Source organism: Barbus barbus (genome assembly GCF_936440315.1).
Source record: "Barbus barbus genome assembly, chromosome: 17".
NCBI lineage: Eukaryota > Metazoa > Chordata > Actinopteri > Cypriniformes > Cyprinidae > Barbus > Barbus barbus.
The window spans coordinates 28,572,611-28,644,699 of record NC_136745.1 but is presented as its reverse complement, the minus strand read 5'-3'; the positions used below and the strand labels follow the sequence as shown (position 1 = coordinate 28,644,699).

The 72,089-nt window shown below is 36.6% G+C and overlaps 4 protein-coding genes across 9 annotated transcripts; 1 reads left to right on the top strand and 3 right to left on the bottom strand.

Moving 5' to 3' along the window:
* Nucleotides 1-13,304: 13,304 nt before the first annotated feature.
* Nucleotides 13,305-16,306, top strand: drd1a (dopamine receptor D1a). Its single transcript, XM_079438359.1, has 2 exons — nucleotides 13,305-13,629; nucleotides 13,720-16,306. Exon 2 carries the CDS (start codon nucleotides 14,067-14,069, stop codon nucleotides 15,144-15,146), a length of 1,080 nt encoding a protein of 359 aa, XP_079294485.1. The 5' UTR covers nucleotides 13,305-13,629; nucleotides 13,720-14,066; the 3' UTR covers nucleotides 15,147-16,306.
* Nucleotides 16,307-32,506: 16,200 nt separating this feature from the next.
* Nucleotides 32,507-35,073, bottom strand: LOC306883232 (homeobox protein MSH-A-like). Its single transcript, XM_079438355.1, has 2 exons — nucleotides 34,698-35,073; nucleotides 32,507-33,916 (listed from the first exon to the last, which is right to left on the bottom strand). The coding sequence occupies exons 1-2, from the start codon at nucleotides 34,978-34,980 to the stop codon at nucleotides 33,462-33,464; spliced, it is 738 nt and encodes a 245-aa protein (XP_079294481.1). The 5' UTR covers nucleotides 34,981-35,073; the 3' UTR covers nucleotides 32,507-33,461.
* A 4,749-nt stretch (nucleotides 35,074-39,822) lies between these two features.
* LOC306883393 (uncharacterized protein) lies at nucleotides 39,823-47,528 on the bottom strand. The gene is made up of 4 exons (XM_079438605.1): nucleotides 47,057-47,528; nucleotides 44,965-45,020; nucleotides 44,769-44,883; nucleotides 39,823-41,993 (listed from the first exon to the last, which is right to left on the bottom strand). The coding sequence occupies exons 1-3, from the start codon at nucleotides 47,373-47,375 to the stop codon at nucleotides 44,773-44,775; spliced, it is 486 nt and encodes a 161-aa protein (XP_079294731.1). The 5' UTR covers nucleotides 47,376-47,528; the 3' UTR covers nucleotides 39,823-41,993; nucleotides 44,769-44,772.
* Nucleotides 47,529-48,492: 964 nt separating this feature from the next.
* On the bottom strand, nucleotides 48,493-59,924 carry LOC306883553 (cytoplasmic polyadenylation element-binding protein 4-like). 6 transcript variants are annotated; one of them, XM_079438887.1, is made up of 11 exons: nucleotides 59,852-59,920; nucleotides 57,832-59,012; nucleotides 56,500-56,590; nucleotides 54,367-54,390; nucleotides 53,943-54,119; nucleotides 53,753-53,842; nucleotides 53,396-53,514; nucleotides 53,095-53,209; nucleotides 52,658-52,839; nucleotides 51,121-51,355; nucleotides 48,493-50,997 (listed from the first exon to the last, which is right to left on the bottom strand). In XM_079438887.1, exons 2-10 carry the CDS (start codon nucleotides 58,948-58,950, stop codon nucleotides 51,128-51,130), a joined length of 2,145 nt encoding a protein of 714 aa, XP_079295013.1. In that variant the 5' UTR covers nucleotides 58,951-59,012; nucleotides 59,852-59,920; the 3' UTR covers nucleotides 48,493-50,997; nucleotides 51,121-51,127. The 6 variants fall into 6 exon arrangements, with proteins under 6 accessions (XP_079295013.1, XP_079295011.1, XP_079295012.1 ...); XM_079438885.1 differs by having other exon boundaries at nucleotides 48,493-51,355; XM_079438886.1 differs by lacking the exon at nucleotides 59,852-59,920 and adding an exon at nucleotides 59,429-59,821 and having other exon boundaries at nucleotides 48,493-51,355.
* Between the last annotated feature and the right edge of the window lie 12,165 nt (nucleotides 59,925-72,089).

Below are 72,089 nucleotides of genomic sequence, written 5' to 3'. Positions count from 1 at the left end.
ATATATATATATATACACATACATACATACAGTGGGTAAAATAAGTATTGACCACGTCACCATTGTTCCTAGTAAATATTAGTCTCAGCCCACAGATCGTTGGCTAAACGTCTGATGCATATGCCACACAAAAGTGGAAACACTTCAGGAGTTTCAAAGTCGTCCTCTGATTTGTTGAATTATATAGGATTTCCGGGAGACATCTGGAAACAAAGATGCTGTGACGCCAAACCCCCTCATGAAAGAAGAAAGCCGTTGTGTTTACAACGGTGACAAGGAGCGCTTATCAGGATCAACTAAACGCTGGATTTTCAAAAGTATGTGAAATATTCAAAGTTGACAGCATAGAATCTTTAAAATACGTCCGAGAGTTTGAGTCTGTTATTGTGGTGGCATTTCCACACCCCAAAACATGACAGTGAACGAAACTGTGATTGGTTGTTTGACATTTCGGTCCATAGACTGTAAAAAAAGATGGATGAAGTTTTTGTTTACATAATATATGTGTGTACACTTTATTTAATTATTATTAATTTTAGTTTCTTATTAGCATGCATATTACTAGAATATTAGCCATTTATTAGTAGTAATTAAGCACATGTTAATGCCTTATATGACCTTATTCTACATCTCTAATCCTACCCAATACCTACACTTAACAACTACCTTACTAACTATTAATAAGCAGCAAATTAGGAGTTTATTGAGGGAAAAGTCTTAGTTAATAGTGAGTAAGTGTTCCCTGTTCTAAAGTGTTACCATATATGTGTGTATATTTATTATGTATATATAAATACAAACACATGCATGTAGATATTTAAGAAAAAAAAGATTTTTATATATTAAATATTTATATATATATATATATATATATATATATATATAATATAAAATATAAGGATATAAATGTATACGTGTATATACATGTAAATAGTTTCAAAATATGTACTGTATGTGTGTGTATTTATATATACATCAATATACACAGTACACATACATATATTATATAAACAAAACTTTTATTTTGGATGCGATTAATCGTTTGACAGCACTGAAATATATTTCTGAAGGTGCTGTCGACATGAAATTTTCACCAGATATCGGTAACAACCCAAGTAATCCATACATACAAATAAAACAAAACAAAACAAATAAGTTCAGAAATTAAGTTATGTGTAAACAAATGGAATGACATGGGGAAAAAAGTATTGAACTACTGAAGTATTTAATACTTTGTACAAAAGCTTTTGTTGGTAATGACAGCTTCAAGACGCCTCCTGTAGGAGAAACTAGTGACATGCATTGCTCAAGTGTGATTTTGGCCCATTTTTCCACACAGTCTTCAAATCTTGAAGGCTCTGTGGGCCTCTTCTATGAACTCTGATCTTTAGTTCTTATTTTTAGGGATGCACGATATTGCCGAACTGATATCGGAATCGGCCGATAATGGCTTTAAATGTAAATATCGGCATCGGGCCAATATTATTATGGTCATAATCAGATTACAGTTGCTTTTTATGGATTACTTGATTAGCTGCATATTATTCACACAATGACAATAAATCATTCATAATTTATTGATTCTCCATAAATCATCTTTTTCTTTTTTAATTGTTTCTTTTTTTAAATCCTATTGTGTGCCATGCCATTTAGCTTTGACTATATTCATAATATATAAGGTCATGTAAATACATTTCCAAACCATGCTTCTGAATTTGAGTGAAAAAGCACCTCTTTTTCAATTATTAGACAATGTATGTATGAAACAAATTATTTATTTACTTTCAGTAACTGTTGATTCTAGAAGTTAGGACAAATATATTTGAAATCTGAAAGACTTTGGGTGTGTGGCTGTTTTCATGTTTATTCTTGTTTGTTCATGAAATGTAGAGATTCCCAAACGTTTTTGTCAGCCAGACCCCTTTGAGATAAAATATTTACTTAATTAAATATTTTAGAGGAAATTAATATTTCAATAATTTAACAGCATATTTCTGTTCTAATGGTTTAAGCATTTAATTACTTTTTACATTTAAATTATGATTTATTTAATTATTGTGTGTGTGTGTGTGTGTGTGTGTGTGTGTATATGTATATATATATGTATATATATATATATATATATATATATATATATATAGTTCAAATAAAAAAAATCCTTTTTAAAATGGAATAAGTCGTTTTATGGAATAAAATTACGTTGGAATGTCCACGATGTCCATGAACTTGAAATGTGAGTCATATTTTATCATTCGTGTTAAGGGTTTATTCTCTGGTAAGCTTTTTTTCTCCCTTGCGGAGAAGAAGTGCAATGGTACAACCTGGGGTTGAAATTAACACGCTTCTCGTATCACTCACCATCTCTCTTATACATGCAGAAATGCATGTCCTTCCTCAAAATTCACAAACACGGTGTCAACCGCTGCCTCAGTGACACTCACGCTTATGCTGTCATGGCCCGCAAAGTCTCCTGGGACTGGAGAAAATAAAGCTGGGGAAGTTCAGCTGGTACGGATTAGTCTTATTCTTCCTTTTTTAATTGAATGATCTATGGGCTTCATAGATCATACTCGCAGTGATCACAACTCATGAGTCATGAAGTCCACTGACTTGGCATAAAGTCTTTAATGAAAAATGATGAAATGGTGGTGACAAATCACAAGACGATTATGCTGAACAATGCAACTCTGAGAAAAGTCTATATAAAAATCTATATAAAGATATTTATATAAAATATCAATTTGTTAGTAACCATAAACAGTTATAAGTCACGTTACTAGGGCAGAACCACACAAGGTGAAATCCACAAAATACAGACTGTCATTTTAAAGGTTTTTTTTTTTGTTTGTTTAAAGCAGCTGATGGTGTTAAGAGACAAGAGAAGTAGTGAAATGTAGACTCATCATGCTGATTATCTGAAATGAGTCACTCTTTTTTTCTCAGATTCATGTGAAGCCCATGAACATGCAACTTTGCAAAATAACAAATGTGCTGACACTTTGCTATTTTTTATTTAAAATAATTAATGTACTATATTTTAGTTTAATGTTTATATATATATATATATATATATATATATATATATATATATATATATATATATATATATATATTGTATTTTTGGGGAGATTTTGGTACTAAATTACATTTATGAAATAGTTATGACCTATTTATTACCTGTTAACCACTTTTTGAGCGTAGACCTGAAAATGTAATTTTCAACTTAAACTTTTGTAAATCTTGAATGCTTTGGAGGACAGACTTTGTTTTGTTTGGTCTATTTTTTAAGAAGACACTGGCAGATTATTGCAAAAGTGAAAAAAAGTAATAGAAGTTTAAGTTTATTATCATGAAAAATGAATAAAAATATAAACCCGATTCCAAAAAAGTTGGGACACTGTGAATAAAAACAGAATGCAATGATGTGGAAGTTTCAAATTTCAATATTTTATTCAGACTACAACATAGATGACATATCAAATGTTTAAACTGAGAAAATTTATCATTTTAAGGGAAAAATAAGTTTATTTTAAATTTCATGGCATCAACACATCTCAAAAAAGTTGGGACAAGGCCATGTTTACCCCTGTGTGGCATCCCCTCTTCTTTTTATAACAGTCTGCAAACGTCTGGGGACTGAGGAAACCAGTTCCTCAAGTTTAGGAATAGGAATGTTGTCCCATTCTTGTCTAATACAGGCTTCTAGTTGCTCAACTGTCTTAGGTCTTCTTTGTCGCATCTTCCTCTTTATGATGCGCCAAATGTTTTCTATGGGTGAAAGATCTGGACTGCAGGCTGGCCATTTCAGTACCCGGATACTCCTCCTACGCAGCCATGATGTTGTAATTGATGCAGTATGTGGTCTGGCATTGTCATGTTGGAAAATGCAAGGTCTTCCCTGAAAGAGACAACGTCTGGATGGGAGCATATGTTGTTCTAGAACTTGGATATACATTTCAGCATTGATGGTGCCTTTCCAGATGTGTAAGCTGCCCATGCCACACGCACTCATGCAACCCCATACCATCAGAGATGCAGGCTTCTGTACTGAGCGCTGATAACAACTTGGGTTGTCCTTGTCCTCTTTAGTCCGGATGACATGGCGTCCCAGTTTTCCAAAAAGAACTTCAAATTTTGATTCGTCTGACCACAGAACAGTTTTCCACTTTGCCACAGTCCATTTTAAATAAGCCTTGGCCTAGAGAAAACGCCTGCGCTTCTGGATCATGTTTAGATATGGCTTCTTTTTTGACCTATAGAGTTTTAGCCGGCAACGGCGAATGGCACGGTGGATTGTGTTCACCGACAATGTTTTCTGGAAGTATTCCTGAGCCCATGTTGTGATTTCCATTACAGTAGCATTCCTGTATGTGATGCAGTGCCGTCTAAGGGCCTGAACATCACGAGCATCCAGTATGGTTTTCCGGCCTTGACCCTTACGCACAGAGATTGTTCCAGATTCTCTGAATCTTTGGATGATATTATGCACTGTAGATGATGATAACTTCAAACTCTTTGCAATTTTTCTCTGAGAAACTCCTTTCTGATATTGCTCCACTATTTTTCGCCGCAGCATTGGGGGAATTGGTGATCCTCTTGCCATCTTGACTTCTGAGAGACACTGCCATTCTGAGAGGCTCTTTTTATACCCAATCATGTTGCCAATTGACCTAATAAGTTGCAAATTGGTCCTCCAGCTGTTCCTTATATGTACATTTAACTTTTCCGGCCTCTTATTGCTACCTGTCCCAACTTTTTTGGAATGTGTAGCTCTCATGAAATCCAAAATGAGCCAATATTTGGCATGACATTTCAAAATGTCTCACTTTCAACATTTGGTATGTTATCTATATTCTATTGTGAATAAAATATAAGTTTATGAGATTTGTAAATTATTGCATTCCTTTTTTATTCGTAATTTGTACAGTGTCAGGAAAACAGTTGACTGGAAAATAGATCAGTTATACAGTTTAGTGCTCATTACTAATAAATATTTGTCTGCACAAGTGTGTTTAATTAGGTTTTCCAGACAGTGTGTAAAAATGATATATAGTAATATCAACAAATGGGAATATCGGTATGAATAATCTGATTGATTACCATATCATTACCATATGATTACCATTTTTCATCTCTTGTTCCAGTTTCTGAAAACAAACCAAAAGTGTTGAGAGTTATGCACAGCAATCTTATGGTATACTTACATGGCAATGATGTGCTAATAATGGGAACAATTTTCCTTTGCGTTTTTCATGTACAGATGTCAATGTTGTCAAAATGATCCCCATCCAAACAGATCTGAAAAAAAATATTAAAATGCTCTATCAAAATGCGTTTTGAAACTTGCATGCATAATACAGCTTTTTAAGTCATTTTCGTGGATCTGTGTGAACTGTGATTGTTTTGATAATATTGTTGTCTGTGCACTGAAAAGCTCTTTATAATTTATTTCCTTTTTATGTAGCAACAGAGTTTTGGTGCTTTGAATGACGTGCACATAAATGTAAGTAAACTCAGGTTAATTTTGGGATGACAAAGTCTCAGCTTTCAAATTTTGTAATTTTTAAGAAATTCAATCACTAAATACCATTTTGCGGTTCGTTAATGTGTCGTGACAGATCACTGTAGTGCTTTAGTCCAAGCAGCGTGTGAACCGATATTTTTTTCGTCTTTTCTAGTTATAGCATGAAATAAACATGAATGAACATCAGAAGGTATCACACATAATTTTTCAAGTTTAAGTCCACTGATGTTAATCTACTCTCCTGTCTGGTTTGTTTGTCGGACAAAAATGGCAGATTCAGCATTATGATTGGTCAGATCGCCTGCCAATCAAACTCCCTACGAAGAGTCAATTACGTTGATCTTTTAATAAAATGCAATCAAAATCTGTCCTGAATATTGAAGAAACCCTAAACACAATGAAATTTTGTATTTAAATTATTATTTCTATTTATTAATTGACTGTTGAATGTTTTGTACATGAGAGTTCAATAAGAGTGTTAAGAGTTCAGATATCATTGATGACACTGTGATGAGTCATTAACTTGCACTTCAGTGTACAGCTTGTGAAGGCGGGGCCTATATTAATTATTATATCATCATCAATGGATTTCCCTCAGCGCAGCTACTGAAACTCACAGGCCCACCTCTTCCTGATTAGCTTTGAAATGAAGTGTGAAAGCACCCAGCTGAGCTAGTTCCTCATATGAGACGATGAAGAAAGTGAAAGTGACATACGGCCAAGTATGGTGACCCATACTCAGAATTCGTGGTCTGCATTTAACCCATCCAAAGTGCACACACACACACCGTGAACACACACACACACACACGGAGCAGTGGGCAGCCATTTATGCAGCAGCACTCGGGGAGCAGTTGGGGGTTCGGTGCCTTGCTCAAGCGCACCTCAGTCATGGTATTGAGGGTGGAGAGAGCGCTGTACATTCACTCCCCCCACCTACAATCCCTGCCAGCCCGAGACTCGAACCCGCAACCTTTGGATTACGAGTATGGCTCTCTAACCATTAGGCCACGACTTCCCACTTCCCAGATATGTATAAATATCGCTAATATGACCTTTTAGATACTAATGTAAACTGTGTCTACCACAAAAATGTCTACAGAAACCTCTGACACCCACATGAACTGATAAAATTCCACAATCAAGAGATATTGTACATACCCAAGGACTAGTTCACACACAAGAACTGTCATACTCACACTCATTTTGTTCCAAACACTTTTTTCTGTCAAATACAAAATGTGAAAGTCTTGGCCCCTTTTTATGTTAATCTGGATCCTCTGCAGTGAATGGGTGCCGTCAGAATGAGAGTCCAAACAGCTGATAAAAGCATCACAATAATCCACACCACTCCAGTCCATCAGTTAATGTCTCGTGAAGCCAAAAGCTGCATGTTTGTAAGAAACAAATCCATCAAGATGGTCCACAATACTGATTTCTCCAGTGGAAGAAGTCATCTGGTCTGAATCAGAAGAGAAATCTGCACAGATCAAGCACTGTTTACAAGTGAAAACAGTCCAAAACGGCTCTAAACAAATATGTCAGTGGATTTTGATGTGGGAGGACAACAGGAGATGGACTTTTTCACTGGAGGAAGTGTTATTATAGATTATGGACTTATTATTTGGCCAACAGTGACGGTTTAAAGTTAAAAATGTCTTAATGATGGATTTGTTTCTTACAAACATGCAGCTTTTGTCTTCACAAGACATTAACTGATGGACTGGAGTGGTGTGGATTATTGTGATGTTTTTATCAGCTGTTTGGACTCTCATTCTGACGGCACCCATTCACTGCAGAGGATCCACTGCTGAGCAAATCTGATGAAGAAACAAACTCATCTGCATCTTGGATGGCCTGAGGGTGAGCACATTTTCAGGTGAACTATTTCTTTCTAAGAGACTCTTGCATGTGACAGCTTCATATTTAAACAACTTTACGTTCCTTGTATCCCTATCAGGACTGTTCCTTTGCTTTCAAGACCATGCTGTATGCATTATATAAATTAAGAATTATTTAAACAAAAAATCCCAATTGAATTTCATCTTTATGTGCACAGTATTGTTATATAACGAGAAAAATTTACTTTTACTTTAATAAAATTAACCTTTTCATAGTTCATATACATTCCCATCCAGTTTCCTCTGTGGGCAGTAACATGCAACCCCAGTATTTCCCCCTTTAACCAACTTAGAAACTTGATTTACATCATGGCTATATTTTAGGTGTAAGCGTATGTGGTATTAGTTTCCTGCTTTATGGCGTATATAAGGGTTAGAGTGCAGAATGAGATCATTATCTCTAGAAAGCATCCCTGCGAACAAGAACATGAAACTGCTATGTCTTCTCGTCACACTGCTAGCTCTTAGCTATGCAAACTCAGATATGACTGTTAAAACCTTCTCTGAACTTCTGAACAGGCTTAAAATGATTGAGAACCATCAGTTCAATGTAAGTGAATTATCTTTGCATTAAGGTACGAGAGATAAAGATTTGTGTTTTGGCAGGTGATTTGGTAGCTGCTTGCCATACTGATCGTGCTTGATTTAGTTTTACTCCATGTCTAAAGGGAGACATATTTGACGTTGGCTACTAATATGGACTAATAAGGGTTAATATGTGGCACACATTCTCTGATATCAACTGGTTTCAATTTCTAGGCACTCAGTAAATCAGTAGATGTCCAAACACCTCGGGATATAAAGAATGCAGTGAGTATTTTATGTCATTTTCTCTGTATTACAGAACATTGAAACAATTGCTTTAAATATAATAATAAATTGCATGAATGTATTCTTACGGGGATTGTTTTTTTTTACCACAGTGTGAGTGCAAGGACTTATTTGCAAAACACCTGAGAGACTTTCTAATTTCATTTATAAAACAAGAAAAACCCAAAAAACCATTGCCAGCATTTATCAACGTTTTAGACATCCTGAAGTATTTCAATCTTAGAATCAAGGTAAGACGTTTGTTTTGAATTATTTGCACTGTCCACTGGTCTGTTTAACCCCTGACCTCACCATGAATTCTTGTTAAACATTTTAACATCTGTTCAATTATAGAAAGAATCCTGTGTCTTAAAGACAATGCATTTGTGCAGCATAGAATAATGCAATGCTTATGTTTTGTCTTTTGATTTTTCCAGCCGAATGACAACTGTAACTTCACAACACGTAACCTGGCAAGACTGACATCAGACGATTTTAAGATGGTCATTCAGGATAACATCGAATTCATCCAAAACTGGAATTCACACTGCAAACCAAATGATGCACGTCACAAAAGTAACTAAACGGTCGCCCTGCTATGGAGACATGAACTATATATTTATTCAGAATGTCTCTTCTTGTACTCAATATGCATTTATTTATTTATTTTATTTATGTATTTATTTTGACCAGTCTGTGTTGGTTGTTCTCTATCCTCAAACTTGTTTGTAAAGTAAATTAATGTTATTGTCTTCATCACAGGAAAAAAAAGGATCACCACTAGGCTATACTTTATTTTTTGAAGTCTTGACTTGTATTGTAACAATACGAACATCATGTTACATTATGATACACAGATTTTATATTGAATTGAATTCTAAATAAAGGGAATATTTTCACAACTTTTTCTGTTGCCTCATTCATGTTTGGTCTTGATTTCATGCCGACTGTCAGAGAAAAAATCCATAGAAAACGGAAAAGGTAATTTACAGGTAATTTTTTTACTTTCCATTACGTTTACGGACATTTCCTTTAAACCTACAGCACAATGCAACACGATGCATAAGTCAAAAATATAGGGAAAACCTTTTTCAACCACCTGTGACAAATCAATATGGAAAATTCCTTCACATAAAAAGTACATTTGACCTTATTTTTACAGACTTGTTTTTTAGCTGCTAAAAACATTTTAGTCTCTTCGGTGCATGACAATTATATATGCTAGACATAGACATAAAACTTCATAAAGACATAAAACTTCACATTAAGTTGCAGATTTAGCATGCACACTCAAGTCTGTATTGTTGCGGTAGTGATGTAGTCAGTTAAACTGACACAGGTGTGTATTGTTTATCTTCTCTTGGCTGTACTGATGGGATGTGGTGCATCTTGAAGAAGGCCGTGTATACAATATTAAGCCTGATGGATAGAAACAGACAGTCCCGCAGCTGCTGGCAGCGTCCTGACGAGATGGAGCATCCCTAACAACACAGGAGTGGAATATTCAGGAGACCAATGACGAAGAACATCCAGCTTCCAGAGCGCGTTGCAAGACCGTTATGCCAGAAATTGGACTATCTGTATATGAAGACTTCAAGATCAATCAATTCATGGGTCTTCCCGTGAATAACTGCACTTTTGTGTCCTATTGGTTGTCTTTATTAAAAATTAGAGGCACAAAGCCTTTCTTGAGACGAGAACTATCAGATATGTTAAACTCATATCAAAACATAAAATTAATGTAGCATTAAAAATTTGCTCGTTTTAAACATCAAATGCCTGAATCCCCCTTAAATAATGATTTTGTCCCATTTTGTACCCTGACCCTCATATTGACCTTCCTGACTGTCCAACATAAAAAAGAAAAAAATCACAATGGATGTTCACATTGTGACAAGAATAGACATAATTTGTACCATTTCTGAAGGCAAAAAAATTAATAACATATTAACAAAATAAATAAATGTGTATGAAAGTATTACTATAATTGGCATAATTTGTACCCTTTCTGAAGTAAAAAAAAAAAAATATTTTTTTTCGCAAATTAAATAAATAAATACAAATGAATAACTTTGTAGTTTCCGTAAATATTTTGTCCTTCTGAGACTGATGATTAATATTTTCTGCAAGCTATGGACCTCCTTACACTGACCGTCTTCACATTTGCTAAAAAATAAACAAAATGAGTTTCGGACCATATTTTGTACCCTATCTGTGGAAAGCGCCTTCACAGCTTTATCTGAACTCTAATATTATGCATACAGGCACCTTATCTGGACTCTGTCCACTACCACAAAGGGAGCCATCAGCTGTACTGCAATTACTTTATTTATAAACCCCATCTGGTTAGAACTGAACTAGTCAGAGACACGGACAAGACACATTGAAGTCACACAATTCACTACATACTCTCGTGTTGCAACACTGAGACACATTCTACAAAATCCATGCATTTCACAATTTAGCTGGTCACTTCCCTGTACAGTTTTTTGTGTCATCCAGACTTTGTAAGTCACAGTTGTGCTTTTAGGTCATCATCTCAGAAAAGGCATTTCTGAGACATCTTGACAGTCATGTCAGTTTTTTAAGGAGGAGTGTCGGGAAGAGATGGGTTTTGCTGGTTTCCTGCCCCCAAAAAACATGTTCTCTACTAATACTTTCAGATTTGTTGCTTGAGATAAACTAAGTTAGACAGCGGCAGACAGTGATGACTGAAAGAATGTCAGACGCTGATTTTGAAACTGCAGGAGCAAAAGCAGCTGGAGCTTGTGTAAAAGCTCTCAAGACTCCAGACAGATCGTTGGCTTTGAAGATTTATGGGCTGCTGGTGGCCAAATCTAAACAGATCACCATGTCTTTTGTGATTTTTCAAGTGCACCTTCATCAATCCAACCTAAGAAACCAGTAGCATTGATCTGGATCTGATCTTGACACAGACTGACCTTAATCAGGTCAGTCTGCCTTACATGGTCAGCTTCTACACTGAGGCTTCACCAATCACATCAGTTAACAATTTAAATATCAGTACTTCTATTAAGAAACCTATTTTTCTCTAAAACATATTTTTTTAAACAAGTCTAATAATTAGCATTCACTCTATGCAGAAAGTAGCAGAAACTCTACAACCAAGTACATTTGGTTCTTAGGAAACGGATCCTTTCTAGGTTTCAGTGGCTGATGTGATTATAGTAATAGTCAATTTAAGCATTCAGTGATGGTGCACATCATGAGACTACCAATGAATTTGATATGCACAAGGATCAATATTTAAATTGTGCATGTATGCTTTTAAAACTGTAAAATCTTTTCAAATTTATTGTAGAACGTGGCATCAAAAATGCATTGTCAGAATAAAAGGAAAAAATATATTTATTGGTAAAGACAATGTGTGTTTTTTTCTGGCAACCAAGTTCGTTTTGAGTCTTTCAAAGCACTGCAAGTTGAACCAAGTTGTTGCATAAAAAAAAAACAGAAAAAAGACAATTTTATAGCCCATTAAAGATCTAATGCATGTCTTCTCTTTTAAAAGAAACCTGTTCTTAGGTTGAATAAACCAGTTAAACAGCATTCATCTTGCTTTGAGGTCAGTTTAATATCTACTCATGATCTAGCTTTGTTGCATCAAACCCACCAAAAGGAGTCTTCGTCATCACAAAGGTTTCTCTCTCACAGTTGCACTAAATTGCAGGTTTGATCAAATTTCAAGAGCAGACCCTCTTTCAGTGAAAATAAAGATAAAACACTTTACATAGGACTTTTTATACTACTTTCCATACCCTCCTCATGCCCGTTTATACGCAACTTTTTGAAAATATAGATTTTTTTTTCAGAAGATGTACTGTACATTTATAATTACATAAAGAGTGCATCCTGCTATTTATTTTTTTCCAACAATTTTGTGTGGAAATCTGATGACCGGCATACAGGACATTTGAATAGCCTTTCACACTACTTGCCTCCAAACTGCATTACATATTTAAACAATAATAATAATACAAAACAATCATACATACATTAAAGTGACGTGACCCATACTTGGTAATTTGTGGTCTGCATTTAACCCATCCAAAGTGTGCACGCGCGCACGCACGCGCACACACACACACACACACACACACACACACACGGCACCCGGGGAGCAGTTGGGGGTTCGGTGCCTTGCTCTAGGGTCTCACCTCAGTATTGAGGGTGGAGAGAGCGCTGGACATTCACTCCCCCCACCTACAATCCCTGCCGGCCCGAGACTCGAACCCACAACCTTTGGATTACGAGTCCGACTCTCTAACCATTAGGCCACAACTTCCCCCATTAGGAACAATAACAGTGCAAACTGCTCTAGGAAATAATCCACACTAAATAGGCTACATTCAGGTCTTCGGTATGACTCACTACTTAATCATACAAAGGCACTTCACTGTAACAAATGACTAATTAGGAGATTAAGCCGGACTACTATCAGTATTTTATCAGATAAGATCATTAGTTGAATATTTTGCATGCATCAGAAGCTTGGAAATATGCTGTGCTGGCTTTAAATCTTGCTAAAATAATTTAGCAAACATTTAGTAACCTAATATGCAGAAAATAGCATTTTAATAACGAGTCTTTGAGGAGGACCCCTAACTAGTGACACTGGATATTAAAAATAAGAGCGTAATGTAAAAGCATGAAGAAACGCATTTGGTTAGTATGGGACTCCCCATTAGGTGGCCTCGTTGACTTGATTTAGCCTGTAACACCTGACAATCCAAATATGAGAGTTTTAACCTTATTTCAGGTTAACATCAACAGTAAATCTGCAGCACTCGAGTGAGTGAATTAATGAATGCATGAATTATCAATTAATTCATGCAGTAGTCTACTGAAGAAAAAAAGTACAACAATGATAATCAAACGCAGTTATGCAATTCATAGCCTGAGCATAAAATAAAGATTTAATTAATATCATGGATCATGAATCGTTCAAGTTCAATCGTAACATGAGAGCGCATCGCGCACGTGCGCTGAGCTCCACTTCTCTCTCTGTTTTTTTTTTTTTTTTTTTCAGCACAGACTCTAAAACCGGACCTACTGTTAGAGTAATTTCTCAAGCCCCTTGGGCTGTGGCACGACGCATCTCGGTGTGAAGTGTGTTTGTCATGTCACTCGGCGTCGGGTCTCACCGATCTAGACGCGCATTCGTCGCGTTGAACGCATCCCGAAGGAATAACACCTTCATTTCGACAGAATAAAGGTGCGCGAGAGTCATTCACAGAGGACGCTCACGAAACAACTTTTCCTTCCTGTTTATTCAAACGAATCGCTTTTTGTTTATGGAGAAGACAGGTCAAATAACAAACAGTGCAACATTATTCGGATAAATGCAGAAATAAACGCTTCAGTATCATATAACAGGTGAGTTTAAATTTATGTGCTCGTTATTATAAATGATATATTATGCATTTATTCTCTTAATATTAGTTTGGTCTTTTTGTTGACACACAGAAATGCAAGAACAGGTTATTCCTCTTTGCAATCTGAAACGTGCCTCTTATGGCACAAGGACTCCTACATGATCTCTACTAGATATATAAGGGAACTCTGGATGGGTGAGTAAAAACTGTGCAGACTTTGTTTCGATGGATGCAGGATGCTACAACGATATTGTTATGTTTCTCTGAATGGCATGCCAGTATAACTGAGCCGAACCTGAAGGACTTTATTGGCACCGGAATGCAGGACAGTGTTTTGTGCAATGGAAATATGAACTTTGGTGTGACACGTCTGACGGACGTGCTCAAACACTTCATGTCTAGTACTCATGATGCAGTGAGAGATATTAGCTGGCAGTGATGGATTTGAACTTGACGGTCATTGACAGCGGCTTCGTGGAAAGCGACCGCTCCACGCGGGTTCTGACCGGTTGCTTTCTGTCCGTTCTAATCCTCTCCACTTTGCTCGGGAACACACTGGTTTGTGCAGCTGTCACAAAGTTTCGCCACCTGCGCTCTAAAGTCACCAACTTTTTTGTCATCTCGCTGGCCGTGTCAGATCTGCTGGTGGCCATTCTGGTCATGCCCTGGAAGGCTGTGACAGAGGTCACAGGCTTCTGGCCCTTCGGTGCGTTTTGTGACATTTGGGTGGCTTTCGATATCATGTGCTCCACGGCGTCTATCCTGAACCTGTGCGTTATTAGTGTGGACCGATACTGGGCCATTTCCAGCCCGTTTCGCTACGAGAGGAAGATGACTCCCAGAGTGGCCTTTGTGATGATCAGCGTGGCTTGGACCCTGTCCGTTCTCATCTCCTTCATCCCGGTGCAGCTCAAATGGCACAAGGCTCAGCCGATAAGCTTTCCAGAGGTCAATGCGTCTCGCAGGGCTCTGCTTACGGACAACTGCGACTCCAGCCTCAACCGAACGTACGCCATTTCATCCTCGCTCATCAGCTTCTACATTCCCGTCGCCATCATGATTGTAACATACACTCAGATTTACCGGATCGCCCAGAAGCAAATCCGACGGATCTCGGCTCTGGAAAGGGCCGCGGAAAGCGCTAAGATCCGCCATGACAGCATGGGCGGCAGCTCCTACGTGGATTCGGAGAGCTCCTTCAAACTGTCCTTCAAAAGAGAGACGAAAGTCTTAAAAACGCTGTCGGTTATAATGGGGGTTTTCGTGTGCTGCTGGTTGCCCTTTTTCATCTTGAACTGCATGGTGCCATTTTGTAAGCAAACATCGGCCGGTCTCCCCTGCATTAGTCCAACAACATTTGATGTTTTTGTCTGGTTCGGATGGGCCAATTCGTCTCTCAACCCCATCATATACGCCTTCAACGCAGACTTTCGCCGAGCCTTTGCCATCCTTTTGGGATGCCAGAGACTCTGTCCGGGAAGTAATAGCATGGAGACACCTAGCCTGAATAAGAACTGAAAAGCAATGTCACGCCAATCCTTTGCCAAGGAAGGCAAAAAAAGTATTGGCGATTAAGACTTTGGGAAGAGAGCCGGGAGAGCAGGGTAAGCGGCTGCAACGTCCCTTAATGCGAGGGTAATCTCTATAAAAAGCTATACTTCCCCAAAGAATGACACAAGGGTGGTCCCAGTGTCTTTTTGAATCCACAAGTGATTTGCAATGTGTGATCAGAGGAAATGTAGATGTTTCTTTGAATGTTTTTTTTTTTTTTTTTGGGGAGGTCAGAAGCTGTACAGTAATAATGTTAAAGTGCTGGGCAAAACTGCAATACAGTGGAACAAACGTTGTGTATTTACTGCAAATGAGTGGAGAATATGTTCATTATTCCATAGGAAATATCACTGAATAAATGACCATCTCAGTCATTTCCAATAAAATTCAGTGTAATCTGAATCTAATACATCGCTGCTTGATAAATATCTATCTCATCCTCTCCACTCTCATTACATTTCCTTTACGTCTTGCCTTATTCATGAGACTTAACATTTTTTTTCCAAAACAAGAGGGCAGATGGTCAATCATGAGATTGCCGTCCCATTATTGCCATAATGAACATGTATATTGTTCTGTGGTACTTGTTCTCTTCAAAGCCTCTGATTCATTATTAAACTGTGAAAGCTAAACACCACGGCTAGCAGAACAGATGGCTGTAAAATAAAAATGCAGATGTGGCAGAGCGCTCATTTACGGTCATCAAGTAATAGATACGTTATTGTTGAGATTGTAAATATGTTCTGAAAGCGTATGGGATCCTCGGTCCCGGTACAAAATAACACTAGATGTGATGCAATGTGTCACGTGATAACGTGGAAAATGAAACGTGGAGAACCTCAGAACATCTGCGGCGAACTGAATGTAATTAATTGTGATGAGTCTAATTATGTGGTCGGTTGTATGGTATTTTTGTGCAAAACACGTCATTTGGTGCTGTTACTTGTATTTCAAAGTACTGCATTTATTGTGGTGTTTAGAGAGAGACACTGATTCAGTGATGTAGCATTACAATGTTGAAGTAGAATTAAGTGATGTTTAACTTATTTGGCAACTGATGAGAAAGTACATATGTAAAGCAAACATCATGGTGTTAAAGTTCTTAAATTAAAATGTGTTTGTTTGTGAGCATTGTGTTTGTTGAGCTATGCAAAACCTGCTCTAGAAAAGACATCTCTGGATTAATAATTCCTCAGCACCTCAGCTCTTATTCTTCACTTGATGAAACTTGAATAGGAAACAATAACAGACGGCAAGAACCGTGGCTCTCAACCTCTGAAACTTTCATTTGTTACCGTCAAGCTGTCTTGACACTGTGCAAAGCTGGCATAAATAGAGATAATAAGCTCAGGCTCGGCTCAGAGGAACTGGGGAGTCAACTTGTTTTTGTTTGCCAGCCTCCGTGAATGTGTAAGAGTCAAGCTCTCACAGCAGGGCCCTCAAAACTGACATTCCCACTCTGCCTCAAATACAGCACTCTCATATCAGACACAATAGGAAGCATATTGGATGAGTTATTTAACAGTAGACGCTGTGCTTAAGATCCAGAAACAGCAGTACATGAGTCATCACTGTCATTTGTTGCTGTACGCTACGTTGTGTTTGGTCTATGTCAGCCGACAGGAATCAGTGGGGCCACTGTGTAATTAGTGTAATGAGGAGCATTAGTATTGTATAGTGTATGCATACTTCATGGACGGAGACCGTAGGTGTGTACATATATTCAATTTACCAGCCTCAGAAATAAAACCACACACTGGTGTGAAATTATTAACTTTTTTCTCTCTTATACAACTATTAAAAGTGGTGACCGGAACCCTCAAGGAACTGTTCTTTAATCTAACCCTTAAATTAAGGTGTAACGTATTGATTATGGAATTTTAATATCAATGAATTTATTAATAATAATTGTGACTTGAATAAACTCAGTTTAGATGCTACCACATGAAGCACATAATAATATTTTTGACTTCAAATCAGTTCATTGAGATGTTACCACATGAATCATTTTTACACAGGAAAAAAAATACTGCAGGTGGTCACATCTAATTATTTGATTTAAATCAAAATATAATAAACAAGTCTAATTCATTACTCAACATGCATCATTTCAAAGCAGCTTTACAGAAAATAGTTTTAGAATGTAGGTTTTAAGAGTTTAGTAGGCGAGAATGTAGTTGTTTAGACTTCAAATATGCAGATTATTAATAAAAATAGCACTTTGTTTTTTTTAAATGCTTCAAAGCTTTAGTATTTGTGAGCTCCAGGACGTCAGCAGCTGTTCAGTGCTCATGAACCCGCCGAGAGCACCTCACCTCTAGTTCTGAAATTTGCCGCTGTCTCTGATGTGTGGTTAAACATGAGATATAACTAATTTTGGGTAAATCTATCGGGCAGTGTTTGGTCTCATGAATCTATTATTTGTTCCAGAGCAAATCTTTTTAGTAATATTGAAAAACGGAGTGTGTGTTAGTCACGGTGATTTTAGTTACATTGTTTCGCCATTAGATGGCGACAACAGACTGTTTTTATGAGTGAGTCAGACTTTTATATTGAAAGAGTCTGAAACAAGGTTGTAAACTAGGAAGTTATTTTACTTACAACAACACCTTGTAAAATGCATTGAGCGGCGCTGTCATCGGAAACTGGGAAGGATAGTGCGACAAAGATATCGCTTTCCTCAACAGACAATCAAACTAATGTTTTATTGTGAATATGAGACTGAGCTGAAGAATGAATGCTGTATCAGATGCAGGTAATCGCACTCACTCACTCCATCTCTCTCTCATAATACTCTGCACTACATAATAAAGTGATCTTTCAATGAAGTAACTGAGTGTTCGCAATATTTTCAAATTAGTAACGGAGATTTGTACTCATCTGTTAACTTGAGATTTGAATCCGTGGCGGAAGGAAGTATTTCCACATACAAAAGGGTTTTTAAGACACTCTGTGGTTGTTTCTTGTTTATTTAAATACTTGTGCCATCGATCTGTTGTATAAATGTGATATTGCTCCTATATATATAGTATTTCTATGTTGTATTTTTGTTTTCTAGTTCAAAGAAATTAAGAGAAATATCGATCAGTTTTGTTAAAAGCAAGAGTAAAATTCTTTATAATTTAAAAAAAAAAAATATTTATAAAAATTAGATAGGATTTCGCCTCTCTAAAAAGTCTAATGCTCAGGCACTCATTACATTAATATTACTGAAGCAACCTGAATATATTAGATTGCACCGGACCAAACTAAATGTATCGGTTAGCTTAACATTGTTTGTAATGTTAAGAAGTGCTGCCATCTGGACACTTAGGCCACATTGAAAAATGTATGAATGTCACTGAAAGATAAGGTGTCTGGAAATAATGCAAGAATGTCTTTTCTCAGACTGACTCATTTTGACTGAAATCAACAGGCGTCAAGGTTGTTTTTTGAAGACGTGTGAAGTCATTTCTCCTCAAGTTCACACAGGTGTCCTAGCAGAGGTGTAGAGAATCATGTTAACTATAAACGCTTCACAGCCAAGAAGTGTCAGAATATGTTACTGAATTGATTTTGAACAGTACATCCATTGTTTCAAATGTAACTATTTGTATTTAAACTGTGCTTGTGCTTTATTTCTTTCTTTAAGAAGAATTCCACTTGCTTTTGTCATCTAATGCCACGACATTCATACATTTTTAAGTGTAACCCAAGTGTCCAAATACTTCTGTGGTCACTGTAGTAGCCTTCAGAATAATTGGTTACCGATGACCTCAGAGAGAGAGAGACAGAGAAACAGGAAGAGGCCCCTTAGAGAGAGACTTGCATAAGCAGTCTATTACCACAACTTTCCAACAATGTCAGTTTTGGGTGAAAAAAAGGGGAGAATCTTAACTGTGTTTCTCCATGTCATTGAGGAATGTCCCTTAACGGACATGTAAAGACAGGTGGATGAAATTGGAGAAATTTGCCACACGCTCCACATTCTCATCTGAATGATGGAAGTGCAATCAGTCCTTTAGATTAATTCTATCCCCTCTCATTTAAAATGTATAGGCTGAATCACAACTGCTACTGTATGTATTACCAGGACTAATGCATTCCTAATAGCTCGCATACAATTGCTGGGACAGATTAATAAGTAAAGGGTCGCAAGCGTGCATCATCAGATCCTCACACCCAATGACAGATCTGCACGTTTAATGTCAGAGCTACAGTGACTGCTGTACATGCTGATGTCTTAATGCTATAGCACACACGGGTGAGTGATGTTTTTGTTTTCGCACAGCCGTTTAACCTGTCACTCAACCTCCACCTTGTTAAATGAGGAGCGTTGGATACGTTAGTTGGAAGCAGCGGCCAGCATTATCCAAACTTATTACAAAATAAAGATGGGTGTGTGCGGCCTGTTGGGAGCAATAACACATTGTACCGCTAAGATAAATCTCAGCAGCCATCAGGCAAACTCTGCATTAATCCACCCTAATCCTTGCAGTCCATTCACATGTCAGGCCCAAATGGTGCACCCACTTTGCCAAAGAAGCCCCTGGCTGGGATTTAAGAGTGAGTGAGTAAATTCCTCTCCAAAAATGAAAACATGCTCAAGTTGTGTTAGAGAGATTATGCAAAATCAATTGACAGAAGACAAGAGCTGTATAAACTGTTGAAACAATGGTTGAAAATTGAAAAAGTGCCAGTGAGTACAGATGAAACTTCACTATTACAGTGCTTGGTAGTAGCACTTTATTTCTTTTTCGTAAAGTAAATGATGGTTTTGTTGACAATATATAGTGTTCAACAAGGCTAAAGTAACACCTTAGGAAAATTTAGCTACAGTAGTAACAATAAATGTGATATTTTACATTACATGATTAATACGTACCATATGTTTCATTATATACATGGGGATTATCTCTTAAAGTGAAGACCTTAAGAAACGGCTAAAGACGGATCTCCTTCGTTTACTTTCTATTCTATATCTACTTGTTTTCTTTTTATTTATTATAAAAAAATAATAACTTGACCATCTAACACTCTCTTGTTTGAAAATATATATTTTTTAATCTTTGCATAAATCTATAATATTTTTAAAAACATTAAAAATCAACCTAAATTGTTTAAAAGGATTTGCTTTAAGGTTTTTTGCTTCATTTTTTTTTTACCTGAATAGTAAAAATCCAATGTTTAGAAAAGTGCTGCAGTGAGTTTTTGTGCCATCTTGTGGTTTAGAAAAAAACAAAACAATAAATAAATAAATGCATCTTTTACCATGCTTTTCCTTTAAAGCAATAGTTCACTCAAAAAATAGAAGAAAATTGCTGAAAATATCCTTAACCTCAGGCCATCCAAGATTCTTCATTGCAATATTATGAACAGAGATCCTCATATTTTAACCGTAACCAGCGGTTTAAGTTAAAACCATACTGACGAATTTGTTACAAACACAGTTTTTAACTTCACATGATGTTAACTGATGGACTGGAGTGGTGTGGATTATTGTGATGTTTATATCAGCTGTTTGGACTCTCATTCTGACGGCTCCCATTCACTGCAGAGCATCCATTGATGAGCAAGTGATGGAATTTCTCCAAATCTGATGAAGAAACAAACTCATCTTGGATGGCCTGGGGGTGAGTGCATTTTCAGCGAATTTCATTTTTAGGTGAACTTTTGCTTTAACCTTGTTGTCTGCTGTGATTTTGAGAGTTAAACCAAAAAGCTTAAGTTGTATTTTTATTATCCCTTGTTGAACTGTGACCTACTTGATACGGTTTGTGCCCAGCAACATGTTAAGTGTGAGAAATGCAGAATGAAGCCAGGCATAATGAACGTAATTTGGATTAGAGGTTGATGGTGTGGCCTTTCCAAAATAGGATTGCCTATTGAAGGACGGAGTCGGGGGAAGCTGTGTCATGTTTGAATGGATGCAATGCTTATGCACTGCCCTTTAGGCCTGTTTTTGAAGTGTGGCCTGTCCAATCTGACTAATCTCATCACATCACTGACATTCGCGGACAGATGCCCTCTATCAACAAAACAAGACTCCCGCCTCGCGCTGAGCGGATGAGAGACTTAGAGATGAAGGACTTAGGTAGATAAAAGTGAGCGAGAAAATTAGCTTTCTTTGTATTCCCCTCAGAAAAACACAAACTGGCAACATACAGGCGGAACTGAAGTGCAGCACCTCAGCGGTGAACGGTGCTAATTCCCAGATCGTGAAAGACGACGTTTCCTCTGGAGCGGTTTGGATGTCGTTCAAAAGCGCAGGGCACAATTAAGCATGACTGAAATTTCCACTCGCTGCCAACAATTAGACCTCCAACAAGGGCATCCAGCTCTCAAATGATGCTGCGGCGCGTCCGACTCACCTTAGGGAGCACCTGAAATCCACAGCTGCATGAGTCAGGCACAACAAAACGCTGATGCAAGTAACAAAGCGACACAACAGAGCTGAAAAATATGCAAGTTCAAGAAAGATATCACATGCTTACAGAGTTAAACAATCCCCCCTGCTTATGGCATTCTAAGTGCATTGAGCCGTTCCTCTTCCATCCATAAGAATAAAGCTAAGATTTGAGTCTGGCCTCGCCGAAGAAGCACTAAACAGCTTTAAATAATATCGCACTGGTGCCCACGTTGAAGTAGAAACTCTAGATTCACAAAGGAAATAACAAATAGCAGGCTAAATATGGCCCTGTTGGAAAAATGCTCGTGTCAAACGGGTTCCTGGGAGCCGAACGACCCCCTCTGAAAAGGAAGAGTCAAATAAATTCAGCCGCAGCTGTGTAGGGTTTTACATCCTAAATATTTCATATACAGTGTAATCCAGAAAATGACTCCATGAACAACAAGGGCTTTTAGTCTTCCTCAGTTTTCCCCGTTTAGATACACAAGTCTAAAAATGTGAAGGTTGCACTTTATTTTAGGGTGTCCTTGATACAGTGTAATTATACAGTTAATTACTGAGTAATATTAATTAACAGCATGTACTTACTTTAGCGTTAGGACTAGGGTTTGGTTTCATGTTATTTACTTAATCATGAATAATTTACTGTTATTAGTATAGTAAGTACGTGTAACAAGGACACTGTAAAATTGAGGCAGCGGCTATTTACACCAAGTGAAAATAGCAGTACTTTTAACCATATGCTATATATTTACACTAAGTGCAAAAGTGCAAAAAAAAAAAAAAAAAAATTATTTTCAACTTTTTGATTATTTCCTTAATTTTTTTTGAAAATAAATGCCTTTCTGATGCGATATGAGATTTGAAAAGGGATTTTAAAAAAAAGCTCGGCAAAAGGGGGGTTCGAACGCATCAAAAATCATGCGCTTACCATCTAAGCCACTGAAACTGATGTTAAACGAGTGTCCTTTTTCATTGTTGACTATCCCAATCACACGTTGGTGGGCAGAGTTATAGCCTTTGCCAACAAGGTGGTCTATTTGACCATCAGTGTAAATAGACACTCTGTAAAATTAAATGGTATCACCTTTAATTATGAATGTCTTTTATTAACACCAGTTATTTTAGTATTATTTGTATTGCATTTTTTATTTTTTACTTCACTTTGATATTTTGTGTTTTCATTTTAAATCTTAGATGACTTTTTTTGTACTCTTTTGTCATTATTTTTTAAAGCCTATTGTTTTTTGATTGTTTGTTTTTTTAAAGAACTATTGAGGTTCATTTTTATTTCAGTTTTAGATTTTAATTTGGTTTTTAATTTAGTGCTTCGAATTAAACTTATTTCGGTTAGTGTCCATGACAACATTTCTCATTTTCATTTAGCTTTTCATCTAATATTTATTCTTTATATCAGCTTTGTTTCAGTTAACAAAGATGTTTTCAGTAGTTTTAGCTAATGATAATAACCCTGAATAATGCACTGGAAAGTGTCAATGCTTACTGGCATACTGAAAATTAGAGATGAAACTTAATGATAAATAAAATATGAAACGGTAGTACTAACCGCTAGGACTTTTATCGTGGTTTATCGTCAAACCGGTAATGGTTTCATCCCTAAAATCCTAATAAAATGTTGATTGATTTGAACTTTTTAAATTTATACAGATGTAAATTTAAACTGCAAAAATCTTGCAAAAGCAACTTTATTCCTAAATCATATAATGTGCTGTTTTCTGCTATTATGCAACCTCGTGTTAAAAGCCATAGGGTCTCTGAACGTGTAACACAGATTAAGTGATCTGCTTTAAAATCTAGCATCTTCAACTTTTTAGTTTTTGTTCGACAAGCTTAGAAGCCTTTCCTTTTTGATAAAAGCAAGAATATAGGACGTATCTTCTACAGTCCGGCTGAGAAATTGATGACTCACTCAAAACAAGAGCAACAGCTTCCAGAAGAGAAAAAAATAAATATGAAACTGAAAACAGCTGCATGAACCTCCCTCGGTTCAGACAAGAGCAAAGCACACATCTATGCGATTTGTTCTTGCAGTATGTAAATGATCGAGATGCAGAGGCAGAAACGGTCACACCATTCTCTCTGTATTCATTAGTTTGATGAATCCGGTTTATCCCATCAGTCAAAGAGAATCAGTATGCATTGACCGTCACTTCTCCAATCCTAATACACACTGAAGCAGATGCTGCGGCGTACAAAATCTCCTCCAGCATTCCCACCGTCATCATATTCAAACACTCCCTCACAGAGAGGTCAAAACTCACTGTACTTGTGATCTGACCTTAAAACACACAGCCTTTGGGAACACAGCATGTATACATTGAATCGCACCCTAAAAATAGTGTTTAGTTGAACCACGGCAACAATCTGTGTCATTTATACAGATCACATGTTCTCAGTGCTGAGGTGTATACTAAACTAAATTCACCGGTCGTGGTTGAAGTTATTTAAAGCTGCTGTATTTATAGCTCGCTGGCTTTTTTTTTCTTTTAGCACTTTTGCATTGCCAGTGAAATATTTATAATGGGCCCAACCTCTAAGCTAAGACCTCTCAACCTTGCACATGGGGGAAAAAAACTCCACTTCCAGCCAGGGATCAAAGTCACTGAAGTGCAAGCTCTCGTTCAGCCAAACAATGTTCACACCATTGGCATCAGAGGACCGTAACTGGGTTGTTCTACATCCTGTGATGGAGAGTCGTAGGGACGGCGATATAACATTCTCAGACAGTAATAGCCACGGGGGAGAGCTGTGATCCACAAAGAGTTGGATGGGAGGATGTTCCTCTCTCTGTGTGATTGTCTTCAAATCTGACACACTTCAGCCTAAGGCAACGGTTCTTAACTGGTTTTGCTTCAGGACCTCGGTTATATATTGGACATTGAGTGATGATGACCCAACACGGTAACGTTTGACAATAAAATGAAGTGTACAAAAACATTTTACATTTAATAGTTGGCTGGGAACACTTTAGAATACTGTTCCATTATATACACACGAACACACAAGTATTAGCACTCTACGTCTACATTTACATTTAGTCATTTAGCAGACGCGTTTATCCAAAGCAACTTACAAATGAGGAAATAGAAGCAATCAAAACCAACAAAACATGCAAGTGCTATTATAAGTCTTGATTAGCCTAACACAGTACATGTAGAAAGTTTTATCTTTATTATTATTATTTTTTTATATAAGAAACAAGTAGATAGAATAGAAAAAATAAAGCTAGTTTTATAAGAAAAAATAGCAGTTAGAGAATAAATATGCAATTGATAGAGGGTTAAATGTTGTTGTTGTTTTTTAATAAAAAGAAGACAGATCAAATAAAGTTAGAATAGAGAGCGCTAGAGTTTGAGGGTCTAGTAAAGATGGAAGAGATGAGTTTTTAGCCGTTTCTTGAAGATGGGTAAGGACTCAGCTGCTGGGATTGAGTTGGGCAGGTCATTCCACCAGATGGGAACAGTTCATGAAAAAGTCTGTGAAAGTGATTGGGTTTTACTCTAGTAACTATTAGTATCTAACAAGAAACTCAAGAATCAGTAAGTATTAGTGCTTAGTTGAATGTGGTAGTTCACTATTAGCTAATCATTAACTACTATTGTTTCATACCTCCCCAAGAATGAATGAATGATGCATTTATATAGCGCATTTATTGTGTATTGCCGTACACCCTAAGCGCTTTACAATCATGTTGGGGGTCTCTCCTCAACTACCACCAGTGTGCAGCATCCACTTGGATGATGCGACGGCAGCCACAGCACAACGGCGCCAGTGCGCTCACCACACACCAGCTACAGGTGGAGTGGAGAGAGAGTCAATCAAGTGGATGGGGATTATTAGGAGGACATGATTGATAAGGGCCAGTAGAGGGAATTTGGCCAGGACACCGGGGTTACACCCCTACTCTTTACAAGAAGTGCCATGGGACTACTGTAGACAAGAACTACTGTATAGGTTCATAATATTAATAATGCATTATGTATAATTAACTCTGAATGTCATGGTAACCCACTAGTAATGACTCTATCAAGTATTACCAATATTCCAAAGTGAATAACATGATAATTCTCTAGTAATGACTGAAATCACTGTAAGCTTTTGAGAGTGTTGTAAAGTATTGGATAGTAATTATTCAGGTGTTACTACAGCCTTCTAAAGGAATTACTCATTTTTTGGATCGGTATTCTAAAGTGAAGATTGTGATTGTAATCCTATTTATTATCATTTGTAATCAGTAACTACATTTTGTAAGTAATCTACCCAGCATTGGTCATTTCTGGTCTCTTTTCATTATACACATTATGGCCAGGTGAACCTGTATTTAATGTTTTTTTTCTTTTCTTTGTATTTATAATTTTGTTTATGGTATTTGAGGATGTCACATATATCACGCTTGTTGGCTTCTGCCTAATTTGGCCAGTTACTGAATGTGTCAAAATACAGATTTTGACTGGACACACTGCCTTTGATATTTTCTCTCTTAAAGGTGCAGTAAGTGATTTCTGATGAAAGTGGAGCGGTCCAAGCAAAACACACTTCTAGCCAATCAACAGTAAGGGGCGTGTCCACTCGTGATGGGGGCGGTGCCTGTGTTGCATTGCAGGTTTGTGAATCTGGGACAGAGTTCAGCAAAATACATAAAATGTTCAGTAATATTAATGATTTAACAGCATTGACACTATTGGATAAGAACAATACAAACTAAACTGAGCTTAATAATGACAGAATTGTATTTGTGGTTTCATAATTGATCAATTTTGCAACGTCAACGCTGATTTGAATTAACATTAAATTGACTTGAGCTAAATGACGATTCTGTAGAGCTGCTTATAGCTGAATTTCATAATTGATGAACTTTAGATATTGAACTGAAATTAACCGACAGTGAACTGCCTTGAGCTAAATTATGACACTATAACCTTGTCACATTTAGCTAAGACGAGGAGCAAGGAACGCAGGAGAATCACAAGAAGGGATAATACAGGCAGGACACACACGTGTATGAAGATGTATGACACCTGACAAGGGAACATGGGGCAGACAACACTTCAAATACAGACCTAAACGAGGGGTAATTAGACGAGACACACCTGAATCAAATGAACAATCACACAAACAGGAAAACTAGGTCAAGGAAAGCACATGGGGAGAACAAAAAACACAAAGACAGTCCATAATCCTGACAAACCTATACAATAGAATTTGAAAGAAGTTTTCATCACTGATTCTGATATTTTCCTGTTTATTAAAGCTGCTTTGAAGCAATCTGTATTGTATAAAGCACTATAAATAAAGGTGACTTGACTATTAAAAAGCTCCACTACTGTTTAAAACATTTCTGAAAGAAGTCTATTATGCTCACCAGGAGATTTATTTGATCAAAAATAATGTGAAATATTACAATTTAAAATAGCTGCTTTCCATTTGAATATATTGCAAAAATTGCGAAATGTAATTTTTTTCTTGTTGCAAAGCTGAATTTTCTGCATCATTACTCCAGTCTTTAGTGTCACGTGATGATTTGCTGCTCAAGAAACATTTATGATTATCATCGGTTGAAACAGTTATGCACCTTCATATTTTTTGCCAAAACCAAAAGAACAGCATTTATGTGCAATAGAAATCTTTTGATAAATTTAATGCATCCTTGCTGAAAAAAAGTTTTAATTTCATTTTTAAAAAGTTATCAGCTCCAAATGTTTGAAAAGCAGTTTGATTTTTCTGCTGTTTAAATATTAGTACATACGCTTGCACCAATTGCATTTTGCTTAGTGCATATAGAAACAGTTGCTTCACACAAATCATAAACAGAAGTAATATGCTATTTGTACTGCAGGTAAACTATCTGAGCAATGCTGGGAAGAGTTGAAAACAGTCTTCGCCTGTGTAGTGTAAACAGACACTGCCCTTACTATTCGCAATAGTATTATTTTCCCCTGCGGCCTGCAATCCTATCAGAACACACCTACGACCCATTTTTGATTCCCAAACAACCGACTAAGAATAACTGGCCTAAAGGATATTAAAGTGAACATTTTGTGTTAGTAGTGTTTAATGATTGTCATAATGAGCTCAAAATGCAAATAAAGCCAAGCATCGGCGGCACCATAACTAGAGAGAGAGATCCTCCTGGAGGGTTGCTTTCAGACAGCCTCATTCCGCAGCCGTTAAGAGGCCGAATAAAGAGATTGTTTCGTAAAACACACCTGCTCAAGGGCTTTGAAGCAAGATAAAGGGATTTCCCATAATGACAACATATGAAATAAAAAGTGTTTCATTTCAGCCTCTGGTGTACTGGAGTCACCGTGTGCTCAGATATGACTCTTTTTGTGCTCTTCTGTAGCTGAAAGATGGATTTCCATTGTGCAGATCTATCTTCCTCCACCTAAATGTGACATTTAATCTCATTGGGACAAACGGAACTGGGTTTTTATCACACTGATGTAAACAGAGTAGAAAAAAAAATATATATATATAAATCACATGAATCAGATAGCGCATGCATTTAGGCAGACTTTTAATCATTGAATCATTCTACCTGATTCTATCAGCCAGCCTCTTGTTTTGAGTAAGCATGTTCCTCTGAAGCCTAGTGAAGAGGAAAACACAAAGTCTGAAGTTCGTTTCTCTCAGACTGGTTTTGCTGCATGCTCCTGTGAGCAGAGAGATGACTGAGCCGCTGGTTATGTTGGCAGGTGTGTGGATCTCAGCACAGCAGCATCGGCTGGCATCTTTTCCTCCCCATCAGAGCCATTGTGCTCTTTGTCAATCACTTGTGCGCTGCTTTGAGCAATTACCACAGTTTATTCCACCCTGGACCCACTTCTCATATTTTGTGTAAACAATGTGACCTCAATAGAACTGAACACAGCATTAACCTAAATTACGTTAAGACACGACAAAGGTAACAACAACAGAACTGAAGGCTTATAAAGAAGCCAAACTAATGAGCAAACGAGATGATTAACACAAAACAGGTGAAAGGACTAAACAATGATTAACTAATGACTGGAAACAAGAACAGGAAATACCAAATAAGGGCAAAACAGAACTAAAAGGAAACCGACACGACATATATATACACACACACACACACACACACAGACAGACAGACAGACAGACAGACAGACACATCTCAAAATTTGAATATCGTGAAAAATTTTTTTTTTTGTAACTTATATCAAGAAGTGAAACTTTCCTATATATTTTAGATTCATTACATGTAAAGTAAGACATTTCAAAAGTTTTTTTGTTTTAATTTTGCTGATTAGAGCTTACAGCTCATGAAAGTCAAAATCCAGTATCTCAAAATATTAGAATATTTCCTAAGATCAATCAAAAAAAAAGATTTGCTGTAACTACTCGCTGGTCATTAAACAGTCCACGCTTCCAAGATACTGATGTTTTATTTTCCTGATATGGAACACCGTGAAAACGACATGCAAACAAACACAAAGAAATAGTTTTACACACAACAATTCGAAGGACATCAACGCAAATGAAGAAATATACAACCATGAACTCTTTTACCGTGTTGGCCTGATAACCAGCAGTAGAATGGTAAGGAGCTCTAACATGTGTCTCTGAATTCACATCTCGCCATTCGGTTTGTGCCAATACTTCCAGCTTAAATTAATCAGGAAGGGTCACGTGGCATTCATTTTAGTCAAACTGAAAATACAACAAAATAAAGTACAATACCAACAAAATTAGGAAATTAACACGCACACAAAAATACACACTTAAATCGTGAAATCATAAAGATACAAACAATATAAACATTAATCCTTAAAATCACAATAGGTCCGTCATAACTCTGACCTATCAGCATCAGCTACAGTTGCAAAGCAGAAAAGTTCAAGTTCTTTAAAGTATGTTTATTTATGCACTCAATACTTTGTCGGGGCTCCTTTAGCACAAACTCCAGCATCAGTGAGGAATGGCATGGAAGCGATCAGCCTACTGAGCCTTCAGCTCGTCTGGATTGTTGGATCGACTGCTTCTCATCTTTCTCTTGAAACTGTCCCATAGATTCAACATGGGGTTCAGGTCAGGCATGTTGGCTGGCCAATCAAGCACAGTAATATCATGGTCAGCAAACCACTTGGAAGTAGTTTTGGCAGTGTGAGCAGGTGCTAAAGTCCTGCTGGAAAAAAATCTGCATCTCCATAAAGCTTTTCAGCAGATTGAAGCATAAAGTGCTCTAAAATCTCCTGATAGACGGCTGCATTGACTCTGGACTTGATAAAACACAATGGACCAACACCAGCAGACGTCACGACAGCCCAAATCATCCCTGACTTCAGAAACTTCCCACTGGACTTCAAGCAGCTTGAGTTCTTCTGTGCCTCTCCACTCTTCCTCCAGACTCCTTTCAAGCTTGCAGTCATCCCTGTTGCTTGTGCACCTTTTCCTACCCAAATTCTTCCTTCCAGTCAACTTAGCATTTAATATGCTTTGATACAGCACTCTGTAAACAGCCACAGCTTTCAGTAATGACCCTCTGTGACTTACCCTCTTTGTGGAGGACGTCAATGTTCATCTTCTGGATCATTGCCAAGTCAGCAGTCTTCTCCATTATTGTGGTTTCAAAGAACAAGAGATATTTATACTGTAGGGATGGTCATTTATTGAAACTCAAATGTAAATATTCTAATATTTTGAGATACTGATTTTTGACTTTCATGAGCTGTAAGCTCTAATCATCAAAATTAAAACAAAAACAAACTTTTTAAATATCTTACTTTACATGTTATGAATGTTAAAATATATATGAAAGTTTAAGTTTTCTATGTTTCTCATGGGAATTGTGAACAGACTGCCTTGTCTTTATTTTCTAAAAGAAATTGCTACACCTAGTGGGCAAATATGGTTAAAACACCAACATTTTGCACTGCTGCATATAAAACATTTGGACTGTATAAATGAAATAAATCTGTATAGCAGCATATAGGAAGTCGATAAGGTTTTGAAGCCACTGTTTATTTATTTTTTTAATGTGGGACTTTTAACCAAAGAACCAAACTTGTGCTATATCTGTATTTAATTACAGATAATTTACTTCTGTCATTAGCAGAGATGTTGTTTGTAGTTCCAACTCTTTTAAAAGCATTTGGGAAATGAATTTCTGCAGATGTAAATATATTGTTAAACACAATTTCTGCCATGTAGTTACTTTGTGTTATTTATCATAATAAATAAAAGCATTTTAATTATATTTTAGCTTCAAGATAACAGATCCAACCTTGAGAAAGTAAAAACATTGCACAACTATGTCTGTGTGTGACATAAAATATACCCGGGGTCACGATCAGATGTTAGTGGTAATATATCTTTCCAGTCATATTTCTTGTTTTCTAGCATTATTTCGGTTGTGAAACATAAAAATCACTTTGTTTCACTTAAATGCATTGTGCATTTTTACGTTTAAGTCAAGTGCTACAAACAATAAACACAAAAAATAAATATATAAAAAGTGTAGCACTTTACAATAAGGTTTTATTAGTTAACAATAAACATGAACTATAACGATGAAAAATACTTCTAAAGCATTTATTAATATTTATGTTAACATTAACCAATTATTACAATCAAAAGTTGCATCTGTTAATATTATTTAATAGACCTGAGCTAACATGAACTAACAGTAAACAGTAGTTTTATTAATTGATTAATTAAATATATTGCTGACTGAAAGTTAATGCATTTACCAACTTTATCTAACAAAACCATATTGTAAAAAGTTACCAAGTAAAAGTAATGCTCAGTTATAGGGTCAGTTGGAGGCTATTATGTAGGAAATGGTTTTATTTTCTCACAGGCGCGATGTTTAATAGTCTATTGCATGAATAATAATAAAAATAAAAAAACACCTATGTCGACCTCCCTGGTCGTAGTCACTCAGGATCAAAGCTTTCCACTCAGTGGCCTGAACAGTCAGAGAAACTTGGCATGAAGATCTTACAAACTTCAACCAAGAAGGAGTGAAACTGGCCAACAGTCAAGAGAGATCTGTTATCAAAAAAAGTCAGAAAGATCTGTTATCAAACTAATGTTGCAGCTTCTTTTAAAAACAAAGAACCAGAAATGGACTGTGAAATGACTGCTAATTGCAACTTGGTCATTCAGTAACGAGAAACACTTAGTAAGTGCCAGACAACGCCACAGTTAAGTGAGCAAAAGAAGGAGAAGCCAGTCATATTATGCTTTTTGCTCTTTATCACTGAGCTCTTACGCATACACCATTTCAGTTAAACTTGGAGGGTAAGGGCAATTAGTAAAGGGTCTGGTTGATGTAGAGCTCGGCATTCACGATCAGTTAAGGCTCAAAGTCAAATTACAATACAAAGGTTTCAAAAGTGTAGACCAGACAGAGAAGACCTATCAAGGGACATGCTAAGACACGGTTGGTGTCTATGGAAAATAAGCAGTTGTGTTCAATTCACTCCAGCTCAGGGACTGTGACTGAAGGGGTCTATTATATCAGGCTATTTTTACTGTCTAGATACCCCACGTACATGTAATTAAACCAGCAGAAGATTACAGATTATTTCATGGAAAGTCAGCTGTACAACAAAGCCAATTAATCTGTCATAAATTACATGCAACGCTGAATTCCTTAGGCTCATTTTAGAAAAGCATCAGGTCGACACATTCCTCCGTTGCAGATTTACAAACTGAAATACTTACGCGGCTGACCCGGTGTTTCAGTGCGTCATGTAATGACACCGTTTAATTAACTTTCCTGGGACCACCAGCATGAAAAGAGCTGCACAGGTCAGCTGACATTTCCACTGATTACGAGCATGAACGCTTAAAAGCCTCTTTTCAGCAGCTCAATTTAAAAAGCATTAGGATTTAAGGCTGAGCTGATCTCCGTCTCCAAAGTTTCCCTAAAACACTCACACCTCACAAATCTGAGCAAAAAGGGTTTATTCTTAATAGATTTGACTCTAAAATATCCAATTAAGAACAAATCAACCGACCTGTATTATAGGTCGTAACTCTAAATCAGCAAATTCTGTAAATAAAATTGAATTCAATTTCCTAAATGTAAATACAAAGATTAAAACATATATATATATATATTATGGGTAACACTTTATTTTAAGGACCAGTTCTCACTATTATGCATATTACCAGCATAGTTGCTGTTTATTAGTACTTATTAGCACATATATTCTGCATGACCATATTTTAGATCCCTCACCCATACCTAAACTTACTAACTATTAATAAGTAGCAAATTATACATTTATTGAGGCAAAGGTCATAGTTAATAGTGAGAATTGGTACTTCAAGTGTGACCTATAAGGTTACTTTTTCTTCACATAAACACATTCGAATTAGGATTTCTCATACTTTAACATACTTTGACATTTTCTTTAGTGTGACTCAAAATCCCACTAAGATCACTATTTTAATGCAAAATATTACAGGTAATATAATATATTAAAATGCCCTGGAAGTTAGAGAAGACTTACAAGAATGGCATAAAATTTTGTGACACTTGAAAAAAACCTGCAAATCTAGATTTCATTTATTCTTTGTGGCTTCCAAAGTAGATTACACTCTTAAAAAATGAAGATTCTTTATTGGAATCTTCGGTTCTGTGGAGAACCTTTAACATCCATGGAACTTTTACATTGTATAAAATGTTCTTTTAATGTTATTTACACTAAGAATATGGTTGTTTTAAAAACTGTTCACTTGAAGGTTCTTTGGTGAACCCAGAATGCACGGCATCAGAAAACCTGTTATCCTAAGCATACATAAAATTTTATAACGTCCTATCAAACATAAAAATGTCAGTATGTCCAGCAGATAAACCAAAAGTGTTTCCATGAATAGTTCAATTTGATGCAATAGATCCTCTAGACTGGCTCCACAGAGAAGCCGTCTTTGGAGAGAGGACACACGCTGTAACCCAGCGGTGTGGAGTATATTCCGACAGGTGCAAAGGGCAGCATATGTCTGCTGAAGGGGAAAGACTGTCCGCACAAGAGAGCTGCTGTCTGGGTCTGCGCACAGAGTGGAAACGGCAGAGTGAGGCCGGGATGTAAGATGGGTTTGCTGGTCATTTTGAGCCTCTCCAGCTCTGCCTCCTGCAGCCGCTTGGCCTTCGCTCTTCGGTTCTGGAACCAGATCTTCACCTGGGTCTCGGTCAGGCTGAGAGATCTGGAGAATTCGGCACGCTCTGCGATAGACAAGTATTGCTTCTGACGAAACTTCCGCTCCAGGGCCAAGAGCTGGGTCGTGGTGAAAGGGGTTCGTGGTTTACGGTTCGTCTTATGCTTTCGGAGGGTGCATGTCGCTGGACTCTGCGGCCCTATAAAATGAGTTCATAAATTAGCTTGTAAACTAGTTACTCAGTAATAAACAGCTCGGGTAGACGACTAATTAGTTTTAACACTGGACAAACTCAAAGTAGGTCATATCTGGCTGCTGTGTCTGAATACTTCATTTGGAAATCAGACTTTCTTGTTATGCCTGTAAATAATGATTTTTGTTTCTTTTTTTTGTCTTGATGCTGTGCTTATCACTTGGTTTAAAATTTAGTCTAATCGTTTTTAAAATTGTTTTTAAGACTTTTGGAGAACAATGCATATTCCTTATGTATCTCCTATTATTTAATTATTTTACATTTAAATGATAAATATGAAGACTGCAGATGCAAAAACCAAAAGTCAGTCTGAGATTTTTTTCTTTTAAATCAGCATTTTTAATCAGGCTCCTATATGTTTAGGTTCAATAATTTAACTTTAATGGCAAAGAAAACAAGTTACTGAATGCCTAATTTTTTTATAGGAGCCTGATAAAATGCTCATTTAAAAAAAAAAATAAAAATCTCAGATGGACTTTTGCACCTGAAATCTTCATATATATATACAATTTACAATAAAGACCTGTGGTTATTTACTAGAATCACTCGCTAAAAATCAAACTGACACCAGTTGATGGCAACAATGTCTCAGAAAAGTTCGTTTTGAGGAAGTCAGGCTGTTGTTTACAAATGCCACGTAATTTAATATCTAATACTGTATAATGCCATTCAAACATTGAATCGTTATTATTTCAGCGTCCAAATAGCAGGCTATATGGTAACTTACGTGGTGATAATGTGGGTTTATTGCTCCAGGAAGAGTCCTCTTTGACAGATTCACAGCGTCTGGGGAAATCCACCGACTCTGAATAAATCACTGATCGATCTTCCGGATTTCTTATGCAGGGCATCTGAATCGGTTCGTGGGAAGCTTTCTTCGACATGAGGGCTTCGACGCTGAACGACAGACTTTGCGTCTGGACTGAACTCTCCGGCGGAGATGACCGTGAACCCTGATCATCATCTTCTTCATCGGAAGATGTTTTACCTTTATAATGAGCTGAAATCATTCCGGGGAATAAATAACTACGGCTATATTCCACATGGAAACTTGAGAAAGAACCTGCAGTCGTTGCTTAACGTTTACATGACTAACTAACAATAACTTGACAGAAGTTACAAGACTATCCAAAGTTTGAACCAATCATCGTTCGCTCAGAGGCTGCGTCTCAAATCCTAGAGAGCCGCCTACTTAGGCAGCTTTTTGGCCACAGAATGAGTGTTTGTGGGGTTTGCATCATCAGTCCTTTAAATGATGCTCTTCACGGATAAAGAGGCTATATTTAGAGCATAATGTGGTGTTTAGTGGGGAAATGTATAAGCTAAAATTAGGCTTGAAGTTTTTCTTCAAATTGCTCTCACATCAGTAATTTGTTCATTTTAAGATGCGCAGTCAAGCTAAAATATAGTAACTTCTTCTACTCACTCTTCATTCAGAAACGTTTTTTGTTTACAATAACTATTTTAAAACAATTTTGAACAAACTGACTCAATCCAAAGTTGCCTAGTAGTGTTTTTTTACATTTAGAAAAATAGCAACTTATCAAAACCTAAACACAGCAACAGCAAAACATGAAATATGATAACATTTGAGACATATACATTTGGAGGGGAATAAAGGTGTCAGGCTAGTGTGTAAATTACAGTAATTATATTGTTGTTGCTATTAACACCTTGTAATTAGGCTCCTGGAATCCGGTTCTTTTTTACCAAGATTTAACTGTAATTGCTACCTTCTGAAGGTGTATGGCGCCCACTCATATAGCCCGAGTCTGTCAATTTAAAGACTGTGAACTCTACTCGTCAGAGTTCATGAGTAATATGCCATGAAATGCACTGAAATTAAAACTGATGGAAAAGGTTTGTTAGAAAACGAAATGTGAGTTTAATGTAACGCTGTTTGCACAATTCAGGCTTCTCTGTGATATTTATCTGAGAAATCTAAACAAATGCAATGCAATACAAACTTAGCATGCAACTCCCTTTTTCCCACTGCAAGATTTGCATTGCGCTGTGGAAATTATTTGATTCCCAGAGAATGCAGAAGTACGAGTCAGTCCTGTCAAAACTAACACTTAAGTGTCTCCACCAAGTCTGGGCTCCTGCACCATTATTACAGCTCTCCACTGTAATCGTGACAGGTTTAATTCTGTGGCAAAGGCCTCGGCTTATGGCTTCATTAAGCTTTATGAATCACTGTGTTTGCATCACTTGTGTTATATACGTAAATGCTTTGGGAATCATTTTAGCATTCACCTTTACATATTCCCCTCTGTAATAGCAGTGATTAGATATAGAAAATCAAGGTAATTTGTGTTCCTTTAAAGTCATTTAGATTGTTAAACTTGAAGAACAATATGTCAGTGAGAGCAGCGTATTGTGCTCATTAGTGGAAAAAGAGAAAATGTCAGGAAGTTCACTTCTGCCAATACTGTCACATAATATGCAGTACAGACTCTATGTACAGAGGAAGTTTTAACAGATAATCCTTGACAAGGATTTGGCTGCTGTGGCCTGTGGCGCTCTAGACAAGGCAGATTGTTACAAGGAATGATTGCTACAGAGGGCACGGGAAGGCAAGCTGTTCAGATATTGGATGACTATAATTTAATTAAAGTGGAAGACCTAATTACGTAAAGATACATTTTTCTGTAAAAAATAAATCAATGCAGCAAATAAGACTTGACATACACTGGCATTGCTGTGTGTTTAATTTGAAAGCAATGCTCACACAGTTTGCTTGAATTATTTTTGTGTACAAACATGATATGAGCTAAAAAGCATGACACAAAGTATACAGTTAGCATGTCAAATAAATGTTAAACATCAAGTTTAAATGTCTAGTACACTGATCGGTTCTTATTTAAAGCATGCTTTACAGTGGATTTGCTTTTTTTAATTGTTTGGCCCAGATTGCTTTTGAGGGCAAACGGAGACCAAGCGAAACCATAAACAAACTCATGCTATTTCAGTCGGAGGATGGGAAAATGAAGAGAAATGAAGACTGAAAGCTCTGTATTGTTTTAGAGAATTCATAGGATAATGTAGCATACTATAACCACTTTAGCCATCATTTCTGTTGCTTGCTTTTTCCTCATAATTCACAGAGAACAACATCAGTTGATCTGCAATTACATCATTTTGAGTAAAGTTCAGATGGATTTACAAAACGTCATACAGCAAAAATATATATATTTTCAAAATACCAAAATATGAATATATTTTTGGCCATTTTTTTTAATTACCCAGGCTACTGTAAGATTGGAAATATATTTTCTTGGCCCTGAAATACATTTTGAAAAATATTTTTGTATGTGAGGGTTTTCCAAAATATTTTACTGAGCTTCACTGTTTACAAAAAAACTAAAGTATATATTGTTTGTTTGTTTTTTGCCCTAGTTTGAATAGTGCGTGACTTTAGAAACAATATATTTTATAAATGAGCATAAACACAAAAGTAATCCTGTTAGATGTACTAATTAAACCATTTAAGGCAAAAAAAATTCTAGACTGCTGAATTAAAATTGCTTGGGAACATAATTTGCACTTCAGCAAATTTGCGTTTATTTAACCACCACAAGCCATTTCTTAAAAAAAAAAAAACCCAAGAAGCCATGAATAACAATTACATTATTCAGTTTGAAATTCTATAAATATACAAAATTAAAGATTTGAATTTGGACCTCATAACAATTTCACCATCATTGCCTTTAAACAGTTCATTTCTCTTCATTAAGCTACACTGAAATGTAAGCAGACCATTATGCACAATTCGTGTCTCTAGAGGCAAAGTATTTGATGCAGCAGACAACCCCACTTTTAGGGTTGAACTGCACTACGGGAACATTCAGTTCATAAATGCAGCACAATATCAAACTTGACCTCATTTTTCAGATTACGTAAAAATACACCAGATGAGGCTCTTCACATGGCTGGCAAGAATGACGTTCAGCACAATTGCACCCGGATAGTGTTTGTTTGATAGCTTTTTCCAATAGATGAAATATGCAGTGCCAGTCAAGAAGGAAGCCACTGTACTGTGACTGAACTTGGAAGTGCTGTTGAATGTGAGTAGTTCTCATACTAAATGAAACATGCACAGTGAGCCTAATGTTTCTGACACAGCTGGACTGCCTGTCTGTGTCCCTCTTGGCTATATGGATCCAGCTTCTTATTACACCCTCATCAGCGCTTGCACAATGTAAAGTGCTTGAAGGCTTCTTCCTGACACTCTTCTGTTTCCTCATGGCAATATGCAATTATACCTGTGCGCTGGCAAAACCATTTCTGGGAAAAGTAACATAATTTCCTTGAGAATCATTTCGGTTTGGCTTCTAAGCATCATATTTTGAGGAATTCTTTATGGGTTTGTGGTATTTTCTTCACACGAGCAGCTGAACCCTGTGGTTGCTTCTATCAAGGACTTTTTTACAACATGTTTTATAATTCAGGAGGTACAGGGCATTTTATTGCTCTCTGTCACATTGTGAATTAAAAGCCGTAAAGCACTGGTTTATGAGATCGCCGCCAGCCAGGGTCACTGGTTCACATCTATTAAATGAAGCCTTATTGTCTGTGATCAGTCTTAAATTGTAGCTGTATATCATTCACAATCGGGAATTTGGTCGTGTTGGGCTTTTTCACACCAAACGATGGATAAGACCATCCGTTCTGGGTAGATTAGCTACAAATTGTAGTCTGTTACAGATTACAAATTACTAATCTGGATTACACACATTAGGTAAAGTAGTCTGACTACTTTTAGATTACTTTTGACCTAACTTGTTTATCACATGAATGTGATTATCGTGTACCATATTGAGGAAAAACAACAAAAACGAAAAAAAAACTTTTTTTTATTATCAAAATCATAAAATGCATTAAACTTTACATTACAGCAGGGTTCATGAAAAAGCTGTAGGGTACTCATGAAAAGCTAATAATTAATGAAATCATAAAAATGTCAAAAGCTTGGGAATCCCTACATTACATGAACAAACATGAGATTACATGGACAAAGTTTTTCAGGTTTTGACCACACTTTGAATATTAATAATTAGGTCAGTGGATATGATGAAGAGAGGATTTCCCAGTTGTGCATCGACAGTGTTTAGTAACTTGCATAATTATTAGTCTCATTTATATACAGTAAGTGGTAGATTCCTTCAGAAAGGAAACTTTAAAAGAAAAAAAACTGTGGAGAATCAATAAATTAAGAATAATTTACTGCCATTGTGTGACTATATGTAATCATGTAATTCATAAATCTGTAATCTGATTATGAGCATTTTAAAATGTAATCTAATTACAAGTAGCTAATTTTTGTAATCTGATTATGTAATCTAATACTGAATTTGTGCAATATATTTACAGGTCTGTACAGTTTCAGCAGTCAGTTGTTATCGGTGATATTAACGGTGTTCGAGAAGCAACTACAAAGCACCTATGCTTTCACAATATCTCCTCCCATGTGCTTCAAACAGAGAGCTTTTTAGCCTCAGAACTAATTCCAGCTGTTCAAGGGGTGATATTTCATTAATTATGGGTGCTGTCGTGAGGGAAAAGATGTGCAAATGTAACCAGCAGCATAAGGTGTGTGTGGAAGCATCAAGCTGAGTCACTGTCATTGTCTTTGTGCTGTTTTGTGTGCATCCAACCACATCAAGCCAGTGGAAAGTTGAGAGCGGAAAACAGATAATTGAAGAGATTACATCAGTTTACTGGAGCTAATTATGACATAATGTGTCATTTCACAGAATATTTTAAATCTGAATGCCAAAGATGAAGTGGAAAGAATGAAACAGCTTTATGGTGATGTAGACCGGCAGGAGAAAAGAAAATGCAACCAACCAAAATGAAAAACTGTATTGTATTAAAGTTCAATGAGCCCTTTGAAGCTAAATTCAAAGGAAACATAAAGCAGGGTTGGTCATCTACAGATATATCTACTGCCCAAGAAAAACATTAATTGATTTATTACAGAGTAGGTATAAAAATAAACCGAAAAAAGTGGAACAAAAAACAGAAAAGGTGCTGGTAATGTTCTGCCATGATATTATCCATTAAGTTTACAGATATTTCATTTAGCCCTAAAACACAACACATGATTCAAAGCACGACAAAATTCAATACATGATTCAGAATCACCTGTGAAAATCCTTCACATTAACACAGTACTCTTAAAAATAAAGGCACTTAAAGTCTTTAAAGAACCATCTCTTTCTTAGCTTTTTATGATCTGAAGAACTTCAACACAAAGAACATTTTGTGAAACATAAAGGTGGAACCATTTAGACAAAAAGCTTCTTCTGGCATCGTGAGATACTTAAGAGTGATATGCTATTTTTACAGACTTTTCTTAGAGTGGATATATCCACTATGTGTGTGTGTGTGTGTGTGTGTGTGTGTGTGAGAAAGAGTTGTAATTGTCATACTGTGTCTGGAAATTGCGTACATTGATGCAGTGTGGTCCAACATTGCTATCTTATCCTGTGAGAGATAATTTGTGTTTTCCCTGTTTATCCGCACATCATTATAAAAATTACATTAAGCAACCCCTGCTTGTGGCTAAGGACTCATAACAGTGTAAAAGAGAAGGTGTGGCTCCGCTTGTTTAGCATGTTTCAACACATGAACCTAAATGAGCCTGGTCTGGTGGTGAAAATAATTACAGCTTAATTCATTGCTGGAATCCGTATCAAATGTGCAAAGCCTGAATGTCACGCAGTCGTGCACAACTGCAGTTCACTGTTCTGGACTTTCCACTTCCTTAGAAGTTTGTTTAACAGTTCAATTCAGTTTCTACATGCTCCTATCAATTTAATGCTGATTCATTGTGAGATACTTAATTACAAGAACCAAACACGTTGTAAGGTCTATATAATCTATTGCGAAATATATGTTTAGCTGGTTACTGTCAGATCTAAACATCCCCAAGCAACTATTCCTTTTCTTACTCGAGTTCTATAATTTACCCTAATCTACAACAAACATTTACAGTAGTTGCATTTAATCTTAGAGATCTATCCACTGCCATTTATCTGATGCTCGAGGAAAACACATAATCATCACAGGCGCCCAGAAGAGGGGCCTAAACTATAAGCACTGTCTGTAATCAAGCCTTGGGTTTATTGCTTCATTATACAGACTTGACTTGACAACATGATTAATCTATCTCAATTTAAATGTCTGAGGTCATGTTCTCAACAATAGCTTTTCTATTTGATGATTGCTACCACAAAACCACAACCTGCATAAGCAAGATGTTGTGCTCTTTCGACACTGGGAATGTAATGCAATTTTGTTGTGGGCAAAACATTTACTGACAAGTAAGTCTCCTTTTGTTGCTTTTTGAAACATCTAGTATCAGTTAAAATAGAATAGAATAGAAATAAGATTAATGTAATCAGTGATGGTCATTCAATGTTTTAATAATTGTTTTTGCCACAAACAACTTGACATACAATAACAAACCTTTTTCTAACACATTTTGTTGTTTTTTTCAAAACCTCTAAAATCAGATAAATAAATAAATAAATAAATGTATGCATGCAATCAGTGATGACCATTCAGTGTTTCTGTTTTTGGTTACTAACAACCTGACATGCGATAACAAAATATAATCTGTCACTAGAAAGCTTAAATAGTAACACTACAGCTGACAATGGAACAAAACAGTGGGAAGAGGAACCGTTTTAGTGATGAAGAAGTCCTATAAAGTTAATGAATGAACACATTAGAAGGTCATTCTCCTTGTAAATATCAAAAAAGTAACAGCTACATACTACATACAGTATAATTTAAAAGGAGTGCAAGAGCCTTTATGTAGTTGCTCTTAATTTTGGAAATATCACCATCTAGTGGCCATCTGTAAGTCATGCTCATGTCTTCTGTAAATTTACCATTTTTTGAAGTCCTAAGAATTTAGATTCTAATAATAAAGTATATGGATGCATGTAATAAACAGCATTGTGGCATGTGAACATTCCTCTTGAAAATCTGCTGTATGTGGTACCACCTGAAACTGAAATTAAAAAGAATTAGGCTAATGAAAGTCAGTTTAATGGAAAGATTTTGCATTATTATGACACGTTCACCTATAATAGTAAAAACGTATGTCCTTATTTATTCTCCCTGTAATGTTGTTCACACAGCTCTTTGTCATACATACATTTCAGTCTGTTCCTAACACCATAATAACACGGCTACGAAAGACTTGTAATCTAGAGTCTATTTTAAAGTGTATTTATGTTCATATGGAGATTCTTCAAAAATTCTCCTTTAGTGATCCATTAAAAAATAAAATAATATTGGTGTAAAACAGGCTGTTTCCAAACCTAGAGGGCCACCGTCCTGCAGATTTTACCTTCAATTTTAATTAAACACACCTGAATCAAAGTAATCAAGGACTTCAGACTCAAGAGAAACTTCCAGGCAAATGTGTTGGAGCTGGTTGATGCTAAACTCTGCAGGATACTGGCCCTGCAGAAGCAGGATTAGACACCCATGGTGTATCATAAAGGGGTCAGGCACGTGCAGAAGGGGGGGCTTTGGGGGCTCGAGCCCCTGCCCTTTCTCAAAATTATTCAAAAGTGCCCCTCTCGGACAAATAGCAATGATATTGTGGTTAATAAAACAAAATGCATTTGAATTCTAATTAACAGGACAATTTGTTCAAAACAGTAACTACTTGCTCAAAAGTCAGAAAATTCCTGTTTATTTTTACATATCTGTCAATCTGAGGCGTTGCTATGGGTTGCGTGAATTTTCAGAAACCATAGGCTCTCGAGCCATATACGGTTATTTCAGTGAGTGCATATGGGTCGACAGAAGGAAAAAATAAACCAAACAATATTTTAAAAAATTTTCATCAATAATCAAAGCTAGTGAGTCGATTTAATTGAAAATCCATATAGGCTATTACATATTTTAGAATATTACATAATTCATCATTAGTCATGTAGCTACACCAACTAATCATGATCTGGCACAAGAAGTTCAATTTCATTGGACAATATGTGAAGTGGAGCGGTTATTTTCCATTCTTATTCATAAATCGGTTGAAAATTACATGAGACCGACGAGCTTATTTGTGGAGCAATCTGGATCTGCGGTTTGTCTCATTTTATATTACATCGCTGGGAAAATGTATGCTAAATGACTACAAAAGCACTGCACAAAACCGTGCAGCGCCAAACGTCGCAATGATGGTAATCAGTAGGCTATTCAATTAACTTATATTTATGTATGATATATACACTGTTTACTATTTGATGAAACTATCTTAGTTAATGAAGCCCAAGTGCCACCTACAGGCCTATTATGTGAAGTGTAGGCTGGGGAAATGGTGACGTGAAAGGACTTTATTATATTATCATTTTGGATAATTATGCAGCATTATTAAAGTGTCTTATGCTCATAAAGCCTGCATTTATTTGATCAAAAATACAGAAAAAAACAGTAGCCTAATATTGTGAAATATTATTACAATTTAAAAGAATGTTTTTCTGTTTTAATATACTATTTTAATAAAATATATAAAATAAATAAAAAAGTTTAAAAGAACAGCATTTATTCAAAGTAGAGATGTTTTCTAACAATATCAATCTTTACTATCACTGTTTCTATCAATTTAACAGATACTGACCTCAAGTTTTTGAACGCAGTGGGGATTTCTTTAAGCTCGGCTTCCCCTATAATGTCAAAAAATTAATGGTCAAATCTGTACTATTGTGTTAACATTTTATTGATTAAAAATGCGTAAGAACACGTTCATCTCGAAGACGAATCAGCTACATATAGCAGGTCGGCTGACTCGATTTCCTTCTCATATATTCCCGTAAATATATAAATATAATAATATAAATAAATGGACAATTTTTATGATGTAGGCCGAAAATGAGCTTCCCCTCATTGAAAGACCAGCAGTGTTTGAATGGTAGTGTATATTGTTACAAAAGTTATATTTTAAATAAATGCTGTTCTTATTTAACTTTTTATTCATCGAAGAATCCTGAAAAAAGTATCACAGGTTTTCAACACTATTAATAATTCAACATTGCATAAAATGCAAAGTAAATTAATAAAGTATATTAAAATAAATGCAGGTTTGATGACTATATTAACATGTTCTGTCCAATTTTATTGTGTTACTTTCAATAAAAGTGTGGTTATTTTATTGCCTTGTGATTTTAAATTCAGTATCATTAAAATTATTGAGCTAAATTAAAAATGAGTTTTTATAGTTTAATAAAATAATAAAACAAAGCATTTTCGGTTTTGGTTTTCAGCCAAATGCATCCAGAATTTTAATTTCGGTGCATCCCTATAAGATATTATAATTATTATCATGATTTTCAGTGAAGCTGCTTTGAAACATTCTTATTTGTTGGATAAAAGCGTCTGCTAAATGACTAAAAGTAAAAAGTAAAGAGTGTAAAGACCATCGACTCTACCGTGCGAGTATCGCTTTTTATTTTATAATTTTTTTTCCTTTATATGTTTACTATTGAAATGTTGTTGTATGCATTTGTCAATTTTAATTTTTGTATTTTCTTAAATGGGTGCGTATAGAGTATTTACAGTTAGTTACTTTTTCTTATTTGTAAGTCGTAGACTAAAAGTAAAAGTAAAGTAAACAGTGCGTTTGTGTAAATACACTTTGAAGTAACTGAAAGAAGCTCCAGAGATGGATGATCAGACACTTAAAATTACCAATAAATACAAAATAACAGCCTGTGAACAAATGATGCCAGAATTTTCTATTTTGGGGTGAACTATCCCTTTTAACTGGGCAAACCTCATTAGCTTCGGCTCTGCTGCCTCAAGCTGAGTAACCGCTCTCTGATGACCCTGTTCTCCTCCACCATTCTCTTGATTGTCCTCAATACATCCTGTTTAGTTCGGGATCGGGACTGACATAGCCATACAAAATAAGATAGGTCGTGATAATGATAATGAAATGCCATAAAATGTTAACACTGTACTGAACTCACCATATCATCTGCTTTAACATATCTTGGTGGGAATCCAAAAGTATCAGGTGAGGCTCCTATAAAAAAGGACAAAGCACAATTATGCAGCTACTTTACTCAAACGAGTATTATAGTCAGGGGCGTAGATTACACGGGGGACGTGTCCCCCCCACTTTTTATAAAAAGTAAATTCGTCCCCCGCACTTTTTCATTGGACAGTTGTGTTCTCGATATGTTGAGGTTTTAATGGAGCAATGTATATAAATGCAGAATGATTTAAAATTCAAAGAGACAAGATATACATGACGTTTACGTTCCATGGCAATCAGTCACTCAGTTTGTGACGTCACGACATGCCCAGCCTCGCGCCCGCGGTCCCGCGCTGTATCCATCATTCAATAGAGGTCGCGATGAGTTCAAAGCGGCAAGAAACTCTTCACTCCTTTTTTACGAAAAAGTCAAGCAGCGTAAGTTGTCATGTGGGATCCGAATAGTGTTGCACGGTGTTCAGTGACTCTGCCTATTGCTCTTGTTGAATAATTAGCAAGTTTTGATGTTCATTATATGAAAAAAAAAAACAACAAAAGAAACTGCCTGGACAAACATGCACTTATTTATTTTCAGTGTATTTTTCCGTAACTCTTATGTAACGTCTTTTATTTTAACACGTATGTATATTATCAGAACCCTTCAAATAAGAATAAAGATAATGTTGAACTGAGATTTTACAGCGTTTGCAGCATTGTGACATGTTTAACTCTGAAATAATGTAACTTAGATTAGGCAATCAAGTATGCAAGCACTGATACAGGACCGATCTTCATTTAGGGCTGCTCTGTCATTATTGCACTAATTTGACGTTTTTATGTGTTGTCAAGAATGAACAAGAAACAGTCAGCCTAGGTTTGTTAGCAGAATCAGGAAGACACGCAAGAAAAACAAACTTCACAGCTGAGAAGAACTGATAGAGTGGCTTTTAACACCTGGCTGTTTTTACATTGTATAAAATCTATTAATACACAATCGTTTGTAGGATTATATATGGACCAATCATAGAAAACACATAATTAGTCAAATATAGAAAAATAAAAAATAACATTAGTATGATGAACAACTTCTCAGCTATCCTTTTTAACTACAGTAGGTAATTATTAGCTTGCATATTGGTTGATTATTAGTACTTAAGCACATATTAAGTCTGTATTCTTCATGACCATATTCTGCATCCCATAATTATACCTAATACCTAAACTTAACAACTACAACGACTACCTTACAAGCTATTAATAAGCAGTAAATGAAGAGTTTATTGAAGTAAAAGTCATAGTTAATAGTGAATATGTGTTTATCATTCTAAAGTGTTAAAAAATGATTTAGGATACAAATGATTGGTTATTGTCCAGCAGTGTACTTAATTTATTATGTTCTTCTGTATGTCACTATTCCCTGTATGTACATGTTTCAAACACTACTTTATTTGCTGTAGACAGAGGCAGAAGTGAATACAGAGTTGAGAGTGAATGAGGCAGAAAGTTTCAGTGAGGCTTCAGAGGTAAAGATTATTTACAGCGTTGTCTATGATAAGATATTTCTTTTAACAGACTAATCAGACTAATGTATAATAGAACAGAACAGAATAAAGGAGTATGTGAATGTGCAAGTATCCATTACTGTGTGCCATGTACTGTACATACAACACTCACAAAATACAATCTGAAATATGTAAACAATAGTACCCTTATAAGGACATCTTTGTAACTTATACTCAAAAAGGTGCACATATAGAGTACCAATATGTACCGTAATGTACAACTATGCAACTTTTTGGGGTAAATAAGGTACAAAGATGTCCTTTTAATGGTACTGTCCCAGTGACAAGCTGTTGTATTTCTTTCTTTTTTCTCTCTTTCTTTCCTTCTGTTTTATAATCATATATAACAATATAATCATAAAGCATATTAAGCAAAAAGGTATGATTAAAAATAAAACCTGTCAATTAGACAAGAGTTAACTGAAAAAAAAGAACAGGTAAGTTATAACACTAGACATTCCGTCCCCCCCCCCTTTTGAAATGATGGCTACGCCCCTGATTATAGTGTTTTAAATCACTTACTGTGTGGCTGTTCTTCTACATCTTCATAAGTGACGCGTTTCCCGCGCCGTGATTTCCCGCCTTTAGATGCCCTCAGATTAACCGTTGATCTAATATTAGCATACAACCTCAAAAGATGGTTACCTTTCACCTTTCTTGAAAAACATGGTGTTATTTCGGGACTTGTAAAGTCTGGGAAGAGTAAGGGAGTCGCCTCTTGAATCAACCCGTTCAGTTTATGTTGTTTGTTGTTTTCTCCGTTATATCCCGATTCCTTTTCGGTTTGAGGCGACTGAGTGTCGAAGCACGGTACGTAGAGTAATTTACGGAAAGTTGCCATAATTAACAGCTGCACCACACTTTAAGAGCTAGCTTAGGTTATTCAAAAAAGTTCAGTTTTGTGAAACTTAACTAAAATTAAACTTTGTAAACGTAACTATTATCAGCGGAAGAGGATGCGCTGAGCGACGGCTACTCAGGTTCTAAAAAGGAGGAGGAGCTAAGGTGACGTTAGGCTCTTAAAGGAACAGTTAACAAATTAATGAATTAATTTTTTTTCTGTTTATCTATATGCCATTTTTGCCACAAAACTCAAAATCATCTTCTTTTTCAATGAAAGTGAATTGATTCCAGAAGTTGTCTTCTGCTTCTGGTCTTGTGCACCAAAGATGAGGAACATGATCAAAATCATTATGCTATTCATTCAAAATCTTAGCTTTTAGAGATGGCGCCTATGGCACACGAAGGCATGCTTATGTATAAATGATGACAAAATGCTCTTTTAATTTCAGATCGTTGAAACGCGTGCCCTTGAGATACTTCAGCATGCCGCAGATGAACTGTCCCAGCAGTTATATTGTAAGTTACTTCAGATACAGTGTGGTTCAGTGAAAAGTAATGCAATTCTATGCACAAACATATTCAAATGTCAGATTTTTCTCTGAGATATGGATGAAAGAAATACTGTTTCATTAAAGATGTACACACCATTAGTGTGTGATCCTCCAGTAATCATCTAAATCAGTGCCTGCATTAAGATACACTGTTCAGACTTAAACAAATGATACGGCACATGTAGATGATTCACAGATAATAAACATCACAGCATGATGGGCTTCAAGTAATGCAATTGCACAGGTTAAGATGCACTTCTGTGAGGCCTCAGCAGCTCAACCTTACAGTAATCAATCAATCAGCAGTAATTAATCTTGCAGAATAATCAAGGTCTCACCCGGATGTCCTCCTAACACCCTCTTTTAGGCAGCATGTGCTATCAGACAAGCTAAAAGTAGATTTGACCCCATTCTCAGACAGCATGCATTTCCTATTGTGCTCTATTAAAAGATGATGCCTTGCACTTTGATTCTATATAGTTTGACTGAAATTAAACACGAAGATCAAATTTCATTGATAACTTTGATTCATATTCACGGTTAAAGACGAGAACCACGGCATTTCCTGCAATCAAGTTTATTCATTCAACATTTCACATTACAAATACTTTAAGCATTCTGTTATAAATATTTAACTGCAAATAATCAAGACTCAACTACCAAATCACATGTATGACTAACCCAACTATAAAATGATATTTCTCTTTACATAACTCCATATGGATTTAAAATATAAAAATTAAAACTTAGAAATGACATAGCAAAAAAATTATTCCTCTTATAAAAATCTATTGATAAATACACCTTCCCATACACAGTTATAAACTATGTAAATTTAAATTAGCAGTTAATTTTCTGATATTTTTTCTTATCCTTCTGTAGACATGAAGCACAATATAGTGATTATTAAAACTAGAAAATCTAATAAGTGTACTGATCAAAAACTATAATCGAAATGACAATTACGTTCCAATTAAAAATATATCAGTAAATGGTTAAAACATTATTCACTTAATATTTACATTGTAATCACAGTAGCATGAACTCAAGTAGGAAAATATGTGAATACGTAAAAGTGAACACACCTATAATTTCAGTGGTATTGTTTTTTTTTTATATATAAATCAGATGTTAAAGGTTATAATGGCTGAAGGAGAGTTTGTGAGGTGAGACACGTTGAAAGTAATGGTTATATTAGAAGTACACTGTAAAGTATTGCACAGATCTCACTGTCAATATTTTGAAAGCGTATTCAAGTAAACCCTGAATCAATATGTGACTAATCGCCCTCTAGTATGCTTCTTTTTGTCGACTAGTAAACACGATACAGTGGGTTATGCACACTTTGTGCATGGGCAAGGTACATATAACTGAAAGTTTGGGAAAAGGGTTGAAACAAAAGCACTATTAAAGCAATTAAACCCTGACTTATTCATTTAGCTCATGCGTACCTAATGAATAAATGAACCTTGTTGCCTCTCAGAATTATACATAACAGTAAACATTGATATTTCAGTATATCGTGATACAAGGTGCATCCTAACATTACTCTAATTTACAGTGTTATTTTATTTTCTACAGCCAATAATGAGGGAGATATCATCATTCTCATAACTGATAGTGGGTAGGTATATATTTCTACATGTACCACACATTTTAAGGAATTTGTGTCATGCTAGATTCAATATTTACTTTGTCCATTGAGACAGAACACTGTTTGCATTTTGCAAATATTAGATATTAGTTTCAACAATACAGTCACCTAAATATATATGTGACAATCTAGGGATTTCAGCACATAAATACCCAAACAAAATTATACTAGCTTTTTGTCTTTTCCTTAAGGTATGTTTGCGTTATAACCAGATCTCTCGGTAACAAAAGGTACAAAATCTATATTCAACAAGTGAAAAAAAGAAAAGTTATCACAAAAGGACTTTCCATTTGTGGAAAAAAAGTGACTTGAAAAACAATATTTAGAAAAGTAGTGCATAATGGTTTTACGTCCATGACAAAATAATTAGCTATAAAACACAGTACAAAAATCAGCAGACCATGTAAAAAATAATATTTGTTTTTCAAATTCTTTGAAATGTGCTCAGCTACTGCAATGCTCGGGTAGAACACCAAATAACCCATGGCAAAACCCATGCAGTAAAACACCATCAATGCAACACATGGTAATTTCTCATTAGCAAATACTACAACAATGAGTTAGCTTGTAGCACAAAATCCCTGACAAATGAGCCAAAGTTACTGCCATTACCATTACAAGAATCATAAATACTTAAGTTAATAGATTTCGTTATTTTTTTAACCCATCAAACCAATAAAATTTAAGCTTTCTATCATATATATATATAATCTTCATTGTATCACAGACAGTAGGACATCTCTAAGGCTCAGCTTTGGTTTGCCTGACCTAAAAACTGTGCATCAAGCATGACAAACAGTCACATCCTGCATCACTGCTGTTCTTAGTTGTCCGTTAGCCTTGCCTCAGATCTTACGCTTGATTAAGGTATAGGTAACTTGGATGCAGTTTAGTAGTAACCTTACAGTGTCTGAGCATTGTTAGGATGAGACCATCTAAAGGATTTTAATATAAATCTTTTCCACTTAATCACAAAGATTTGCCTTAACGTTAGAACCAGTCCATGTAATCCATTCCAGAATGAAACCCTTAAAAATGTCATTCATACAATAGCTTGTGGTCTCGTTAGTTGTTACCGTGTTGTCATTTTGCTGTATCCACATTTGCCATGCAGCCATTTAAGATTAGTCATTGAAAGAGCAAACCTCAACAATAAAGTCATATGAACGAGGCTCGAACCCTTACATTTCCAGCCTCTTTGTGTGTAGCCTTCAACAGTTTAAAGTGAAAATGTGACCCATTACAAACAAAAGATGAGGCTCTGAGAGAATAAAAGATAGAACAGTAATTCAGAGTCAAGTCAGGCTAAACATCTATATTTTTTTTTTAAATCTAATGCATTCAAGTCTTCATGCGCACCAATGTAGCTTTTCAACAAAAATCAGGATTACACCATTTTCTTTTAGCATTCTCTTCTGCAAAAAAAAAAAAAATTAAAAACTTAAGAATAAATACAATTTCAGACTTAAAAAAGAACTCTAAATAAAAAGGACTTAGCAAAATGAAAAGTGCATGTATATGAATAACACAGCCTTGACCTCCCGATCAGTTCCAGCGGAAGGAGATGTGGCGAGGCCGGTCTCCTCCCTCCTTCACTAGAGGCTTGTGAAACTCCCGTCCGGCACGCGAGTGAATGGCTGCCCAGCAGTATTCACAGTAGTACTGAAGACAAGTGACATTAGCACAGAAGAACGGGGCGAACTTGCCCCCACAACGCGTGCCCTGACACTCATCACACAGCTGGTCATCCAGTACATATGGCTTCACTTCCACCTGGGAAAAGCAGACACTTTTAGCTTAGCACATGTTTAAGAACAAGGGTGAGAAACCATTTAAACAATTAAGAGTCTGGCATTATTGTAGTATACAGTAGATCAGAGCTCTACTTTCTTATCCATATGAAAACTTGAAGTGGGATTTGTTTTCTAGAGTAATTATTCAATATCAGGTTTCACTGGAAGCAGCACATTAACATGAAACCAGGGTTCCTGCAATTTATAAAGGCCATAAAAAAATCTAGCATTTTGTTGAATAAACATGAGTGCTGCACGTTTAAAAGTCAAAATGTGGGGCATTTATATGAACGCATCTCTGAAGGAAGCGTCGGTCTTCAGAAATGTATGGATGGCATTTATTTCATTTCATCTTGCCTATGTATATTACCTGATAAAGTCACATTTATTAGTGCAGTGCTGCTTTGTGTACAGCAGTTACCAGTAAACTTCTATAGTTCGATTTAAAACCACCACCTATTGGCAGAGAATGAATTTGCATTTTTTAACAAGCTCGACTGCGGTTTCTTTTCCCCGGACTATTGCATATGAAAAAAAAACTAAAAACAACAAAAACACTATTTTAAAAAAAGCAAACATGCAGTTGGAAATGTGAACCAGTGGTTCAATAAGTTAATATGCCTTCTGAAAATCTAAACATTTAAGACAGTAAGATATAATTTATATGTTTTAAATGAATATAATAACTGATACTTTTGACTCATCCCATTTCTTAATGTTTTATAGGCTGAAATGTTGAACTATGAAATATGAGCATTTTTATAGAACTTTGTTTTTGTGAAAACCTGTATCTGAACATGTTTTTACAGTCATTTTATGGTTTAATGTTACCATAGACATAGCTCATACGATATTAAATTTACTTGTGCAGGTCTTAAAAGTTAAAATAGACTTAAATTTGATTTTAAAAATGCCGCACATACCCTGTGAAACAAAAACGGTTTATTTAAATTAAAATAGTGTTTAAGGTCCAGACATAAACTCCTTCAGAAAGGAACTGGCTATTAAAAAAAAAAAAAATAGTTTCAATGCTTAAATTGCAAAAAAATAAACCTAGACAGTTTACAAGAACAATCAGGCAGTGCAAAGATTCAGTCAGAGGGCCGTATAAAAATTACTGCTGGCCCTGCAGTAGATGGTGCTAATATTGCATATATAGAAAGCTAAAGAACTTTGTTCAGTAAAGCACAGAAAAAAAAAATAGACTAGACTATATATTATATAATAGACTATATCAGTTTGCATATACTACACAGCGCAAAGATCCAACCCCCACTCTCACCCGTTTATCGATCTCTCCGTGTTGCAGCTGCACAAAGCGGGCGCTGATAGCAGCAATGTAGCTCTGCTGATTGGAGAAGGCCACTCGTCCAGCCCCTTTAGGATACTTCAGCTCAGGGTCAGTGTCAATGCCAGCATAGCACACCCCGCCGTACAGTCTGTCCATAATCATTGCGAGCTCCACTGTAATGGGGTAACAATAAAAAAAAAAAATTAATAAAAAAAAAATTTGAATAACTTTAAAATGGCTTTCAAAAACACTCAAAACATTACTTGCATCATGCATGCAACAATCATATTGCAACAAGCATGTTTTCAGAGAAAATGTACTGGATGATTGTTACTACAGTACACACTGTAAATGATGTCCAAAAAAATTACTGCTTACTGTGGCAAAAAAAAAAGTGATCATGGTACTATCTAAAAAGCCAAACAAACCAGCTCGTAGAGGTCGTGGAACTCCCCCAACAAAGATTGTTTTTCTGGGGTCAAGGGGCTGAGAGCCATCCATCACAAAGTCACTGTCGTTCAAATTCCAGGGTCGTATCTGGACCTGAAGTCACACGGTGAACATAAGAGAATCACTAGCTTGTCATGTTCCATACAGCAAACACCGGTGGAAATGAGTAGACACAGTGCTGGAGCAGGTTTCAACTTTCGGTTTATATTTAACTCTACTGCTTTCTCACAACTTGCAAAGTCACAGAAACAGCAGATATACAGCCTTTTAATATCTTACTGGCTTGTCTTTGATTGTAGGGCTAGAGACACAGAGAAAGAGCTTCCCATCCTCTTCCATACAAGCTTCAATCAGTGCCTGGACCGAGCTCTCGTCTTGAAACAGAAGGAACGCATAACCTGCAGGACAACGGGTGCATTGAAGGTATAAATGTAAGTAGTAACCAGCAGTCACTTTCAATAACCTTGACCTGTAGCCTTTGCTCAGGCCCCACTTATGATATTCATCTGGAGCTCAGCTTTAAACAATGGACGCACCTATGTAGGAATGCAAAATTCATCTGCCGAAATGAGAGAAGCTGATATCTGCATGACTCATTTCTTAATAAACGTCCGTGCAAATTACTTTCAAACTCACCTTTCGGTGGAAAATATGATTTGCTTTCTGCTTTGTGAGGCCAGTCCACAAACAAATGTCCAAAGCGTCGGAAACTGGCAGTGATCTCATCTGAAATTTTTATATAAAAATACATTCAACGTGTTTGATGCACATTTAAAAACAAAAACAAAAATAACCCTGGAAAGAAGTGCTTGTTATGCTTTAGTACCTTCATCTATGTCCGGAGGTAGACCACCAACAAAGACCTTGCGAGAAAAGCGCTCAATGCGGTCGCCATTTTGGTGAGGGAAACTGTGTGGTGAACCCAGTCCACTCAGACTCTGATCAGACCTCTCATCCTCTCCGTAAGTCCGCTCATCCTCCATGGGAAACAACGATGAGTAACCTATACACAATATAGCCCCAAAGGCCATTTAGTGGCACTGATGCTTAAGTCACCTAACAAGCATTTATATGCATTGAAAAGTGGCTATAGATTTTGTAGAGTAGCAATTAACATCCTCCTTCATTTGAAAACAATGAGAGAGGAAAGTTTCTAAACAACAGAGTACAAAATCCTAGCCTGGCAACCAACATAATTTAACACAAAGGCATGTTGTAACTTGACAGACAGACATTTCTGTGATCTTTACCTCGTCGCCTCCCGTAATTCCTTGCTGCATGTGAAATAAAACAGAATAAACTTAAGCAAGGAGTTAGAAAATTCTCTCAGATGCTGTCAAACGGCTTAAAACACTACTGGTAAAATGGATGATATTTGTATTAAATGCACAATAACACATCCAAGTCCACAAATATTGGAAAGCATAATGTAACCCACTTCACGCAGAACAAGCAAACCAATGAAATCCGTTGGTTTACCATATTTGTGCTTTTCAAACATAATTTATTAAATCCTATATTATTTTCCCTTTAAAGAGAGTTGGACTTGTAACCTGAAGGTCGTGGGTTTGAGTCTCAGGTCCGGCGGGGATTGTAGGTGGGGGGAGTGATTAACCAGCACTCTCTCCACCCTCAATACCACGACTGAGGTGAGACCCTTGAGCAAGGCACTGAACCCCAAACTCCTCCCCGGGCGCTGCAGCATTGGCTGCCCACTGCTCCGGGTGTATGTTCACTACTGAGTGTACACTTGGATGGGTTAAATGCAGAGCACAAATTCAGAGTATGGGTCACCATACTTGGCCACACACGACTTCCCTTTCCCTTATTATTAAGCATGATTAATGTTTTTTTTTTTTTAAAGTAGTGTACATTATGCAACTACAGTACGTGAAAATAACTAAACCAGGTCTGTGCAGAAACTACATGTCCAACTCTCCAGTGTTTGTCCTAGATTATCCTTCAAATCCTGAAGGGAGCTTAGGTGATATATTGGGAGAGCATCTCCATGCCTCTTCTTTCAACTTATTCCGTGGCTGTGCTTTCTGAAACACTCATCCTGTGGCATCTATAAATCACTAAACTGAAACAGATTCCAAAACCAAAAACTTAGAAAGCACGGTTGTATATGCGTTACTCAAATGCAGGAAAACATTAGTATGGGGCACAGACACAGTATGCATTTGTCCCATCTGTTATGATGAATGGAAAGAATATGAGTTACATATTTTTGGCATATTTTGCAGTTTGGGGGAAATTTGGTATGGTTATATTTGACTTAAGATAATTTTATAGAATAGCCTGAATGAAACCATGATATTCGGCCTCTCGTGATATGCATCACTTCAGCTGAACTTGCATCTGCTGACACAAAGTTGCTTTTTTTGGGGTCACATGGTCTTCAGTATGTTCTTTGCATAAACATAATGAGGCAAACGGACTAAATAATCACTTTATGATTCAATTAAAATGTTTTGACATAGGCTAGTTGACAGTCTGCCACCCTTCGAAAGAGAACAAGATAACCAATTAATGAGGTGACCATGACGGAAGAATTACTGTAGATTGTACTGTATATTTATTGGGCGTTTCATCATTTTTGGATTTTTGTTATTTAGGCTGATGGAATGTCGTTTTAATGGAAAGCCAACTCTAGTTGTTTTTAAATGTGCTATGCAAATTAACTAAATATATTAAATAATTAGGGAGTATTGGGGAGTTTTCAGGGAGAGAAAGGGAAGAGAACACCTACACTAAGATCACTGGTTAAAAACTGTCACCTCGGCTTTGTAAAAAAAATTTAAAAAAAGTTGACTTCAGGAACTCTGCCTCCTGAGCAAGACAGAAAACTTTTCTTCACAAAAACAAACAAAAAAAAATTATAATGCAGCAAATACAATACAAAAATTGCATATTGCAGATCTGATGCAACATAGGCACTGAGGCAAACACTGAAACTACTGTATGATGTTGAGATTACAACATACTGGTCAGTGAATCCAGATTTTAATAACTAATACAACAGAGATTTTAAACTGAAATATCAAAAGGGGCATAAAACAACAACAAAAGACATAGCATGCATTATTTGTAGTGCAGCAAGCATAAGCATCAAAGCAAAGTAAACCAATTCTATTATTTTTCTTAATACAATACATTTAAATCCATAGCCACAGAATTAAATATGCTATATTGAATATTTCCTTTCAAAACACGGAGTCAAAACTCAAAGTATAAATAGCAGAGAAAATTGAACAATTGAAAATGCCTTGCCTATAAATTCTAAGTGATGTTTAATACTCATTTTGAATACTCAAAAACATAATATATTACTTAATACTAATGTGAGGCAGGATTTGCAATGATGGAAGAGAATAATATACCTTTCAAGGAATCCTGCTCGGCTCTCATGATGTCGATCAGAGAGTTCTCTAGAGAGTGCATGCTGAATCCATCAAAGGACCGACTGCGCTCCTGCAAAAACAACAAGAGAGATGTGATTAGACCCCGTCATTCTGTCTTAAATGCGTTTTATGCAGATGAAGTTCTCTTTATGTGATATCAACAGTTTTGGAAACCGTTCGCATGCACATCATTTTGTTTTGAATATCAGCAACAGTAAAAATGCAGATGATATCCGTCACACCACCCATCCAAACTTGCAACTAGGGCACACATTAACATACAGAGACTCATACACTTGGGCACTTGACATGTACACCAATAAAATAATGCATCACGGCTCTCTAAGGCTACAGACCCAAAGAAAAGAGGTCATTCTCTTTGTCTGTTTTCTTGCAAAAGGACCAATGCTTTGCATTTACATGGAGTCTGTAGTCACCTGATTTAGAGTGCCTTCGTAGCCTTTATCCATTACCCTTGGGTGTTGCAGCACAACAGGCCTCTGCTTACCAAGAGGAAAAAGCCTTGCTAACACAATACAAGGTTTGTTCTTGGTATTAGGCTACAAACTGAACAGGGAAGACACACTGATCATGTGAAACAGTGAGTGTTTTCAGTGGGTTACCACTGCGGTTCAAACAAGAACATAATCTCACTGTGTACTAAAGCACATAATGCAGTTCAGACTTGCTGGTAATATGCAAATCAGACAGTTACCAAAATAATTACAGTACTACAAATTTTGCCAGATAAGCAATTATGTTCTAAAATTACTCCATTTCAAATCGGAAGGTTTTGTTTATCAAATCATCTGTTGGCCTTGCACTTATTAAATCGATGATAGATACAGAAGTAATAAGAATAGCCTCTTTGACTAAATTTGGAAAAGTCCCTAGTATCAGTGAATGCCAATATCTGGAATAACTGATAATTGGTGGTTATATCAGAGAGTATCAGACTTTCCAGTTCTCCTCCTGTTGCCTGTGCCATCCCCTGATTTTGACTCACTCATCCATGTCTTTTTATATCGTGACATTCACAGCTTGCAGAAGTGGAGCGACAGGACCGCATTACTCATCTGAGCTTTGATCCATCACATTTATCTAACAAACATGCCACATGAGCTCTTTGTCACTATCAGATTAGGTTAGGCCAAAGGGAGCAAATGGAGAAAGAAAGAAAAAAAAGCAACAGATTTGTTTTCATCTCATCCCCAATAAACACACACACATCTATGCAACCTTATTAAACCTCTAAACAACATGCTCCTCTATTAAAATCATCAACAGCTAATAATTAGGAGTTTTAGTTACCTGAAAAGGAAAGATGCTGTCATTGCGGTTTATGGTATCCTCCATCCATGGTTTAGTGTTGAAGCCAGAGTTGTTGCGGGGATACTTCTGCGTTGGGGTTTGGTTATTTGGGAAAGACTTCTTTAAAGGAGAGATCGAGTTGAGGGGATTGACCCCTCCGTTCAGCCCTCGGCGATACTCCCGTCCCTGAGAGCTTCCCCAGCCTCCATACCCTCCACCTGGGCTCCATGAAGTAGAAGATGGGGTGGACGAGGGGCTCTGATAGCTCCCCCAAGGGGAAGGAGGCTTGCTTAGGTTGTTCCCCAAATGGGGCAACTGGTTGAAAGCAGCACTGCGGTGGGAGAAGGGAGGTTGATGGGGGCTGGCCGAGGACCTGCGGTGCTGATTATGAGGGTGCTGGAAGTGAGGATGAGGAGATGGATGGTGCTGAGATAGAGGCCCTATCTGGTGGGAGAAGTTCCCCCCGAATCCTGTACTGGTGTGATGAGAGAAACTTTGAAATAGCAGCGGAGGAGGAGCACTGTTAGTAGTAGCAGCCTGATTGAAAAAGCCAACCTCTTCGATCAAGGTTGAAGGGTTGGGGGGCATAGCAGTGGACCAGCTGCTGAAGCCAGTAAGGGATGACGAAGAAGAGCTACTAGACTGTGCTAAAGTACCAATAGCAGACGTCTCCTGATAGTCAAACCCTGATAACACTGGAGATTCGAGCCGCAGCGCCTCTTTTCCGTTGGCGTTCTCCATGGTCCCTTTCTCCAGCTGGTTCTCCTCTGGTATGGAGTTGTCCAACTCCGATATGATTCCCGGTGCTTCTTGGTGACCTGGCGGAGACAGTATCTGCTTGTCTTGTCCTTCCTGACTCTCTTGTTGAGTTTGCGGAGCCTTGGACGTCTCGGACTCCAAAATATCATCTTGCATGTTAGAGTGGGTCGTCACAGCTGGAAAAAGCCAAGCAGACCCAACACTTCCACCATTGGTAGTGTTGTTGTTGCTTATGAAAGCCGGGGGGCTTGGAGGTGCTGTCTGGTGGTGAACCGGATGCTGCAGGTGTGGATGAATTCTTACCGGAAAAACTGATTTGTTTGCAGCGTTGTTTTTAACCAGAAAGCCGTAATCCCCCATTTATGTAGCCTAATCGAGTAAATCTTCACTTGCGTGTAATTCCCTTAGTTTCTTTTAATACCCTTGTGTGTGTGTTTGTGTTTGTGAGAGAGAGAGGGAGAGAGAAATGGAAAATATTCAGAATACTAAACAGCTAATGAATCAAATCATCCAACCATTATACCATAATAATACATTCTCCATTCATTTTTACACCATCATGCATAGTCACACGTAATACGGGTCTATCGTGGATTTATGCACTTTGCTCTCAATCTTAATGAGATCAAAAGGAAAATATGGTGCAAAGAGAAACGCCGTAGGCAGTGCACCATTGATTTCATCGACATATGTTCCTTCGAAGCAAAACGGGGTCGTCTTTTAACATATCACGACAAGTCATCATGACACAGGCCACCTTATCTAATAATTCAACAAGGCCGACGCATTTTCAAAGCATTGTCATCGCAAATGTTTCAGTAAAATGCAATTGACCTACCGGCGTTCTTCCTTATTTCAGCAATGACCTCCTCTCTCTCAACCATTTAAATACAGGAAAATGTTGATGACGTTTCAGTCTATGTGCGATAGGGGTAGTGTCCAAATATGACCATAAAAATCCTCAAATTTACATTGACGCGTCGATTAAATCCTACGGTTGTGATGCCGAACGCTACTCGGTGAATTTCTGATACATTTGCTTCACATGCAACGCTAGATTATTTCAGATCTCACTGCAAACGACAGACTTCGTGTTCTGGGTGCTTAATGACTCCGTGCATCGCAGTCGGTGTTAGAATAAAGACAGCGATTGAAAACGATCACGCACCATCGTCGGACAACAATTACCGCGCGACGCGTCTCGGATGTTTTTGCTAAAGATTTTCAGAATACACACTGAGAATGAGACAGGTTTTCTTACGTTTCCAAGTTGCAAGGACAAGCTGCAGATGACCATGGTTTGTGAGTGTTGCAATCGACCGACCAATCCGGTTGAACTTCCGTCTTTAACCCCGCCCTTGTATAGTAGAATCTCCGCCCAGGTTTGCCTCTACGCGGCATTTGATTGGACACGAGAATCGCAACCACACCTCTTTCTCAACCAGTTACTTTCTGTCACACAGAGAAGGGTGACTGTACATGCCCAGAATGTAAATACCTTATACGACCGGTTTTGAAATGTTTCAATATTTGCTGTCTATGCACTGCGTTTTAGACTCCTCTAAACAATAAAATAAATAATAATAAATAGCATTTAGAAATACTATACCGAGTGCCAGTAATGAACCTACATGTGCATTCTATAATTGAAAAAGCAGCTTCTTTGCAATTATTAAATGTGTATTAAACAAATAATGAAATATGAGATGTTTACATGAACTTTAGCCTTTTCTTGGTCTGGAAAATGCATGCTTCACAGCTTCCTATCGCATTTTAAAGAGAAATATCTGATGATGGTCCACAGATTCCTGCCTGGTTTTTCTTCACAATTCATTCAGTCTGCAAGCTGCCTTTACATACGGCCAGACACAGTCTATATCTTTTTAATGATGGGTTTGGTGTCTCAGTAGGCCAGTTCTAGTGCTCACTGCAGCCTGCAATCCCATTAAAGTAAGCTGCTACTATTTTCAGCCTGTAATCGAGTTTTAGCGCTTGACTATTCATGCCTGGACCAGATGAAAATCAATCCATTTCTCTGCAGCATTGGATTAAAAACATGTATGACATCCCCTGGATGAATCTGTTTTAAGCAATTCATGTAATGATTCATCTGAAGTGGAACTGACTTGCTGAAATGGGAATAGATCAAATCAACCTTTCATGATTTGTCCATATTTAACCACCTGCATATGATATGTTAATATACAAAACATTTCAAATAGCATACAGCTTTCCACAAATTAAGCAATAACCTTGCAGTTAGTCTGAGAATATAACAATTGCTCTTGCATGCAAGGCTTTCATGCCATATATTTAAAGAGCCATAAACAGCCACAAATGAATCAGCTGTGTTTAAAATGCATCCATCATTGACATCACTCACTTTCTGTTTCCCAGAAACCAGGCAGAGCCGGGACCTGAATAACCATTTGTGGTCTTTCCTTTCATCAGTCTGTCTGTGGGTCTGTCACAAGATACCGCGCACAAGGTCATCTTGCAGAAGGACAAGTGCTGCTCAGAGGATTAAAAAGACAGCTATCTTCACTTGTAGCTCACAATGCTGTTCCAACACATCTTCACTGTAGTTACATGCTAGACATCACCCCAGGTGATGCAATCAATTTTGCGTTATTTCACATGCTCTTCAAGGATTGAAGAAAAGGATGTGACCTTAATTTTAGCTTAACACAAAACATTGGCTAGCTTAAGCTGCCACAAAATGACTAATTCACACTTTCTTCAGCTGCTATTGTAATGTTGCGTATCACAGCGCTTGCTGGCGTGAATGTTTTGGAAATAAAGCAATTAATATCTCTCCATGGCAACAGTATGACTGATGCTGCTGTTTGAAATGTAGGCTGCAGAGAATAGCACGCTGTATTATGCAGTAGCCCTCAAGGTTAAAGATGTGAAAGGCATGATTTCACCAATCAAGAATGTTTATTAAATTCCATAAAATGCTAGCTTTGTACAGCAAAACTGAGCTGTGCTTTGTAGAAGAACTTAAGACTTTATAGTAAACCAGAAGCCTGACTGCATTCAGAAACTCTTCAACCCAATTTCTAAAGTTCCCATTTGACCCCAGCAGATCATTGCTATATTTTAGGTGCATGACGGGTGAACGGTGAGCAGTGTTAGGAGAGGGATTGAGCTACGCTTACTGCAGTGTCATAAACCATGTGCAAACACTGCAACAGCTGAGAAAGGATCCCTCCCTCTTGTTCCTGCAGTGTTACACTAACAAAACACACACGTATACACACACAGTGTTCCCTCTCCCTCCCTCCCTCCCTTTCTGTCTTTCCTGATGTGTGGCTCACAGCTAAGCCGATGTCAATGTATGTTCAGGGACAGCTGGGAAGATGACCATGCAATTCAGCAGCTCTGCCTCCCTCTCTCTCTCTCTCTCCTCCTTTGACCTTCCTCAGTTTCTCACATCGATTCCCCTGCAGTCCTTTTTCAGGTTCTCGGTTTCAATTAAAATCTTCAAGCTTTGGCCTCAGGTCTCCTTCTCTCTCCTGTTCTTTTTTAAACTGTCCTTTATCTATGTTAAAGGGGAGAAGCTTTAGTGTTGCTGCGCTTTGACTGCTAGCACTATGTGGCACATGCCCAGGCCATGTGACTAAGGGCTTTGGCCATGTGAGAACTTCTGCTTTGGCCTGGCAGCAGAGAGGAGAGTCACAGCGCAAGAGGATGAACAAGAACACACATAGACACACACACACACCAAACGCAATGCAACAAGACACACTGTGCAGGAGTACAATGACAGTTTTGTTCTCGCACTGAACATCCACTTCACGAGGCATGTTGCTCACAGAGCAACAAAGCTTTTCTGGCAAAACAATTTGAAGGGAATTTTCCTTGAATTTATACAAATCATGTATATATTTTATTTACATTGAGTTTAGAATGCACCTTAGTCAATGGACCCTTTTCGCAGACTGTGATGATGCATTTCCACATTAATTAACATTGTATATCAAGCAAAGTTTTTTTTATATATATCATTTTATTGTACATTTATGTTTTCGTACCTTGGCATTAAATTACATTACAAAATGAGTTAATGCTGCTGTGCAAGTGTTTCTAATACAAAAGCTGAGGGAGTGATGGCAAATTTGACTCTTTTACTCTTTTGACCATCATTGGAACGTCATAGAAACACTGTGGATTTTTCTTTTGCTAATGTGGCGAGTTCACCAAACTATGATTAGTTCTGCTTCTGAGAAACCTAGAAATGTGAAAATGGTTCATTTGATACAAAATAAATACGAGGCTGTGAGGATGTGGTTGTAGTGTTTGTTAGTTATCTTTCACCTTAGAAATCTTTGGAAATACGTATTTCCAAATCATTCTAGTGGACAAAAACACGTTTGGGTTCTGAAAATTAGATGTGGTTTAATACCTTCAAAGCCTCATTTTTTTTTGTCAAATAAGATATGGCATCTCCTCTGATTAACCAATATTAAGGTTTATTGACCGATCCCTTAAACACTAGCATCAGACTCTATGTAACGTGGCAATAAAGAGCAAATCAGATAATTTAATCAGAAAATGATAGAGAACAGCATTGATGGGACTTGTGGCCATGAAATGTCAATTTGGAACTTGGATGGGTCAGTCAATAACTCTGAAGGAAGGTCAGCGTAGTATTTATTGGCCACTGATTCACTCCCTGTGCCTGTTAAACTAAAGTAATACACCTCACTGTGCTGCCAATTTATCATCTAACATCTGTTCGAGATCTTTCTGTTTCTCATTAGTTATTTCATTATAAAACTATCATTCCTTTACAAAAATAAATGCTTCATTAATTGTTTACTTGCAAAACAAATGCATATCTGCAGTTGCAGAGGCTAATGATATCAATCAGCCTCGTCAGACCTGGGATGTTTGACTGTCCCTGTGGATGTGCTGTTGAATGTGAGCACTCATTTCCTCTAGAAGGGCTAATCAATGGAGACAGGTTATTTTCCTATTCTTTACACCTGAGTGGGTTTCTCAGACTTCAGGCTTGAAGCTAACACAGCAGCACTGTATATCTAAGCCCATTTTAACCCTGGCCAAAGTATTAAACCCTGCCAAGAGAGCATGTTGAGTCGAAGGAAGATGAGACAGCATAGAGGAAAAAGCACTAATGCATCTGTCCGTGTGAATGTTTTAAGGAAGTGAAAAGGAAAGTGAGCGATATGTTGTGCTGTTTCAGCCTGCCTCTGTACTTGCTGATGTTGTCTAATTTTATTCTGATTGAACTCAATGACTTCTCAGAGTGTTCTCAGAGCCACACACCTAAGCCTGAGGCTCCAAAACTGGCTCCTATGTTTTTCCAGTCTTGCTACGACTAGAGCGTGCTTGTGGCCTCCTTTTACTGCTGGTAGGATGTAATGCAAGCAAGAGACGAAAACTGGGTTTAAATACATGCACACTCAGCAAATTTTGGATTGAAATGCAACATGCACATAATATTGCACATGATTGGGAAAAAAATAGCTTTACATTTAAACCAAACTTTGAAACTACATAAATATACACTCTTAAAAATTAAGGTTTCAAAAGTTTTTATTTTATTCATTTATTTTGCATTGATGCCATAGAAGCATGAACACTCCCCAAAGAACCATAAAGTGAACAGCTCTTAAAAGAACCATTTTTCCTTGGTGTGAAGCACATTTTAATAATCCAAAGAAACATTTTCCACTTTAAATAACCTTTTGCACAAAGAAAAAGTTATTTTGGATGTTAAAGGATCTTCATGGAACCATCAATGCCAATAAAGAACCTTTATTTTTAAATCATTATTAATTTATATGTTTAAAAATACACTCTTAAAAATAAAGGTTCTTTTCTGGCATTGATGGTTCCATGAGGAACCTGTAACATCCATGGAACATTTCAATTTCACAAAAGATTCTTTATAGTTAAAAAAAGCTTATTAAAATTATCTTCACACTAAGACAAACAAACGAAAAGTAATTTTAAGAACTGTCCTATGAAAGGTTCTTCGGTCAACCAAATGGTTCTTCTATGGAATCACTGCAAACATCCCCCTTTTGAAACTTTTATTTTTAGAGTATATGCAGGAAACATGGCAACATTTTCTGAATTCATATTTGCCATTTGATCAGTCATTAGAAAAACCCATTGTATCATTTTTGTTTGATTATTTTGTTTGTTATTCCTCAGCCGTTGGTGGAAACCCAACACCCAGACACTCATGCACACGTTTTTCTTAGCCAACGACATGCAGACTAAAGGAGCTTGAGCCAGACAGTGTGTGCTGTATTATCAGGGTTGGGTGCGTGAACAGAACAGAAATAGCTCAACGGAAGCACTGCTCTCTGCTTTGGTCTGCAGATTACACCTGCAGGAGCTCTCGCTCTGAGAGAACTGATTACACACACACACACACACACACACACACACACACTAATGGACTGTGTATAGTGCAGAATTATGGCACATGTATGGCCATGTAGATTTATGGCTGCAAACACAAACAACAGTAAATCAAGATCCTATAAACCAGGATAAAGTCTGGACCTAGATTTAAGTATTTGTACTTGTGTTTATAATTTTGCATAAGTGTTTGTGCATAATCTACTGTGTTTAAGGTTAATGCATGCACAAAATTAAAATAAGTAAACATACAATCTCAAATAGCTTGTGTAGTTCTGAACCTTTGACCCTCAGATCTGAGAACAGTGGGATTTCAGCGGCTGTCTGCTTTATCTCCAAACCACCTTCATTATTCATCAGACTTTCCTGATCACTTATTCATGGCCCACGTAGATCCTGGAAGCTTTAGTTTCTCTCTCTGAAAGGCCTTTGATTTATAACGTGTGTCCTTTTCTAGTCCTCTGTGTGTTTCACTTAACAAAAACTGGTTTGCCGTGTCAGGAGGATTGTGTTCTTTGAAGAGGAGCATGTGGGATGTTTTGTTTTGAAGTTAAAACAGTAAATAGTGGAGTACAGATGACAATGTCAAACCTGCTTTTATAAAAAATATTGTCATCGTGAAAAATGTCATCCAGGAAAATGTTGATTTGGATAATAACATATTTCAACATTTCAAAATGATTAAGAATGATAAAAATGATAATAACTAACAAAATCAAATAGATACTAATTATATTTTCCCAAAGCACTAAAACAAATTAATAGCCATTTATATATATATATATGAAGAGTTCAGATGCAAAAGCCTCGAAGCCATCTGACATTTTCTTCTCAAATGAGCATTTTTATCAGGATCTTATGTTTATGTTCTGTTATTTCACTTTAATGGCAATAAAAATAACCTATTATTTGCCATTAAAGTAAAATTACTGAACCTACACAGGAGCCTGAAAAAATGCTCATTTTAGAAGAACATTTCAACTGGCACTTTTTGCATCTGTGCATCTGAACTCTTCATATGTGTGTGTGTGTGTGTGTGCTATCATAATATACTATGTCCAAATATATACATATATGTAACTGATTATATTCTTGTAACCGAATGACAGAGGCAAAGTTCCTTGTCTAGAGCTAGATAAAATGATTTTCTTGGAAATTATTTCCATGTTTATTATCCTGAACCTGGTCTGCTTCCTTTGACTTTAGTGCCATCGATGTTTAATCTGTAGCATAAATGAAGGGATATTTTGAGCAAATCAGGGCACGTATTAAGCTGCTAGCTCTCTTGCAGGGAACATCTGTACTCTAAAATAGTATCCCCTGTGTACTTCTTTTTACAGACGTACACAAGGGAGGAGTGTGCTTTAGAAAGCATGTTTTATTTCACAACTTCTGAAAGCACAGTTGCTGTGGAGAAATGAACTTGACCAGGCTAGAACAGTTTCAGGCTGTTTCCACTTCAGTTGTTTGGGTAAAAAAGACTCAAAACTAATAATAATACAATCAGTATCTGACTAAAAACACATCAGCTTGGTTGAATTCAGATTAATATCAGCCAAAGAGTGACCTATAACTGATGCAGTGTGTAGCTTTCCATTTCTTTTTTTTTCTTTTTTGTTAACGACTGTTTATTGAGTTTTATTTTGTGGAACTGTAGTACAAAACTAAAATCAGCTGTACAAATTTAAAACCCATCCCACCCCTTGGTAGACTTAAAAAAAAAAAAAAAAAAAAAAAATTTTTTTACATAAATAATAATAATAAACACGTATTAATTAATATTAATAGATAAACAAATAACAATAACATCATTTTTACAAAGATTTTAGAAAAGAAGACACAACATTAAAAGCTGAATGCCATGAATTTACAGTTTTCACGTTAGATCCATGTATTCGAGAAGTAGAGAGTTCTGTTGAGATAATGTCCAACAAATACACCGTTTAGTTTAGTTTAGGTTATTTTGCACAAGGGTAAATATATACAATAAAAACACGATAAACAAACAAACAAAAAATATATAATACAATCCATATACTGTGCAGAGAGAGGCCGAAAACCCACAAAGGGCTTATTTAGAGCCTCCACCTAAACAATGAAAAACAAACTCATGAAACTAAATAAAGAGCTAGATTACAATAACAAATATATCGATACAAATTAATTACAACATATGTGGGAAAAAACAAACAGAATATACTCAAAATAAACCATCTATGGTACATAAAATACAAGATAAATTATTACAAAGCAGCATTTAAATGATCTTTTATTCTTCTTTTATAACATATTAAAGAGGAACTTTTTTTGCTAGATGAGATAAATCATTCCATAATTTATCCAGTATTGACGTCTACAAGTGAGAACTTTAGGAAAATGAAAATTAGAAAGTTGACGAGTTAAATAACAATGAACCTGTGAATTTACTTTAAAATACATTTTAAATTGCTCTGGAATGTAACCCTCACTTGAATATATATTATACACATATTTGAAGAATATTAATATCATAAAGTTTATGAAAAAAAGAAGCAGATGAAGAATATTTGTATGATTGGGTTGCAATCCTAACAAAATGCTTCTGAAGAACAAAAATTCTTCGAAGAGTAGTAGGAAAAGTACTCACCCAAACAATATTATGGATTTTAGGATTTAGGATTTTCAAAATCTGAGGATACTTTGGCTAGAATACCATTATAGTTTTTTGAGCCGATTTCCTGCAGGGAAGGAAAAACATCTATCCCCAAGTACTTAAAGTTTTAACCCAATAGAATAGATATAGAAAGGGACATGGAATCAATTTTAGAATTGAGGGGAAGTAAACACGACTTACTACAATTAATTTTAAACCCAGAGAGAGATCCAAAATGGTCAAATAAATTCAACACACGAGGAATAGAATGTGACGGCTTCTCCAAAAACAATAAGATATCATCAGCAAACAAAGAAATATGATGTATTCCGTATATTTATGGGAGAAATAGTTTCAGATTGTCGGATCGCTTGAGCTAAGGTTTTCCAAGGATAGGGCAAATAACGGAGAAAGTGGGCAACCCTGAGAAGTACCTCGATGTATAGGGAATGGGTTAGAGCGAACAGCACCTGTGAGAACAGTGGCTGCTGGATTGGGATACAGAACTTTTATCATATTTATGAAACTCAATCCCAGACCCAAATGCTGTAGAACCGCCCATAAATAGTTCCATTCTAGCTGATCGAAAGCTTTCATCGCATCTAGAGATAATACCATGCAAGGAGAAGACAAACTATTCTTTGAATTAATAATATGATATAACCTGCGTAAGTTATCTGAAGCTGAGAGATTTAATGAATCATGTTTGGTCATGAACTAGCCTATTCATAAATTTCTCTAGACAACGAGATAGTACTTATGGGCAGTCGTCACCTAATGGAAAGAGAGTTGGACTTGTAACCCGAAGGTTGTGGGTTTGAGTCTCAGGTCCAGCAGGGATTGTAGGTGGGGGAGTGAATAATCAACACTCTCTCCACCCTCAATACCACGACTGAGGTGAGACCCTTGAGCAAGGCACCGAACCCCCAACTGTTCCCCGTGCGCCGCAGCATTGGCTGCCCACTGCTCCGGGTGTATGTTCACTACTGTGTGTACACTTGGATGGGTTAAATACAGAGCACTAATTCAGAGTATGGGTCACCGTACTTGGCCACACACCACTTCCCCTTTCCCTTTAGCATATAATTTAACATCAGTCCCTATCAAAGAAAGTGGCCGGTAACTAGAACAGCAAGTCGGATCTTTATCTTTTTTTAACAAGAGAGAAATAACAGCTATGAAAAGATGCAAAAGAGTCAGGGTCACCATCAGCGGAAGCAGTATAGAGGTTAGAGTAAAAAGAGTGAAAGGCGATATTAATGTCTTTTGGGTCTGTCATAATGAGCCCAGATTAGGATTTCACTGCTGAAATATTAGCAAACTTTTCATTGTTGCGTAATCTTAGGGCTAAAAGGTGGCTTGGTCTACTCCCTTAAAAATCATAATTCTGCCTGGATCTTTGAATCAGGAATTCTGCCCTGGATCTCAGTAATGAATTGAGTTTGGACCTAACCGCCATGATTTTACTGAGTGTATTGTCTGAGAAACAACGCTGATAATCTCTAGTCAGATTCTGGAGCTGTGATCTTTTTGTGTCGGTTTTTCTGAAGGAAAGAGGCATATGACATTGAGTTATTCCTTATAAATCCTTTAACCACATTCCAAAGTGTTCGAGGATCATCAGCTGAACCTTGGTTAATTTCAATAAACTCAGCAAATTTATTTCTGAATTGACTGCAAAAATTTTCATCCTATAACAATTTAGGGTTAAATCGCCATCTAGTGGCACGAGATAGCCGAGGGATCAAAGATAATCTGCACAAATTTCCATCATGATCTGACAGAGATAAGGAACAGATATCGGCATCACGAACAGCTGAAGATAAAGAAGTAGGAATGAAAATATAATCAATTCGTAAATAGGATTTATGAGTAGCAGAACAGAAAGTGAAAGATTTAGCAGAAGGGTTTAATAAACGCCAACTGTCCACCAACGAGGATGAGGTTACACATCGCCGAAGTTTGTCAGAACACAAAGCTTGAGAGTGTGATTCCTTTGGTCCAGATCTATCTAGGATATGCAACATTACAGAATACATATCTGCACCCAATACAATTTCAAAATCTGAAAACGTCAAGAGATAGGTTGACAAAACAGAGAAAAAAGCAGGGTCAGGAGTACAAGGGGCATACACTGAGAGAAATACAATATAATGATAGTTCGCGAATCATTATTTAGATCGGAGTACGTATCGCAAATCTTTTTTTCTGATTTCTTTTTAATTAAATAGTTCAAAACATCAAACCATTAAGGCAGTACATAAAAACAAAACAAAGAATGAATACACAAATACAAATCCCTTAAGAAAATTAACCATGGTTTTATCTTAGTAAAAGTGTAGTAAAAGTGTAGTAAAAGTAGTAGGTTTTTCTTTTTCTTTCTTTTTTTGCATAACCCCAGTTTTAAAATGACCATGGCTAAACTATGTTTAATGTAGAAAAACCATGGTTAATTTTGTTTAACTATAGTAACCATGTTTTTATTTATTTATTGATTGATTGATTTAATTGTTTGTTGTTGTTGTTTTACCGTAAGAGGACACATAGGATGAATATAGAGATGCATTTTTCACTGCTTTAGTATTGTCAAAAGTCATATACTTTTAAGTCACATTCACTGCAAAGAATATGACTTAAAAGAAGCAGTGTACGTGAGCACACAGATGCAAAATAGTTTGTTTTATTCCTTCGTTATATGTTATTAAAAATGGTTGGTGTGTGTGTATGTGTGTGTGTGTATGTGTGTGTGTGTGTGTGTGTGTGTATGTGTGTGTGTGTGTGTGTGTGTGTGTGTATGTGTGTGTGTGTGTGTGTGTGTATGTGTGTGTGTGTGTGTGTGTGTGTGTGTGTGTGTGTGTGTGTGTGTGTGTTTGTGTGTGTGCAAATCATGATCAAGTTACGATATGAAACGAGTCAACTTTGAATCACCTTTGAAAAAGCAACACAAAGAGCCTGTTTTGCTCTGTATTGTGAGTAATGCTGTTTAATATTACATTTCTAATGTGCAGTTGCTCTAAAATAGATGTCTCTCTCTGGCACACACTCGTTTAGAGATGTTAACCTCTGTAACTGTTAAACAAAACAGGGCCTGAGTAATGCCGAAAACAATGTGTTGAAGTCAAATTGCCCCCGTTGGCAATTTTCTGTGAAGAATATCAGCGGGAAAGCATATAATCAATAGACAGTCATGCAGAGTCATAGGCTGCAGGCCAGTATCATTAAAACTTTACCAACTTTACTGCAGTTTCACTCTACTCATTCAGCTGCACAAAATGCACTGATGTTTTCTGCTTTTCGGCCTGAGATTATTTTTAGTTAAGAAAAATGGCTGGTGCAAAAGACACATCATCTATGAAACACACAATTCTGTCCAAAACTTCAGTCCAAACACACAATAAGCTGTCATTTGGTTATATATAAATCTGCATCTATATTCTATTCTATATCTGTTTCCACATTATTCTACTGAATTTGCAATCTCATACTGCCATACTGCTTTTACTGTTTCTGTCAAATAAACAGATACAAATCGTAATATTATGCTAGTATGCTGTTTCAAATTCAGCCTAAAAATATTAAGATATATAAAATAAGACAGCATCCTCTAGTGGTACACAAGATTATTGCAAAGCTAAATTTGTTGCTCAGAGACCTTTTACCCCAGATTTTCTCTCTCTCTCGCTCTCTCTCTCTCTCTCTCTCTCTCTCTCTCTCTATATATATATATATATATATATATATATATATATATATATATATATGACCCTGGGCCACAAAACCAGTCATAAGGTTTAACTAGTATTTTTTTTATTATTATTGAGATTTAAAACTTTTGAGGGTGCAAAAAAAAAAAAAATCTAAATATTTTGAACATTTTCTTTAAAATGGTCCAAATGCAGTTCTTAGCAATGCATATAACAAATCAAAAATTAAGTTTTGATATATTTACGGTAGGAAATTTACAAAATATCTTCATGGAACATGATTTTTACTTAATATCCTAATGATTTTTAGAATAAAAGAAAAATCTTTAATTTTGACCCATACAAATATACCCCAGCGACTTAAGACTGCTTTTGTGGTCCAGGGTCTCACACACACACACACACACACACACACACATATATATATATATATATAGGTATGTATGTACTGTATATAGATATACACATTAATATTTCAGTACACTTACATGACTATGTTTAACCCACTTTAGTACATTGTACAAAAGTCCACAAAATTCTACTGTAATAATGTCAAATGAAAAGTTTTACTGTAAAGTAGATTTTAACTCATACTGTCATACTTTATAGAAGTACACTTGTTTTGATGTGTTGACTGACATATTAAAGCACATGTAAAGTACTTGATTATAATTTATTATTTGAGAGTACATTTCTAAAAGTACTAAAATGCACCTCAATCATCACAGATTTGTAATAATGGATATATTCAAATACATGACATC

Excerpts from the sequence above, each read along its gene's own strand:
- drd1a (XM_079438359.1), top strand. The coding sequence starts at position 14,067 with ATGGATTTGAACTTGACGGTCATTGACAGCGGCTTCGTGGAAAGCGAC.
- LOC306883232 (XM_079438355.1), bottom strand. The coding sequence starts at position 34,980 with ATGATTTCAGCTCATTATAAAGGTAAAACATCTTCCGATGAAGAAGAT. Across the intron at positions 33,917-34,697 it reads TAAACCCACATTATCACCAC|GGCCGCAGAGTCCAGCGACA; the intron begins GTAAGTTACCAT and ends CTCATTTTATAG.
- LOC306883393 (XM_079438605.1), bottom strand. The coding sequence starts at position 47,375 with ATGGCAACTTTCCGTAAATTACTCTACGTACCGTGCTTCGACACTCAG. Across the intron at positions 45,021-47,056 it reads TGTAGAAGAACAGCCACACA|GAGCCTCACCTGATACTTTT; the intron begins GTAAGTGATTTA and ends CCTTTTTTATAG. Across the intron at positions 44,884-44,964 it reads ATGTTAAAGCAGATGATATG|TCCCGATCCCGAACTAAACA; the intron begins GTGAGTTCAGTA and ends TGGCTATGTCAG.
- LOC306883553 (XM_079438885.1), bottom strand. The coding sequence starts at position 58,950 with ATGGGGGATTACGGCTTTCTGGTTAAAAACAACGCTGCAAACAAATCA. Across the intron at positions 54,120-54,366 it reads GAATTACGGGAGGCGACGAG|GTTACTCATCGTTGTTTCCC; the intron begins GTAAAGATCACA and ends TATTGTGTATAG. Across the intron at positions 52,840-53,094 it reads TCCACGACCTCTACGAGCTG|TGGAGCTCGCAATGATTATG; the intron begins GTTTGTTTGGCT and ends ACCCCATTACAG.